We start from the raw sequence: 58,584 nt of genomic DNA, 5'->3' as shown, positions 1-58,584 counted from the left end.
AGACTCTAGCACATCTGAGCCGGTTTGCAAATGAACCTCCAGACTGGGTCTATAAACCATCTGCTTGTCCCCTCTTTCATACCAGGAGGTTATTTCCTTTTCTAAAGAAGCCAGGAGCAGAGCTTTCACTCGCAGTGTTTTGAAACCCCCCCACCTGCTTCCCCTGTGCAGCAACTCACGATCCTCCATCCCTTCCCCCGAAGCTCTGCCCTATATCTCTGCCTGTCTGTGCCACACGGTGTCCCCAAAGCCCTGAGGAGCCTGGGCTCAGCACCCTGCAGCCCCGGGCTGGGAGCACAGAGCAGGGGCCCAGTTTAACACCCTCCCCAGGGTGGTTTTGCTGCTGGTTGCAGGGTGGGCTCCGTTCAGGGGTACGCCCTTCACACCTTAGATGCGGTGACAGGAACAGAGCTGAGTGCGGGCAGGGGAACAAAGCACAAGAACCTCAGCATTGCAATGAATTTCATTGAAATTGCAATGAATTTCATTGAAATGAAAACACTGCCACGAATTGCTCACAGCAACTGCCCGAAAGGAGGGCGTGGGGGCTGGGGTCAGCCTCATCTCGCAGGTAACCAGTGATGGGACCAGAGGGAATGGCCTCAAGTTGCACCAGGGGAGGTTCAGGTTGGCAATGAGGAGCCATTTCTGCTCAGAAGGAGCAGTCAGGCGTTGGGACGGGTTGCCCAGGGCGGTGGTGGCGTCGCCATCCCTGGGGCGGGTGGGACCTGGTGCTTGGGGACGGGGTCAGCGGGTGGTGGAGGAAAGGGGACGGCTGGAGGGGGCAACCGAGGGGGTGACCCCGAGCAGGAGCTGCGGGCACAGCCCCCAGGGTCCCCCCAGAACCCCTCCAGGCCCCCCCAGGCTCCAGGAACAGCCGCAGCGCCCCATACCCCACCCCCCACATCCCCTATATCTCCCCCATACCCCCCCCAGCCCAGGCGCGCTCCCGCCCGCCCCGCGCACGCGCACTGCCCCTTCCCCCCCCATCCCCGGGGCCGCGCATGCGCGCTCCCCTCCCCTCCCCTTCCCCTCCGTCCGTGCCCGCGCAGGCGCAGTGCGCGCCCCGGCGGACGGAGCGGCCCCGCTGCCGGGGGCAGGGCCGGGCAGGGCGGGGGGCGGCGGGGCCCGGGGGGGGGGCTCTGAGGCGGCTCCGGGCGCTCCTCGGGGCCTCCGCGGCGGGAGGGAGGCCCCGGATGGCGGCCTGAGGGGCAGCAGGACGAGGAGGAGGAGGAAGGAGGAGGGAGGAGGCGCCGCGCCGTGAGTACGGGGCTGGGGGGGGCCGTGTGGGGCAGGGGGGCGCTGGGGGAGGCTGAGGCGGGCCGGGGGGGGGGGGGCGCTGAAACCCGGCCCGGAGCCACCAGCGGGGTTGGGGCAGAGGGGCCGGGGCCCGGCCTGCTGGTCGCGATCCCTGCCCGACACGGGAAGGGCAGGGGTGGAGAAGCAGGGCCGCTGAGAGGTGAGAAACGAGCACAAAGGGGAACGGCACCACGCGGGGCTGACAGCGGGCTGCAGGGCACGGCGGGCCCTGCTCCTGTCAGCTGCTGCTGGGAAACAGCCACGGGGCTGCTGCCTGCTGCTGCCCGACTGCTCACGGCCACAGGTTTGTCGCCTCTGGTGCCCACTGTGCAGTAACCCCGACGGGGCAGGGCGCTGTGCTGGCTGCAGACCAGCTGAGCGCTTCCCCAGAGGGACAGGGCCCAGGGAGCGGCTGTGGAAATGGTAAAGAGGGGTCCCACCGAGCGCCTCCGCTCCTAACGAAAGGCACGCTGCTCCGGATTGTCCCCAGCTTGAGAAACCAGAGCGCTTTGTAACCCCCGAGGTTTGATTCGTCAAGGAGTTGCTGCCCTTTCGGGAAGTGTTCGCAACCATCTTGCACCATTGCGGAGTCTCCCTCGGGTGTTCCAAGGCATGAACTTATCAAAGAGTGGCACAAAGCCTTGGCCAAAAGTTGAAGACTCACTTTTTCCAGCTGAGTCACCCTGGCAGAATAAGCCTTTAAAAGAAAAAAAAAAAAACCATAGAAAAATAGTGGCAATGACTAAAATAAAGGCTGAAGTTAAAACCCTGTTACTACAAATAAGTCTTAACAGTTTGAACAGTTATGGCCCTGACTTGTTTCATTTGTAGGTTTGTATTTTTTTGGGAGGGCTGACATCTAGAAAGCTGGTGCACCGATATTTTTTGTAGATAAAAAGGCAAAAACCAAACAAACACCCTTGTCACTTGATAGCTCTTTCACCTATTTTTTCCCCCAGCGCTTTGGATGTTGTGTGCTTAGCAGCTGTTTTGGACACCAGGCAGTATTTGAGAGCTGGCTTCAAACACGCGCAGGCAGCAGGAAGCTCTGCCCACACAGCAAGCTGAGTGGCTCTGACAAGGTCCTTGATTTAAACTCTTTTAAGCAAACTATGGTACAGGCAAGCCTTATACATAAGAAACTCAGGTGCGAGGCCCCGAGGCATGCTGTAAGTACACCACGCTATTTAACTGGAGAGATTTTTATCTAGATGTGTGGCTTTTAACTCCCAAGCAGGAACTTGGGCTCCTGGGAGAGGGGGAGATTGGCATCACCACACACAAAAAGGAGTTGTTCAGCCTTTTGTTGCGACTCTGGGTGACTGGTTTGTGTAGCATGGGCAAGTTTTGCCTTCCTTGTGGACACCACTGGCTTAGCAGCTGCCTCAGTGAGGTCTGAACAAGCTTACCTTTTAAGTACCTCGAGTGATTAGCGAAAGCCAGCTGATTATTCTGTCCTGTAAATGGCTTGTTAAGGACTCAAGGCATTCTTGACAAACACGTAAACTTGGTATTGGCACCCTGATGCGGCACGTCTGTGGTGTGTGAGCACTTCTCATCCTTCTAAGTGCTGAATTAGCTCGGAGAATACCAAGGAGCAGCTTGCGAGCTCCTCGGATGGATTTACTGTAAAGGTGAATGATCCATTGCAAAACACGAGGCTTGTGCTGGGCTACTCGCTTTGGACTTGTCCTAATTAAAGTTTTGTTTCTGGGTGGGAAAGGTGTGCCGGGCTTGCCTGGGAATTTGCAAACCCTCCCCACGATCACATGCCAGTCCCACCTGCTGGTTTTGAATGGTCTCGGGAGGGAGGAGGAAGGACCGTGAGCACGGTGGAGACTGATTAATAGGCGTGTGGACAGGTATTGGTGTGCGCCTGCTGCCGAGGCGTGCAGGGAACTCCCCACGCTGCTCCTCTGCCTGCGGGAGCTGGCAGGGAGGCTCCGGCAGCATGGGGAGATCAGAGGGGAACCGCAGAGCGCTGGCTGCGGGCAGGACAGCAGCAGCAGCACGTGCTGTGCTGCCGAGGGGCTCCGAGCAAGTCTGAGTGGCTGAGGAGCTGCGGAGGAGCGAGAGGAGGCAGTGGCGGTGCGACGGAGAGGAACTGGCTGGTAAACACGAGTGGCTGCCAAGTCAGATGACTCGAGCCCTCCTGAGGGGAGCAGGACACCAGGCCGGCTGAGGAACCAGATGAGTCAGGCAGGCAGGGGAGAACAGGAGCAACTGGTTGAGGAAAAGCAGGATGCGGTTGTGAAATGGAGCTCGCAGAGGTGCTGCTGGGTGACAGGTAATTATTGGCTTGGGGACACGCGGTAATCTTTTGCTTGGATCATGAGGAGGGGACAAAGAAAACAAGGCAGGAATGTCTCATTTGCAAGTTTCACCTGCAGATCTAGGTGAGCATCTAGGCAAAACTGCTTTGGAAGCTTCAGGATGGGACTTCCTACCCTGGGCACTAAGGAGAGTGCCATTTCTCTAATGAGCTGGCAGTGGGAGACGTGGCTTCTCCCTAGGAAGGCCTCTGCAGCGTGAGGAGCGAGAGCTTGGGAAGGGAACACTCACTGCCAGCTGCGTACAGGAACCTCCAGCAAAGAACGAGGAAGAGTGCACGTCTTGAGGAATACAGAGCTGCAGGATTCTCAAGCAAAGGTTACCTTATCTAAGATCTGCCAGATCACGCAGACTGCAGGTTTTCAGCCTTTAACTGGTGGCTAGTTAAGGGGCAGAGGCAAATAAAGCTTACTGCAGATACAAGGCTCAGCTGCTGAAACACCTGCATTTGTTAGAAGTCTGAGAGCTTTGCAGATTGAAGGGCACTGCCATAGAAACTTCACAGTAAAAATAACCACCATTAAATGCTTCTTTATTCTGCAGAGTGGTGTTATTGATTGCTACGAGCAACTGGCTCCTCCAGAAAATATCAATATTTAAAAACGGGTAACCTGTTCCGAGAGTGGCGTGTGTAGGAAGGAGCCTGCCACGATGAGAAGGCCAGACCCTGGAGTTCAGTGCAGCTGTCACGAGTTTTAATTATACTCATGAAATGTAATCAAGTGCAGTTTGAGAGCCAAAGGCTTGGTGGTTGTAGCATGGCTACATCTGAGGTATTTATGACAACGGGCCTAGAAGATTCTGGAGTTTGTACTATGATAGACACGTTGTCCTAGGCTGATTTTCTTATCCATCCTTTGCTGCAGAGACAGCCCGGAGCAGTTATCTGTAGGCACAACGCTGAGGCTTTAAGGAGGGGTGACCTGAAGACTGCAGCACAAATCCAGCAAGAGAAGTGGAGCTGACATGATTTCAGGGCTGGATTTGGCTGCGGTGTTGCATGGTGTTTATGCAGTGCTTTGCCCTGCACAGTGTTTAGGGCACTTGGGAGGGAGGCTACGGGAAACGTCAAGTGGAGAGCACTCAGGGGGATTAAGCTGGCCACATCACAGATTTAGCACAACTTGGTTGTATTCAGCGCAGTGTCATCCTCGCAGGACAGGAACTGAGAGATTGGGCAGTGTGGTTCAATTACATATCTGTTAAATCTGCTCTCTGAACACTTCCCCTTGGAGAAGTTACCCAATGCTCCAGCAGCACTCGTACTCCAGAAACAGCTCGGTGATGTACAGAGGCTCGCAGAGAGCAAGTTTGGCTGTGGAATAAGCGATCATCATTCCCAGATCATCTGCTCACAGATGAGGGAAACTCAAGACTTGCCCTTAAAGATGTGAGCCGCATGAGATGGGATTAACACTGGGATTTTATCCCTTTAACTCCAGCCATATTGCCGTGTAAAATAACTTCCTTATTCCTCTGGCTGCCTAACGGAACCCCAGCTGGCCTCTGCTGGAGAACACTCTCTTGCAGGACAGCCAACACAACGTGCTCTTCCCAAATACTCTTAATCTGTTTGCCCTGGTGGGGCCTTTGGCCTGCATTCTCTTTCACTGCCATTAGCATCGATCCTGCCGCTAGGAACAGGGCGATGGCAGCGTGCGTCCTGCTCCCCACACCAGAGCTGGTCGGTACCAGGGAGCTTCCCGAGCTGCGAGGCACGGGCCTGACCTCAGTGGTTTTTTTGGAAGAGACCCATTTGTGGTTTTCTCTTGGCTTTTCTGTTCAGTCCCTCATTCTCTCTCCCTTCGCCAGGAAATCCCTTTTCCTGCCAGCAGGAGCCAGAGCACTGTGCTGTTTGTTTACTTTCTCACTCCTTCATCCTACTAACCTTCCCGCCCCCCAGCCCTAATCCGAACAGGCTCAGCTCAGCCCTTCATCCTTCTGACAGCATACCTTGCAGATGAGTATGTTCAGATAAAAGCATCGCTGCCAAAAAAGCTGTTCTGGCCAGGCTCTGGTTACTTGGGGTGAATTCGGGGCTGTCCTGCCCATCTTCCTGCGTCTTGCCTAGCAGCTGCGTGTCCCCATGTGCTGCAGGGAAGAGCAGTAGGCTTCCCAAGCTGGGCCCTCTTGCAGCATTCCCCTGTGTGCTTTTGCCTTTTAGGGGCAGTGAGCTAGGAGTTGTTCCACAAACTGAGGGAAATCTTATCAGTTACTCTCCCCAGCGATACTGACATCTGCTAACCCGGCCGGCTGTTGCTATCCCACACTGCTCAACTCCATTCTTCCGCCCTCCTTCGACAGCTCTGGCTCTGTAAGAACACCTGTAAGGCATTTATTATTTTTAAAACCCACTAAAATACTTGAAGATGTTTGGCTTAGAAAGAAAAAAAAAACAGTGTAGTTGATCCAGTTGCTAAAGATAGAAGTGCATTTTCTGGACCGCTAGTGTGCTGCCATCCCTGCTCAGAGGAGCCCTTGAAGCTCGCTGCTTCCACAGGGTTTTGTAATAATCCAAGAAAGGAAATCCTGTGTTTACAGCACTTATGAAAATTGCCATTTTGAGACTGCCCCCTCCCCTTTGATCCATTCGCATGCTTTGTCTTATCTGCCTTTAGCTGATTGGCAAGGGTTGTAAATCCCTTAAGCAGGGACTGTCCTCTCCTTTGTTTAGCAGCAGGGACGCTGTCGGGGCTCCCCCGGGCAGCTACGTGCAGAGTTCAAATTTTCTGCTGTCCCCCTGGCCGGCTGCAGTGGAGCTGTGCCTGAGGATGAAGCAGTTTGTGTGCTTAACACTCCCCAGAAGCGTGGCTGAACACCAAACCAGCCCTTTTTGCTTTTTCCTTTGCGCCACCCGTGAGTTTACCTCCCGGTTGCACATTTGTACCATCACTAAAGGCTTTGGACAGCCTTGTAGAAATACAGGTGTAGGGAGGCAGCTTGTTTCCTCTTCTCTTGCTCCCCCCTCCACCTTTCTTCCCCTGCGCTATAAAGAAAAGGGTCTCGGGACTGTTCGCCAGGGTAAGAGCCCCAGAAACAAAGCACACAGGGGATACGCTGCTGTGTCAGCAGGAGGTAATCGTGTCCCCAGCTCCTCCCTCAGGAAGCAGGGAGGGTGACACCAGAATTTCACATTAGGGGTTTGAGCATCAGCGTGTGATGCTTGGGAACGCGTGAACTGTGCAAGAACTGCTGTTGGTCTGTTTGCTGAGTGTCTCTGACAGTCTGACATTTCACATCCCTACAGGCCAGCCCACCGGAGGAGCTGCTGAAGACTTGCTGGGAGCACACCTGCCTGCTGCTGCCGCAGGGCCCCCGCCAGCCGGCCACCATGTACTGCCTGCAGTGGTTGCTGCCTGTCCTGCTCATACCCAAGCCCCTCAACCCAGCGCTGTGGTTCAGTCACTCAATGTTCATGGGCTTCTACCTGCTCAGTTTCCTCCTGGAACGGAAACCTTGCACGATTTGTGCCTTGGTCTTCCTGGCAGCTCTGTTCCTCATCTGCTACAGCTGCTGGGGGAACTGCTTCTTGTATCACTGCACAGGATCCCAGTTGCCGGAATCAGCTCACGATCCCAGCATCGTGGGCACCTAGAGAACGATAATCTTCCAGTCTGCTGACAGCTCTGGTTTTGCTTTTTTAAAAAAAAGGGGGGGCTAGGGAGGAGGGGAGGGGGTGCTAGGCATGTGACTGGAGTAAAACCAGCCTGTTTCCTGTAATGTGTGTGTGGACCTGAGTGGTAAATTCCTGACCAGCCCTCCCACTCTGCCTGTGAAATTTGACTTGTTTACTGTGTGAACTCTGGCAGCACCACCTGCTTTTTTAGAAGCAGAAGTCTTTTTTTTTTTTTTTTTCTCCTTCCCTTCCCATATCACTGGGAACGGACACCAGCCCTCCTAACTGAGAACTGGTGGAGGAAAGAGCTGCTGGCCTCTGCCCAGCTGCCGCGTGGTGGTGGAGCTGCGTGGCTCTTGTCTGCATTAGGCCACGGTGGTCTAACTCGGGGCTCCCGGCCCTCTGATTCTGCCCAGGTAGCTACAGGAGCCTCTCCATCTTTCTGTTTGCGGGGAGCCAGCCTTCCCGCCTTGCTGATCAAGGGAAAGCTCGGCAGCTCAGCTCGCAGATGCACTTGGCCAAAAGCTGCTGGAGCCAGAGGCAGTTGAGTCATCTCCTCCCGCTCTGCCTGCCAAAGAGATGCGCGCACTGCCCAAGTGCTTTCTGAACTACTTACGCTCCGAGGTCATAGCCTGAAAGCCTCAGTTGTGCTGCTGCTTTTATAAAGCCTCACAGGCAGCCGAGACTGCCGCTTCCCCTGCTAGATTTCCAGGGTTTACTGAGGTATTGACTGTTGGGATAAAAAAAAAAAAAAAACTGCTATGCTGCAAGACGTGGGGTTTTCACAGCTGCCACGAGCCTCACCCCACAACGCTCGCCGCTAGCCCGGCAGGCTGCGTGTGAGCAGGGCAGGAGAGGGTCCCGAGGAGGAGGCTCAGCTTGGAGCAGCGGCTGCTTCAGCTGCTTTTGGTGACAGTGTTCTCAGGCCAGGGGTGACAGAGGGTGCTGGTGCTGTGCGCTGGGGAAGGAGAGGCCAGAGGGGCGCCCGCTGCCTCCACCTCCCCTGGCAGGAGGATGTCAGGGCTGGGTGGTTGCAGGATGCTCTTACACTGCTGAGAGCTCTGCACTCACTGCTGCCTGCAGCAGCGGCTCTCGGGGCAGCCTTCCCTGGGGCAAGGGGGTTTGCTGATGAGCAACCTCGGGGGTTAACTCAAAGCACTGTCTCTGCACTGGCCAAGGGTTCCCTCTCGTTTGCCATCTGTTCATCTTCACTTCAGTCTACGAGTCCCGGAGGGGAGAGCAGCACAAGTGGCTGCTGCTGTCCCGAGGAAGTTCGAGCTATGAGGTTGTGAAACTTCCCGAGTATTGTTTGTTCATTGCACAGCTGTTCGAAATGTTTAATAAAGCTTTATAAACTTTGGTCTATGGACTCCTGCCCAGCGTGATGCGTTCGCTGCTCACTGCAGATGCCTCAGCCCAGCAATCACGCGTCTCTGTATTGTTTTGTTCCCGGCGCTGTAATCCCAGCCCCTAGCAGGAGGCAGAGCCTGTCAGCCCTGCAGCTCCCAGCACTAACAGGGTAACCTAACCCAGGCTGAGAAACCTACAGGCAATCCCAAAAACAAGCCCGTTTTGCACACAATGCAGGCGGCAGCTTCTGGCTGTGTCCCTATTCGTGTGACAGATCCTCACCGTTCCCTTACTCGCTAAGGAACCCAACCCCAGAGCTGTGTCCTGCAGTCCTGCTGATCCCAACTCCCGCTAATCCCAGCGCCAGACACGTGCACCCGAGGCTGCCCCACAGGGTCCCCCCAGTGCTGTCCCCTCGCTGTGGGCAGAGACAGGGCTGGGACCCAGCTGCTGCACACCCAGCCTCGCTCCTGAGGACACCAAGCCCGAATTGGAAGGCGTTCAAGGCATATCAGTGTTAGCACGTCCAAAAAAACAAGTGTGACACATCCTCGGGAATAGAGGTGGCAGCCCCGTCACCTGTGGGGCTGAGGGGAATCCCAGGAGCTGCCGTGCTAGCTACAGTGTGAATAAAAATAGAAGGGAAAAAGGAAGTCCTCTCATTGGCAAGCTGTGACAACACAGTTGTCTGCACTCTGAGCAACTTTTAAGTTTTATTTATTTAAGCTAAAAGGATTTTTTTTTTTTAATTTAAGCTAATGCAGTCAGTTTAAAGCTATATTTTAGTTGCTAATGAGCCAAGATGCGCTCTACTGCAATTTAAATAAGTCCTAGCCACAAAGCCAGACAGCCCTGGGTGAGAGCGAGCCCTGGCTTCCTACACCCAGCCCAGCCCAGGACAGGGCTTTGGGCTTCCCCTTCTGCCAGACCTGACCTGGGGAGAGAAGCACTTCAAAAGGGGGAAGGAAATCTGCTTTTTACAGCACTCCCACCCCAAACGCAGTTAAGGGCGCTCTTTGATGTGCACATCGCCCTCACCGGGGCACTACCTGCCAACTTCTCAGCGCGCCGAGGTGCAATCTTCATCTCCAAGATACGAAATTAAAGTCACTTCATCACGGTCAGACAGAAAGCCTCGGGCAGGGCGAGGAAGCCAACCGGGTCTCACATCCCATGCTAATGCCCTGATCCCCAGCTCATCGAGGCCGTGAAAAACCAGCCTGCAACTGCAGAACAGGTCAAACCCGACAGCTTTTGGAGAGCAGCACCACGGCTTCCCTGCCTGCGCACCACGGGCCGGGCTGAGCCCACACGAGCGCGGTTGCGGCTCCTCCGCAGTGGCTTTTGTCCCCCAGCGGGGTGTCCCTGTCACCCGGGGGGTCCCTGCTGCGCTGTGGGCAGTGGAAGCGCTGCGTGGCTCCACGTCCTGCCGAGCCCAGGCAGTGGCCAGGAGGGATCTGGCTCAGAGCACACCTCGGCACCTGGCTTTGCAAATTGCCCATCTGCCTCGTGCTCCCCGGCTACGGGGGAGCAGGAGCCTTAAGCTACTCCTCTGCCTTTCCATCGCAAGGAGATGGTTTTGTTTTCTAGGTCACGGAACAGATCGGTGGCACTGCAGGGTCAGGGGAAGGAGAAAAGAAAAAAAAAAACACCAAGCCAAGCTCAGAGCCCAGCGATCAGAGCCACAGTGGGGCCGGCCACACCTCGGGCTCCCCACTGCAGCTTCGGGACCGGGGGCTCCTCTCCCTGCGCCCCCTTCCCACCTCTCGCCTGCTCCCACCAGCCCGGGGCTGGCCCAAGCCCTGTTGGACCCAGGGAGCCACCAGCACTGCTCCAGGCCAGCCCTTCCCCTGCCTGCACCCTTTGCTCCTGCTCCTTGCACGAAAGTGGCATTTTCCTCACCCTCGGCAGCTGGCAGGAGCTGAGTGCAGCGGGTGAGGACTTTAGCCCGTCTCAGGAGCCCAGAGATTAACCCTCAGCAAGAGGGCTGCGCTGTGCCTCCCAGCAGACAGGCAGCGGGATGAGGGAGGACCCCAGCGCCGGGACAAACCCACAGCATTTTCCACCTTCACACTCCGGCAGCCTGGATCAAGAGCTGGGACTCGATACGCTTTGGAGAAGATTAAGGGGGTGCTCAGGCCAAGCAGAGCGCATCCTCTCCAGCAGCCCCCCCAGCAGGAGCAGCCCCCTACCAGCGCCCGAACCCTCTCCCCAGTTCACGAGGCAAGGCGAGAGCACAAACAGGGAGATTAAGCCTGTTAGAGGAGGTGAGCGGTGTAATCCCCAGGCACCTTTGCCTGGCTGAGGACGGGGACACGTGGTGGGGGCTCCTCCTCACCCCCCAGCCCAGCAAACCTCAGCTTCAGCCCCCCCAGCATGCAGGGGGCTCACCAACAGCAGATTCTCCCTCAACTGCTTAAGTGCTTTAAGGAGAAGTCAAACACGAAGCGTTAGGCACCAAGGAGGACACATGGCTCACTCACCAGCCCCAGGAGAGCACCGCAGCAGCCAAGCAGAAGCACAGCACGTGGATTGCAGGGCACCAAAACCACCCCGCACCGCTGAGGCTCAGCCACAGCCCTGCTTTCCAAGAGCCTATTCCCACCGCACCGCTGGTACAAATCAATTACTTAATCACCAGCTGAGGGATCCCAATCAGCACCCACTAATTACCCTAATGAAGTGAGCCTGCTCCTTGCCAGCCCGCTGATCCAGCAGGCTGCAGAGAGGAGCCTTCCCTCCCTAGCCTGGGCTTTGCCACCCGCACAGCCCCATGCAGAAAAGGATTTGGGATGGATGGATGCGGGACAGGAGCCGGCTGCCATCCCATTATAGCCCCTGCCTCCCCTGGGAGCTCACCCAGCACCACCAGCCAGGCTTGCTGTGCGCAGTTCTATGTAGCTTATATAAATCAGGGGTCTGTAAGTGAATATAAAGTTATATTTCGTGCTGGCCATTACCCAGGGGTGGATTTGGAGCTCCGGCAGAGCAGGAGGGATGTGATGGAAAAGGTTCCCCTTGCTGGAGGCGGCTCCGGTCCCCCCGAGCCCAACCCCAACCCCAAGAGGCGCACAGCATCCTGCAGGGCTGCGCACCGAATCTGGGGCACATCACATGGAAAAGGCCCCCCCAAAACCCCAGGAGCCACACAGAGAAGCTGCGTTCACTCCGGTAACCACCGACCCCCTACCAGGGATGCCAAGAAGCCCTCTCATACATGAGCTACACTTTTTTTTTTTTTCGTTTGTTTTTGTGAGGTCTGTTTGTATTTAATTATCAAATTGCAAAGTATTTACAACAACATTAGAGTTCCAAAGCATCTCCAACCCCCACCACCCACAAAGCTGGACGTTTTCAGGTTTTTCCAAAGTTTTATTATTATCCAAAAAAAAAAAAAAAAAAAAAAAAAAAGCTAAATATTTTACTTTGACACTGAAAAAGGCAGGTGGGGAGGAGGGGGAGCTGGGGAGAGAGAACCAGAGCCACACGTTCTCTGCATAGTCGTCTGGAGATCTTACAAAAATGCTGTTTAAAAAAAAAAATAAAAATTACACCAGCAGAAAATCTCTCGTACGGGGTTATCGGCCCATCGCGTCCGTGCCGAGGAGCATCGTGGGGTAGGGGGGGCTCCCCTCTAAATGACTGGCTTTGAAAACAAATTGGCAGACCAGGAGGGTGACGGCGGGGAGGCTCTGAGCCCGCGTGGCCTCTGTTGGGGCCACCTGCAGCAGGGACCCCAGGTGCCACCTAACGCCCCGCACACACGGTCAGATGGACGGACACGCAGACGGACACACAGACACACATCCCCTGCCCTGCGCCGTGCTCCTCCTGGGTTGTTTCCCTGCCTCCTGCCACCAACAGTCCCCAGCCTCTCCCTGTCCTCAAACCCCCGGGGCAGGGAAGAGAGCCCAGGGTGGTGCTGACGCTGCTGGGACGTTCTTGCTCCTGTGCCAGGGAATGAAACACCTGGGTTGGGAGCACCCCGGCCCGGCTGTTCTCTCATGAGAACCTGTCCGTGCTAAAGAAAACAAAAGGTCACACGCTAACACGTGCATTCGCCTTCTCTCTCCCCAGCTCGGGGGTCCGATCCGTCTTCTGCACATGGATTTAGAGCTTTAGGAGCCTTCTCCTGGGGACGGGGATTCTGTGTCCCACCCGTGGTTTCGGCACAGGCTGCCCCTCATGGCACTGAGGGGCTTCTCTGTGACCCATCAGCCAAACGGCCATGAGACCAGAACTAAAGGACCTCAGGGCGTGACGGTCCCTGCACGAATGCAAAGGTGCTGGGGGAAGGAGAGGCTCTGAGTCCCAAGGTGGTTTAAAAAAAAAAAATCCATTAAAACAGCTGCTGTTCTCCAAGCCAAAGGCAGGATCTCTCCATTTGTGCCACGTTTGAAGGCTTTACTGTTAAAAAGGAGCCACCAAGCCAGAACTCGTTCAATAAATAAGACGCTGGGGAGCTGCGGGAGCGAGCGGGGGGCTCTGCCCTGCTGCTGCTGGGTGAGGGGCAGGAGCAGCTCCCCCCAGGGCGGCCCCAGCACCTTCCTCGCCTGGTTTTCCACGGGTGCTGGGCCAGCACAGTGAGGGGTTCTGCTCAGGGACAAACGCAGACAGAGACGGCGGCGTGACGGCAGGAGGAAAACAAAACCACATGCAACCTGGCCGGCTGGTGGGGGGCGCGCGGGGGCTATGTACAAGGGGGGCGCCGGGGCTGTGCGCGGCCCCTGGGGTTCAGCCTGGGGGGAACAATGGGGGGGACGAAGCTGGGCACGGGGACGCAGAGACCTCCGAAACACAGCCAAGGGCGCGGGGAGCCTACAGACACCCGCCTGGCACAACGCTCCCCAGCAGCCCAGCCCCGGGGGGGTGGCAGCAGGAGTGGGGAAGGCAGCTGGAAACGTACCAGTGGACAACCACATTGCAAAAAAACAAGTATTTCCCCCAAAATGCTCCTTTGTCACGTGCCCCAGCCCCGTGGTCTCGATTTGGGGTTGGCGGCCGGCAGAGGCGTAGCGTTGGGTGGAGAAGCCCCGGGTGGGCTGCATGGGGCAGGCGAGGGCTCCGTGGGGTTCCCCCCCTCGATGCCGATCCCAGAAGCGACGAGGCACGGCCCTGGGGACAGGCACGGCTGGAAGACTCGACTGTGTGCCCAGGAGGTCCCACGGGACGGGGCGGGCAGCGGGGCCCCGAGCAAGGCCGGGTCCCACTCCCAGCACGAGGACGGGCAGGCACTGGAGGAAGGAGCCTCGAGGCCAGTGTCCTGTTGGCACCACGGGCCCGCGGGATCCTGAGGCCTGGTGCCTCGCAACGTCTGCTCCCCAGCTGCATCCCAGTCCAAACCAGTGCTGGCGCACGCCTTCCCCACAGCAAAATGTCTCTGTGAACACCTTTGGGCAAACGAGAGCAAAAAGGGTGGGCGGAGGGGCAGGGAAAGTCGTGGTGATTTTAAACCAGGGAGGGTGCAAGAAGCCGTGGCCACGTGTCCGAGGCAGGAGGTGCTGTCCCCCGATTTCTCCGGGGAAAAAGCCTCCCGAAAGCCAAGCCTCTTGGGGTGTGTGTGTGTGTGGGGGGTGATGCCCCGCCAGCCCGCTGCCCCGCTCTCCCTCCTGAGCCGGTGCCAGCACCCTTGGGCTCCTCTTGCCCCGTCGTTAATCAGGGGCCAGCAGTCTTAACGAGCGATGGGGCTCCCCAAAATCAGCCCCCTCGGCGGGGAGGCCGGCCCTCCGCGCCCCGCGGCGAGGTCTCCAGTGCCAGGAGGAGCTCCAGGTCTATAGGTTCTCGCCGGGCTGGTACTGGGGCTCTGTCGAGGTGAAGTAGTCCTCCAGGAAGGCCTGCAAGTACTCGAAGGTGGGCCGCTCCTCGGGGTCCTTCCTCCAGCACTGGCACATGAGGTCGTGCAGCGATTCGGGGCACTCGGGCGGGCAGGGCATGCGGTAGCCCCGCTCCACCTGGTCCAGCACCTCCCTGTTCACCATTCCTGAGGAGAAAGGGTCGTGGTGCTGAGCAGGGGGGCCGGGCAGGACCCCGCATCGTGCCCGCCACCACGGGGGGGCTCGGGGCTCCGTACCCCTGGTGCCAGCTCTCACCTGGGTAGGGCACTCTGCCCTTGGTGGTCAGCTCGGTCAGCAGGATGCCGAAGGACCAGACGTCCGACTTGATGGTGAACCTGCCGTACAGCGCCGCCTCGGGGGCCGTCCACTTGATGGGGAACTTGGCACCTGGGCGAGGAGGGAGAGTCAGGGGGTGCTCCCCCACCCCAGTGCAGCCCCCCAGCCCTCCCCAAGGGACGCCAGGCACCAAGGGACCACCCCAGGGGACAGCACAGCACGCCCTGTGGGGACTGGGGGCCGCACCTTGCCGGGCCGTGTACTCGTTGTCCTCGATGAGGCGCGCCAGCCCGAAGTCGGCCACCTTGCACACCAGGTTCTCCCCCACCAGGATGTTGGCCGCCCGGAGGTCTCGGTGCACGTAGTTCATCCTCTCCACGTAGGCCATGCCGGACGCGATCTGCGGGGCAGGGCACGGGGCCTGAGGCTCGCGGGGGGACACGAGGAGCCCCCCGAGGGGGGACGGCTCCGCAGCCAGGCCTGACCCAGCTGGAGGGAACTGGGACGCGGGACTGGGGGGGACACCACAAACCCACCTGAGCTGCCATATCCACGAGCTGCGGCAGCCGCAGGTACTTGCCCATCTCGCCCTTGAGGAAGTCCAGGAGGCTCCCTGCGAGGAAGACAGTGCTCAGCATCCTTCAGCAGAGCAGAGCCACCCGGCCGGGCCAGCCGGCATCTCTCATGCACTCACCTTTGCTCATGTACTCGGTGACGATGTAAATGGGCTCCTCCGAAACCACGGCGTAGAGCTGGACCAGCTTCTCGTGCCGGAGCTTCTTCATCACCTGGGCTTCCTGCAGGAAGGCCTCCGGGGACATGGTGCCGGGTTTCAGCGTCTTTATTGCCACTCTGGTGGTGCCGTTCCAGGTCCCTGGAGCACGGGACACATTAATGGGGCCGTGTCCCCTGCCTGCTCCCCCCAGCTGGGAGATGTGGCGAGGACGCTGCGCTGGGGACACGGGGCCGACGCGGTCCTTACCCATCCAGACCTCTCCGAAGCAGCCCTGCCCCAGCTTCACCTCGAGCCGCAGCGATTCCCGGGGGATTTCCCAGGCATCCTTGGCGAGCCCCTGGGTCTGGGGCTTGGACGTGGGGCAGACGGTGGTCAGACGGTGGCACAGGCCGTCGGCGTGTTCTAGCAGGGCACAACGTGGGGGTGATGCTCTGGCATTCAGGCACGCAATGGCTTCCTTGCAAAACACCTCGGGGACCCACACCCAGATCCCTTCCCCTTTCTGAAACCCAAGCTGTGTTTTCACCAGGTGCCCCCAGCCTGGTTTGGGGACCCCCAGGCCAGTGCTGGCTTCCAGCAGCCCCTCCCTGCAGCAGGGGCACATCCATCTTGGAAAAGACGCCCAGGGCCACCAAGTCCGACTGTCCCATCGCTAAACCACATCCCTCAGAGCCACATCCACGCATCCCTTAAACACCTCCGGGGATGGGGATGCCACCACCTCCCTGGGCAGCCCGTTCCAGAGCCTGACCACCCCCTACACAAAGAGATTCCTCCCGACACCCAACCTAAACCTCCCCTGGCGCAGGCACAGCGCCCTGGGCATCACCCAGACCCCTGGGACGTGGGGCAGGGGGGTCTGGCCATGGCCCCGGGTACGCACTGGAGTAGTAGGCCACCAGCTGCTGCAGGCTGCCGAACTGCGTGCGAGAGGTGATGTAGAAGCCGCCGCTGTCCAGCTTGCGGATCTTGTAGTGCTTCACGTTGAGCCCCTTGGCGTTGTCGAAGTCGGAGACCGAGAGGCAGTAGGCGCCTGTGGGCAAAACCCAGCGGCTCAGGGGCTGCGTGGGCACCGGACCCCCGCGGGGGGAGCAGGACGGTGCATGCAGGCTGCTGGTTTTACCCCAAAAAGCCCCTCTTATCTGTCATTCACAACTGGTGCAACAGCCGAGAGGCACCACGAGGTGCAGGGATGAATGCAGCAATAAAGGGGCAGGGGCATGGGGGAAGGATGGGGCTGCAAGGAGCAAAAGGGAAGGTTCACGCTGCTGCCTGCATGAGCTGTTTCCACTGGAATAAAGCAAATGGCACCATGTTCAAAGCACCAAAGCAGAAAAACAAAACATCAAGGAGCTTCTCCCAACGGTGCATTTGGAGCCAGACTAAAGCACGTTTCCAGGTAAGAAACGGCATCCTCGGCCAGCCAAACCCCGGAGATCAAACTCGCACAATCAGGAAGCACAAAACAAGGATCAAGAATCGTTAGACCTGAAAGGAGGGCCTAAAAATTAATCATTGCCTTTGTCTGGTTGCTCACAAGCAAGAATTTGACATTACATGGGTGGTAGGAAAAAAAAGTGTTTGTGGGACAAAAAATAAAAGAACAAAACCAGAAAAAAGCCAGGGAGAGGACATGCTGCTGGTTCCAGTCCAAAGTGTTTTGGAAGCCTGTGGGTACACGGGTGAGCAAACCATTAGGGCTGGGGTGGGTAAAAACAGAACATCTCTGCCTCCAGCTTGGATGCCGGGAGGAGAGTGTGGCAGAAAGGGGACAAAAAAGGAAAAAAGAAAAAAAAAAAAAAAGCAAAGCAAAGGAAAAAAAAAAAGCAAAGCAAAGCAGCAGCTGGGTGCTGCACAGGGAGCAAACCCCAGAGGCACAAATTCTGGCTGCAGACGCTGAGCACAGAGGGGCCAGCACCAGGCTCCTGCTCTGCACTGAATGGAAACACCTCAGGGGAGGGAGGCTGGGGCCGGCACGAAGCGCACCCCGTGTCCCCGCAGCCGGGGCTCACCTTTCGTGGTCTCACTCTCCCGCACCAGGAAGGTCCCCCGGGGGTTTTCGGGGTTGAGCAGCAGCCGCTCGGACTCCCGGCGAGTGATCTTCCCGAAATACCACCTGCGGGAGGGAAGGCACAGGCTCAGCACGGGGCCCCCGTGCACCCCTTGGATTCGCAAGCAGCCATCCTGCGCCGCCAACCGAGGGCACTGCACAGCGCCTGGGCTCCAAAAGCCTCCCCAAAGGAGGGGCAGCCCCTGGGGCACCCCAAGCAAGAGCTGGGGGTGGAATTCCCCCACCGTGGGCTCTGCCACCGGCTGGGGACAGTCTGCGGAGACGCACGTGGATTGGAAACCAAACCAAACCAAACCAAACCAAACCCCAAAAAAAGTCCCAAGAAATACAAGAGAGGCCCCTGCAGGTTTTGCCCAGGAGGAGAGGGACAGGAGAGAGGGAAAAGCGCTCGGTGGGTGGTGGTTTTTCTTTTTCTTATTGCTTTTTTTTTTTTTTTTTATAAAAAAAAAAACTGTCTAAAAGATGGCAATTACTCTTCAGCCTGGATGGAGTCTGAGGGCGCGACATAGTTACTGGGGATGTAGCCCGTCTGTCCTGTAGTGAGGGAATGAGCCAGCCACCAGTCACCTTCCCTGCAAGAGAACCAAAACACACTCAGTGTGAAGCCAAAAAGCCCCCAAGCCCCCTCGGGCCGTGCCCTCTCCTACCTCCGGGCAGCGTCCCCATGTCCCTAGAGGCACGGGACGAGCAAGCAGAGCCCAGCCCGGGGGGGGACAGCAGCGAGCAGCACCCGCACCCAGCCCCGCAGCAGGACCCTGGCACGCAGAAAGACCCCACGGAGACCCCAGGGCATGGGGCAGGAGGGTGGCAGCAGAGCCCAACCTGCCCCAAATCAGCCCTGGGAGCCTGCTGGCACGGGGGGGGGCCCCGCTGCCACCCCCAGGACAAACAGCATCGCCACGGTGCCAGGGTCACCCATGTTCCCAGCATGTGGGATGCTGTGAAATGAGGGGGTCTCCTGCCTGGAGAAAAGGCCGGAGAGCCAAAAAATACCTTTGGAGCCCTCTGAATTTGAGCTGGGCCTGGCTGGAGATAAGGCGCGACGGAAACCCCAGCGAGCAGGTAAGCGGGGAGCAACAGGCAAAGGGGGAGGGAGGGGAAATGGGGGAAAAAAAGCGACAGAATGGCAGCGATTAAATAAAGCACCAGAAAAAAAAAAAAAAAAGAAAAAGAAAAAGAAGAAAAAAAAATAACAACAACAAAAGAAGGCAGAATTTGTTAAACACAGGCTACTCAAAGCAACAAAATGGATCAAATAAATAAGGACTGGAGCAGGCTGGAACAGCGTGAGGTGCTCTTTAGGCTGCTGCGGTGCCCTCGGGCCGGATCCAGCAGGCACGGGGCAGACGGGCACAGGGGTCCCCCTGCAGCCTCTGCCGAGGGCTGGTGGTGCTGGGGCTCAGCCATGGTCCACAGCTCGCCGAGCATCTCCAAATCGGGCACCCCAGGCTGGGATGTGGCTGGAATTTGGGCGATGGGGGGGAAACCTGCCTGCAGGCAAAGCCCAGCCCTGGTGCTGCGGGGTGCGCTCTGCCCGGCTCGTCCCTGTGTGTCCCAGTGCTGGCCCCAAGCAGCCAGGGCTGAGAGGAGGTGGCCCCAGGAAGGTCTCGAGGTGCTGGCCCTCAACTGCTGCAGGCACGGACCCCGTGAGCCTGACCTTGAGGAGTTCAGCCCCCCTGTGCCCCGATCCCTGCACACCTCCACCTCGCCCCAGCCCCGCGTGCCCACGGCACGGGGCGTGCTGTCCCCTCGGGGCTGTCCCCTCGCTCCTCGTGGCAGGGGGCACGGAGCTGCTGCCCCCACCTTCCCCGGGACGGGGCCAGGGGCTGCTTCAGCTCCTTTCCCATGGGGCCGGAGCAAACATCTGCCTGAGAAGTGCCCAGATTTTGGCTCGGGGCTTTATTCCAGCTCGGGCTGGAAGGCTGCAATCTGGGAATTCGGCAAAAGCAAACTATTCCAAAAATGTCTCAGCGGAAGGGGAAAAAAAAATAATAATCACCATCATCAAAACAAAGCATTTCAACAATTCCCTGCTCGGTTTTACCCAAAATGCCCCGTTACACCCCCGTTGTCTGCCAGCGGGCTGGGAGGGGGCCTTCTTTCGGTGATGGGGTGAGCGGATTTGGCCCTCGGGGAGGCCGAGGGTCACTGCTGGGGCTCTGCAGGATGCAGGAGCAGGGAGGGGGGCGATGGGCTGCAAACCCAGCCCCGGTACAGCAGCCACCAGGCAGCAAAACCACGGTCTCACAGCCATGCCGAGCAGCGTGGTACTGCCCGGGGCCTGGCTCCTTTTGGAGGTCTCGGCCACAGCAGCACCACGAAGCGGAGCAGGAGCCCGGGGTAGCTCCCTGCTGGGGCTGGGGAGCGGAGGAGCACCAAACACCCCAAACTGGGGCTTTTTGTGCACCACTGAAGCCCTTCACGCAGCACATCCCAGGCTTCACAGACTGAGCGAATCCCCATTAATAAACGATGAGCGTTGGAAGGAGACCAAGGACCGAACTGAAAACCCAGCTGTGTGGATCCCCGCGGGGCAGGAGCGCTGCCTGCAGGGCAGCCCCTCGTCCTTCTGCCTTTGTGGGGCTGGTTTTGGTGCCCAGGTTTCAAGGTGGCAGCAGCGGGGACAGCGAGCTGAGCGCGCTGCGCAACGGGACCGAGCACGCAGCAACTTGAGGACTGTGCCAGCCCCCGGAGCGACTCACAAAAAATAAAGAAATGAATTAAAAAATGCAAAAATAAAGGCAAAGAAAAAAAAAAAAAAAAAAAAAAGACCAGGAAGGAGCAGAAACCCAAACGAAACAGGACTGATGAGGGGTGCCAGACACAGATAAGGGGTTCGGGGCCAGCTCAGACCTCCCCGGTGCAGAGCTGCCGGCACGGGGGGGCTCCGCGTGCTGCCCCGCTTGCCCAGGGAGGTCAAACGTGGCCGGGCACAGCCCCCCCAGGCAGCCCCTGCTCCCTCCTGCTCCCACCCGCGGGCAGCCCTTCACCAGGCAGCTCGGCAGCAGCAGCACCAACCCGCGGTACACACCTGACGTCCACTTTCCTCCTAACGAAAGCGTGGCGGGCAGGAGAGAAGAAAAACAGTCAAGAGGGAAGCTGAGGTCACAGGCACCGCGGAAGGACGAGAAAAGCATCTGGGGAGTGGAGGGGGTGAGTCCAGGCAGACGAGAGGCAGCCGAGCACTGACGGGGACGGGGGGCAGGCGGGGACGTGGCCCCGAGCTGGGAACCGGCTCTGGGACGCGGAGGTGGCTTGGTGGCAGGGCTGCGAGGCAGCGGTGCCCAGCAGCGGGGGCAGGAGGATGGGGGAGCATCGAGCATCCCCCAAGCCATGGCCTCTGATGCCAGTGGCCTCAGACATGTCACTGCTTCCACACACGGCTCTAAAATGCCCCTTGGAGTGTCCCCGGGGACAGCTGGCCTGCCCGAGGCTGGGCTCGGTGACCCCTCTGGAGCCCTCTCGAGGGGGTGAAGCTTGGCCACAGGGGCACAGGGACACTCACGTGTTGTTGACAATTTGGAGGCGTTCTCCTTTCTTGAAGGACAGGTCCGTTTCGGTCCGGGACTCGTAGTCATAGAGGGCCACGAAGGTGGTGACTCCGCCTGCGACAGGAACCGCTCAGGGTGAGCGCCGCCGCCCCGCAGCACGGCACCGGGGCACCCTCCCGTCCCACCACCCTCCCACCACCAGACAAAACACCTCTGCCAACCTAGCCCAAAACAAAAAAAGCCTCCTTCCAGAGGAGGGGACCCCGCCACCACCAGGAGGAGCTGGAACCAAACCCAGCCAGACCCAACCGCCAGCACCCGAGGGTGCCGGGGCCGCACTGACCGGCCAGCGCCCCGGAGCGCTGCGGCGACGTGACGGTGTCGGAGGTGTTGAAGCCTCCAAAGAGCTTGGACTCGGCGGCCATGGTCCCAAAGGAGCGGCTGGGGGTGCGATGGGCATCGGGGGCAGCCGCTTTGCTGGGTGTCTGCGAGGCCGGGTACCCCCCGTGGTGGGTGCTGTCGGCCGGCTCCAGGCTGCGCCGGCGCTGGCTGGGGTCTTTGGGCTTGCTCTTGCTGCTCCCCATGGTCCCGGGCTGGAGGAGGCAAAACAGGCAGAGGGCTTTTATTTATCATCATCATCATCATTAAGCTGCTTCCCAGGGGTTTTGCAAGCTGCCTGCCCTCTAGGAAAAGAAACAAAACCCCCAGAGGGTTTCCAAGCACCAGCTGCCGTGAAGCCCGGCCCTCCTGCCCCTGCCCCGGGGCGGCATCGCTGCCCCCCACACCCCCGCTGTCCCCAGACGAGGCGGGTGGGGAGAAGTCACAGAGCATGAGCTGGGGAGATGGGATAACAGCACAGCCACCGACCCCACCAAGGAACGCCAGGGCCAGCCCTGCTCGAAGAAAAAGGCTCCTGGGCACCGGGGCGAGCAGCAGCGGGAGCCCCAGGGCCACCCGCACGGGGAGGCTGCGGGGCCACGGCTCTGCTCGGTGCCTGTGGGTGCAGCCCCCGAAGGGGGTTTGGGTGCTGGGTACGGTCCTGTGCAGCCCAAAGCCTGCAGCAAACCTCAGAAACAAGGAGCAGAAGTTGGGGTCGGGAGCAGTGTCAGGCAGTCAGCGGCTAAGGACCAAGGGATCTCTGCTTTATATATAGCCCTGCCTTCCCTGCCACTTCGGATCCGGCTCTATAAATACCTCCAAGGTAATGATATAAATGAAGGAAGGGAATTATTCGCAGCCTCCCAAGATGGCAGGATACACAGCAGTGTCCTGCAGCTATGGAAGGCAATATTTAGGCTAGAGCACGCAGGCAGGATGGAAAAGGGAGGCGGAGAAACCTCTCGACAAGGAAAAACTGAGCAGGTGAGGAGCAGAGGAGGCAGCCGGCGCCCGCGGGGCACGGAGCAGAGGGCGAGCGGGCTGCAGCTGCCTGCCAGGCTTTGCCCCACGGAGGACTTTCCAAGCCAGAGCTGGGGCTGCTCCCTCCTCCAGCTCCCTCCCCGTGCTCAGGGCTTGGTTTGACCGTCAGGGCTCGTTTTCCAAGAGACCTGGCTTCTAGCAGGGCCTCAGCCCACGCTTTGGGGAGTTTGGAGCTGAGCGGGACGGGAAGGTCAGACACAAACCCCGCACAGGCAAATCGTCACCGCTGGCAGACTGGCGGTGGAGAAGAGGGGAGAGGCTGCCCCATAAATAAATGTGCTGCTAAAATCAGAAATGCTTGAGCAGAGGTGCAGGGGAAAGCGGGTCTTTAGAAAAAAAGCAGCAAAGCCCCCTCCCATACCAAGAGCCACCCCTCCATGCTCTCCTCCCTCCGCTCACCTCCGTGCGGGGCTCGGGCACCCGCTGGCACTCCCGGGACCCCGTGGGCTGCCCGGGGCCGGCAGGGCTGTGACCACGGGGCTCGTGACAGGCCACGCGCCTCTGAGCAAGGCGTGCTCACAGCTTCCCCTGGCCGCGGCACTTCCCCCAGCAGGGACACGGCGGGGACACAACTGGGACATGGCCGGGATGGGCAGCGGATGGAGCGCGGCCCCCGAGCACACCCATGAGGGTGGCTGTGGGGACAAAGGGGGGACTCCTGTCCCCAAGCAGCACTGCCGGGCAGCGGGGTTAAGCAATCGGGTTGCAAGAAGCTGCCCACCACCCGCAGCAATTCCCCTGAAGCTCAGCACCGCTCCTGTCCTCAGCCGGGCAGGATTTGGGGCAGGGCTTCCCCCCGAGGTGCAGGCGGTGGGCTGGAGCGCTGCCAGCATTCCTCGCGCTCGCCTCCGACGGATCAGAGGCGGCAGCTCTCCTGCGGGCAGGATTAGCACCCCAGGCACGTCGCAGCCTGCAGGGACTCCTCTCCTTTCCTCTCCGGGGGCTCGGCGCCGCTGACAAATTGCGAACCACCGCGGTGCTGAGCTGCGAGGTTTCAGCTCCGGTCCCCGCGGGACCGGCTCCTGGGGGCACCCAGAGATGGGGAGACCCCCCCAGGGCGATTCCTTACCTGTGTTTTCCAGCTACAGCCTGGCCGTGGGGTTGTGGGGGGCTGCCAGCGGCCTCAGCTCAGCTCCTGCTGCAGACAGAGGGACGTTAGTGGCCCTGTCCCCGCCGCGTGGGCTGCTGCGCCCACCCTCCTCCTCCTCCTCCTCCTCCTCACCACCCGCCCACCTCGGTGGGTGCCCCCAGCGCGGGGCAGACAGCTCGCCCCCGCCCGCTCTGCTCTCTCATGTGTGAAGAGGGGACGATTCTCTGCTCCACTTCATCGCACCCACCCAGAGAAGGGCGAGGAGGCGGCGGGGGCAGCCCCGGGCGATGCAGGGCGGCGAGAGAGCAGCAGGGCCGCGCGGCTCCCAGGGCGCCCCAACCCGCTGGGGGGTTTTTTTGGTCGTTCCCCCAAAGGAGGAGAAGCAAAGTCAGCACCACGGGGCGCTTCCAGACCCATTGCTTTGTCTCGGATGGCTGGGTCTGGCCACAGGGGCGCTGGGCCACCAAACAGGGACCTTGTCCCCGGGGACATGGGTGGCCCTCCTCGCCCCCAGCAGCACAGACAAACCGCGGCGTGGAGCGCGCACAGTCCTGGAGCACCTCACGCTGCTCAAGCCCTGACTCAGCAAGAAAAGCATGTTTTCACCAAAATTCTCAAAAGGCACAGATTCTTATTGCAAGTGTGGGCGCTGTGGGGACGTGCAAAACACGCTGTTGTCTGGCCGCAGCAGCCCAGGGCAGAGCTTCGGGTCAGAGCAAGGAAGGGCTCCCCGCAGCCGGGGGCTCCCCACACGCCAAACACACAGGGGTCAGCCACAAGGCAGCCCCTGCGGCACCCCCAGATGGGCCACGGCCCCCAGCAGAGGGATGCTGCCGTGCCAAAAAGCCAGACCCCAAGCTTCCCTTCGCCTCCAGGGACACCGCGCACCGCAGACGGGTGCAGACGGAGCAGGCACCGAGCTTTTGCCCACGCCACCAGCTAACCACGCTCACCACCCAGCCACGGCCTCCTGCCTTCATTCAGGAGCCCCGGGTGTTAGCAGCATCACACCACGCAGCTCCATGGCAGCTGCTCCGGGCTCCTCATGCTCCAAATTTGCAGCACGAGGCACAAACCCGCACAGGAGCCGCAGCCCGCCGTGTCCCCCCCACCGGCCGGGCGCCGTGCCGAGGATGTGCCACGCTGCGGGTTTATTTTGCGCCCCTTCCCCCCACCCCGTGGCAGTAAGTTTTGTGGCTATTTTTAGTGCATTTGATGAGGGTAACGAGCAGCGGCTGATTGACAGCCCTTTTATGACTTGAATGGTTTGTAATTTGTGCCTGACTAATATTCGCCGCCAATAATTGCACAGCGGGATGGGAGGTGGGGGAAGCTGCAGTCTCAACTCCAGGCTGCAGCACATACAAATAAGGCTGCGACGCGCACGCACGTGGCGTCCCCACCGCCCCGCACCGTGACCCCACCGCCCCGCGCCGTGTCCCCAGGCACTGCCACGTTCCCACGGTGGCCCCACAGGAGCATCCCTCGGGTGGCGAGGCGCTCTGCCCCGCAGCAGGCACGGCAGCCCTCCCGGACCCCCAAAGGGATGCTCAGCACCGAGTTCCACACACGGGGTCTTCCTGGCTCCCCGTTTCCCCCCCCTGCAAGCAGCAGCAGGGCCTGGCCGAGCCGTGCATCCCCGCCCAGGAGAGCCCCAGCAGGAGGGCAGCGCCGCGCTCCCGTCTCCAGAAGCAGTTGAAGGAAGCGCCCTGAGCTGCCCCGCTCAGCTTGGGCCCCATTGCGGCAGCGACTTCCCCATCCCCTCGTGCCGGGGGCAGCAGAGCCCCCACGCAGCACAGCCGGGGCTGGGAACACCGCCTGACCTGCCCGACACCCCCAGCCCCCCGATACCCGCATCCCCAGGGTTTTGCTCCCCCCCAAAAATATTAAACGGCGCGGTGGGACGCGAGAAAAGGCTGGCTCCTCCGCCCTACCTCGCAGGGATGCTCTCGGAGAAGCAGCACAGGGGGAAGCTCGGGGGCCAAGGCGTCTCCTCCAGCCAGGCTGCTGCACCCGGATGGCTCAAGGATACAGCGCAAGTTGTAAAAGCCACGCCGATAGCAGGCTTGGCGACGCAGGGCGAAGCAATCTTTTTCTTTTTTTTTTTTCTTTTTCCCAAAGACACTAACAAAAGGCACTGATTGGGAGCAGACAAAACACAGAAATACCACGTTTGCCGGCTTCTGTGTAGCAGGAGCTGAAACCTTGGGAAATTCTGCGACACGCTGGGGCCCGGGGCCAGACGGGGAGCCTTGGGGAGGGAGAAATCTCCGGCAAAACAGGCTCTGGCCTTGGGGCTGCTGAAGGGCCGGGTGGGTGCCCAGCAGGACACGGTGCTCCAGGCATGGGGACACCACGCCGGGCAGGGACATCTGCGCAGTGACCCCCCCCCAGGCTTTAACGCCCCCCCTAAAGAGGTGATGCTTCCCTTCCCTGCAGCATGGTTGCAGGGAGGCCTCTGCCAGCCCTGCCTGGGAGAGCTTTGCATGAAGCACGGCCTGATCCCCGCCTCGCACACACCGAAATCGGAGCAATCACCGCAGGTACAGCCGGGGGGCGGCGGGCAGGGGGCCACCAGCAGCCCCAGGCAGGTTCCCCCCTCACACCCGCCTGCTTCAGCGCCTCGCAGAGCCCCCACGGGATGAGTAACGGCACCTGTCTGCTGCCAGACTGAAAAATGAAGCGTGCAGGGCGGTGGGGACGCCGCGCGAGACAAAGCCACCTCGTGGTGCAGCGCCGAGCCCACCGGGGGTGAGCAGAACCTGAGGGAAGGAGCGAAAAGCCTGGGGCACGGCCCCCAGCCCACCCCACGCCCCTTGCCCACGCCGGGAGCAGGGACGGGCTCACGCACGGCACAGAAAAATCGCCTGCGGGGTGTGCCACCAGGCAGGGAGAGCCACGGCTGGAGGCGGCCGATGAGTTGCTGTGAGCCCCCGTGCCCGTCCTCCAGCAGCCCCCTCCCCGATTTTGGCAGGAGACGCAACCCCAGACACGCACATGCAGCTCCTGCCCCCAAATGGGGGGCTCGGTGCCAGGGATGCCCCCGAAATTTTGCTTCCTCCCACTGCAGAGGCGGCACCAGAGCCTCGCCAGCCCAGCCGTGAGTGGTGGCACCGGGACGGAGGGGCTGGGGGCAAATCCCAGGACACGGACACCTTGTAGGGCATCCCAGTGCTGGGGACGAATCCCGGGACACGGACACCTTGCAGGGCACCAGGACGGCAGCAAGGCACGCGGCTGGGGGCCAGCAAACGGCAGCGCAGCCCCTGGTGCACTCGGGAGCACCTCGCTGCCCTGCCCGGAGCTCGAGGCCCCGGCACAGCAGCACATCTCCGAGTCCCACGCGCTGGTGAAAAAAGGGGGGCTGCTCCCCCAGCTCATCCCAGCTCATCCCTCCCCACCACAGCACCCCGGCCACCCTTCCCTGCCTCCCCCAGAAGAAATCCTCCAGGACAGAGCAGGTTTGGGGCCGTGGCGGAGCAGGGAGGGATGCACGCGGTGGGGTCACAGCGCCCGGCCACGCGCTGCCGCCCGATGCGAGGAGCGGCCCCTCCCTTAGCACCCTGTCAGCTCCCGTTAAATTTAGAGCCATCTTAATTAAAGCTGCACAGCCCAACCTAGCAGGGGCCAGCGGGTCGTGACAGGGCGAAGGATAATTAAATCAGCCATACAAATTCACCCCCCCACCACCCCCTCCACGCACGGGGGAGAGTCACGTTCGGGAGCAATTTGGGAACGTGTCAAAACACGAGTTAGAGACCAGACCAAAGCCCTGAGAGGCACAAAGCAGGTGCTGGATGTTTATCTGGCCAAGAAACTCAGAAACATTAAAAAAAAAAAAACACAACACAGAGAGGTGTGCAGGGAGGCAGGGACACACCACGCCACCCCCACCACTGCGGGGCCGCACGCTGCCCGGCGCAGCAGGGCCAGCCCTCGACAGTCAGATTTGGGTTTTGTTTCTTTGAGGCGATGGGAAGCAAGCTGCCCAGGCAGGCAGGGTTTCAGGGGATGGCTCCGCACACAGCCCGCTGCCCCCCGGTGTCCCCCAGAGCACCCCAAAGCCAGGCGAGGGCAGGGAAACCTTGACGGCAGGCGCCCTGCAAGCTCCATCTTGCTTAAGGCTGGCAAGAAAAAACTCACAAGGCTGACCTCCCAAACTCACTGCCAGCTCCCCGGGGCGAGCAGGGTGCCAGCACCTCGTGTTTTCTGGTGTTTTAAGCCTCTTGCTGCCCCAAGGGCTCCTCCCCAGCAAGGGCAGAGCAGCGGCTTTCCTTAAAGAACAGCGGGATCTGGGCGTAATCCCAGCACCTCGGGCGCGGTTACGAGGCATGCAGGGGATTTCTGTGCTGGGAGAGGGACGGACACCACCTGCAGCAGACCCGGGCACGACAGAGCCACGTCTCCAAAGCTTCAAACCGGGCAACAAGTCCAGCCCCGGGGCTAAGAGCTGAGGCCACCACTCACCTGGAGCCAGGAAGGTGCCAGCCCAGGTTCCAGGGCTCCACCAGCCCCGTGCCCGTGTCCCAGAGGAGGTCCCAGGGTTCAGGGCACTGTTAGGAAGTGTTTGGGGTCAGGGAAGAAGCAAAAGTGGGCCGGAGGCTCCTGGAGCCCCCCCATGAGTGCTTCTGGAGAGCATTTGGACACCTGGACAGGAGCACCTCGCCCCCAGCCAACAGAGGTGTCCTCCACCCGCTCTGCTGTGCAAGGGCACCCCAGTAATCAAAGAGAAGAAATTTTTCACCCCAAGGCCAGACCGGCACAGGGACGGGTCCCGGTGAGGCATTGGGATGTCCCCGGGGAGATGCCCCAGGCTGGGCATGGCCCCGCATCGCCTCCCGGTGCCTCCCAGCCCAGCTCACCCCGCGCTTCCAGGATCCCCGTCAGGGCACGAGCCAGAAGCAGCGATTGCCAAACCAGCTCCAAGAAATGCTTTCCAAAGCCCTTGGCGTGTGTTCACCTGAAGTGTGCTTCTCCCAGACAGGTGCTGAGGGCACCCTTCTCCTCCTGCCAAGGCCGGGAGAAGCGGAGGGAATGCTCCCAAGTGCACCAAACGCCTGCGGGGCCGGGCAGCACTGACGGGGAGCTGGGACCAGCACCAGGATTGACGGAGCCATGGGGCAAATCTTCCCAAAAACGCCCTCCAAAGAGACCCCCAGAACGCTCCTTGTCAGTACCAGCCCCAGGACATGCCCCCAGCCCGGGGCTCCCCCCCAGCTCCTGTTTCCCGCAGCCCCCCCAAATGCACGGCGTTCCCATCCTCCCCCTGAGCCTTCCAGGGGAAAAGAGGCCGGGCGGCAGCGGGGTGACCCGGGCTGGCCTCTGGAGGAGGAGCACGGGGCCGGGGAGCTCAGTTCCCCATTCCTGCCTCCCTGCTGCCGGCTCCAGGACGGCTGCAGAGAACGGAGCTCGCTTCTGCTTTCTGCGAGGAGAGAGCCCGGGGCTCCCCGTGGGACACCCAGCGCCCAGCCCGGCTCCTGGGGAAGGGAAGGGGCAGGCAGGCAGCAAACGGCACGGATCGGCCCCAAACGGCGCTGCCTGCGGGTGCCGTGGCTCAGGGGGTGCCGCACCGGCGTCCCCATTGCGTGGCCGGCGCCCCAGGCTGAGGACGCTTTTTCAGGCTGAAAAGCTCCAGATCCGAGCAAGCTGCAACCACCCCGGCCACGCTGGCGTCACCGCCGAAACATTTCCCCGCTGAGCAGAACCAGCCTGGCCAGTCCGGCTGGCAGCCGAGCTCCCGGGGCCCCCCCAAACCCCTGGGGGCCGCAGCTCGGGGCGCACGGCCCCCGCCCCGCGCAGCCCCCGCGGGACCCCGACGGCACAAAAGGCTCCAAGGTGGAACAAGAAGCGAAACGGTGGCTGCCAGCACAGGAGAAGGGCTGGGAGGTGTCCGCAGGGTCCCCAGCGGTCCCGTGGAGCGTGCTCCAGGGAACCTCAGGGCCACCAGGCAGGCGGAGGGGGCTGTGGGGGGCTGAGGGTTAGGGCTGGGCGATGCAGCCGCCAAGGCAGGGTCCCCAGGGATGCTCACGTTACCCCTGCCTTCGCCTCAGCGTGTGTGGATGGGGCTGGGAGCAGCTGCCAGGGCGGCAGGCACAGCCTGGGAGCACAGCGCTGCTCTCAGCACCACCACGCTCTGCCCCGAGACGTGCCCGGGGAGCCTGGACCTCTCCGGTGGGGACAGCAGCCCCCACGGCCACTCCGATCTCCAGCACCATTTGTCACCAAGACGAGGTCACCAGTTTTGGGGGCACCAGAGGAAGCCCGGCACAGCTACTGGAAGGGTTTCGGGGTGAGCTGAGATCAGCCGGACCCACACGGTGTTTCTGTGCCTAAAAAAACCCCGTGCTGGGCTCCCCAGGTGTGCCCCCGCTGCTCCTGGGGTGAGCGGGATGCTCGGAGCCAGCCGCGAGGTGCAGCCCAGCCGGTGCTCGCCGCAAACAGCCCCAGCAGATGCAAAACAAAGGAAAACGCTGAGCTGGTGTCTTTCATCCTGCCGCTCCGGGAGGGGAGAGCCAGGCCCCGTGCACGTCCCGGCCCCGCACCGCTCGCTTGGGTGCCCAGAGCCCGGCTGGGTGCTGGGTGAGTGGCAGGGACCAGCCCGGGGCTGCTGGCACGGGACGAGCTGCGGGCACACGGGCACCTTGAGCCCTCCCTGGGCACCTCTCCCACCCGTGCTCTTGTCTCTCGTCCCACCCAGGGCTGCCGAGCGCCCTTCTCCTCCCGGGGGCAGCACCCGCGGGGCAGGGCCGAGCGGCACCTCCTGCTTTCCATCGCCTCCCATCCCCGGCAGCTTGGACACAGCGCGGACACAGCACAGCACCAGAACCCCCTGAGCCCTGCGGCCGTCAGCACCCCCGGCAGGGCGAGAAGGGCTCCCAGGAGCTGCAGCACGCACGGACGTGTGCGCACACGCTCCCGGCACCCTGAGCCCGTCCTCCCCGCGGGCTTTCAGACCCAGCAGTGAGCTGGGAGCACCACACCGATCCTCACCGCAGGGTCTTTGGGGTCACACGTGTCCTCCCCACCTGATCTGGTGAGATCTGGGTTTTCCCATCCGATCTGCCCCCCCCCTTGGCACCGCAGGCACTCACCCCAGGCAGCAGCCCGGCCACCACTCAGTGTCCCCAACTCATGAGACGTGGCCTCTCGTCCCCTGGCCTCTCACCCTCTTGTCCCGCCGTGGTGGCAGGGCCCAGCCCCACGCAGAGCTTCCCGAGCCCCCCCGGGCCGCTGGGGCTCCCCTTATCTCACGCTGGAGGCAGCCAGGGAAAGGAAAGGGCACGGCAGAGCAGGGAGTGACTCCGAAAGCTGTTACGTTTGCTTTTTTTTTTTTCCCCTGTTTTGTTTCATTTTGGGGAAGTTCCCCACCACACGGCTCCACCCCAGGAGCATCCAGACCCCAGAAGGCGCAGCCCGAGCCTGCGGCCACGGGGACAGAGCTGGGGAGGGGGAAGCCGAGCACAAAACCAGCTGAGCTGGGGAGGGAAACCCTTAAAAGTCCCACCCGGGGGGCTGCTGGCGGGGAAGCAGCGGCACGCCACGTGCGTAAGGTCGCATTTGCCCAGCTGCAGTGGGTCTGGATGGGGAAACTGAGGCAGGCGGCTGGGGAAGCGAGGCAGAGCAGCGAAGCTCAGGCAGCCCTGCAGCCCCCAGCTTCTGCTGAGCAGGCTGCGAGGGGGAAACTTTTAGGATGTGGCTGCTCAGACACACGGCAGCCCGCAGGCACGGGGAGCTGCTGGGGCCGGGCAGCGTCGCTGTGCCCGGGGCTACGCGGCACCAACCCCGCTGCCATCCCCCCCGCACGGCTTAGCCCCGGCCGAGCGGACACCACTCAGCTCAGCCCACCCCACCTGAGGCTGCCCCGAGCCGTCCTCTCCCACCTCAGCACCCCAAACCCTGCCCTTCCCAACAGCTCCCTGCCCCCGAGCCGGGGCACCCATGGGGACCCCGTTGGGGAGGAGGGCGCGAGGCTGAGCTGAGCCCGGCTGCCCCGTGGCGGCTTCACAGGGGCGTTTCGGTGCCTTGTGGCAGCACCGGGGTGGAAGTGACACAAGTGTCCCTGAGTCACGCAGGGCAGCCCTGCTGTGCCCCAGCCCGGGGACAGGCACGGCAGGACGGCTGTCACCGAGCCGGAGATGGCACCAGGGTGACAGCAGGGGTTTGGTGACGGGGAGAGGCCGGGGATGGGCGCAGAGCACAGGCTCACGAGACCGCCCTGCTGCTGAGAGCTGCGCTTCCTCATTTCCCTCCCCGAAGCCCTCTCCCACGCAGCCAGGCACCGAGACGAGCCCTGCTGACCCTCGGGTTACGCCACAGATATTTCGGCTACTCCACAACATCTCCACGCAACACCAAGGCAGCCTGGAGCTGTGGGGCTGGGGCAGGCTTCTGTAGGGTCTGAGGCAAAACCTCCACCCGGATCCCCCTTCCCCAGGGTTTCTCCTCCTCGCTCCGCGCACCGCTCTCATCCTCCCTGTGACCCAAGGGTCCCTTTGCTGGTTTTCGGGCGCTGCCTCCACAGGTGCCCCCCGTGCCCTGCAGCAGCCCCAGCAGCCCCCAGCGCGTCCCAAGCGCTCCCCAGCTCGGCTCCCGGGGAGGCAGAGGGCAGCGAGGAGATCCGTAGCCTCGAGGGAAGTCAGCGCGAGACGCAGATTTACAGGTCCTGGTTCCTGGCCCAGGTTCAAACCACATTCGTTCCCGAAATCTGTTTCGGCGCTTTCTTTTCCGAGCCGTGCACGGCAGAGGCATGTGCAAAGCGCCGCCGAGGGCCTCGCAGCGAGGCCGTCCGTGCCACAACAGGACCCGGGCGCACCTGAGCTGCGACGCAGCCCACGCGGGTCCAGCTGTGCTCAGCCAAACAAAAAAACATCCCCCCCCTTTTTCCAGCCCTCCTGACTGGACCTCAGGGTGGACTATCTCATGGCTCACTGCCAGTTTAAAACATCAAGGACCAGAATCATCACTTTTTCCTCCCCCTCTCTGAGGCACGCACGTTTCTGCTCCCGGACGGAGGCTCCGGCACAACGCGATCCCCGGGGGAACAACTCCGAGTGCCCCCAAGTCAGAGGAGGCGGAAAACAGAAGGATGGCAGAATGGAAAGGGTGACAACCCCGCGCTGCAGTCACACGGACGGCACGGCCAGGGGGGCAATTTCCACGCCAAGAGGTTGGAGCTGGCTGGCGAGCACCGCGCCGCGGGGAGCCTGCCCGTGCCGGGCGCACACGCGCTGCTCCGGCGGGGCTTCAAGGGCTCGGGGCTGAGAGGCAAAGTGCTGAGGAAGCGAGGTCAGACGGGAAATTGTTCCAGGAGATAAAGGAACGAGTCAGAAGCCGAGCAGCAGAATAGGCAGCGCAGGAAACAATAGTGCCTCAGATAGCCCCGCGCGCTTCCCCCCGCGAGGCCGAGCGGGCAGCGCTTTGTGGAAGCGATGCTCTCGTGCTCTTCCCCCCTGAACACGCCGGGAGGAAGCGGGGGCTGTTGCTTCAGCTGGGCTCGCTCCAGCTGTTCCCCTGTCGAGGCGTTACACGCACTCGCTGGTCGCTATAAGGAGTGGCCAAATCCTCCCTGCCCCTACCAAATACCAATTTCATGTGTGAGCGGCTTCACGAGCCAGGCACAGCCCCGGCTTGGGGCGTGCAGGAGGGGCAGGGGTCTCAGGGGGGCACAGGAGCCCCCAGCTCCATCCCCTCTGCTCCCTCCTCGCCTCCATGAGCCCGGTGAAATGCTGCTGCTTGCCCCGGGCCAGCCTGCCCTTGGGAGCGCCGATGTCCCCTCTGTGTCACCACGGAGTTTCCTGTCCCCGCAGTGGAGCCTCTGCAGCTCTTGGCCACCGTGAGCCACACACAGCTCCTTCCCCTTAACCAGCCCTCGCTGCCTCCCCACAGCACCGAGGTGATCTGCCTTCACGTGGGACAAAGTCATTAAAGGGCAGAGATATCGTTAGGGCATCTCCAGCGCTCTGTGAGGCCGCTGAAGACCCAGACAGGGAACAGCGGACTTCCCTTCACCGCCATGTCAGCCCAAGGACAACCCTGTCCCCATAAATAACCCCGTCCCCAAAATCCTTGGGCTGGGGCTTGGTGAAGCTCCCTGGACAAGCCCCTGCCCCACTGCTTGGGGGTCAAAGCCTGGCCCTGGGAGCCAGCCCATGAGCTGGAACAGAGGTGCCCTCCTGTGAGAAGCCAGCACCGACTGGCTAATGATTAGAGACGGCTCCCCGCGGAGCAGCCTCATCTCGGAGGCACCAAATAGCCGAGGTCTGTCCAGGGGCCAGATCCTGAGCTGGCACAGGGAGGCACAGAACAACTGCTGGCAGCACGGGGAGCAGCGCAGGATCGGTCTCCCCATCAGCAGAAGCGCTGGGAGCTGCCCTGCAACGTTGGCGACGTCCTCCCCGTGCGTCCCCATCGCACCTCCCCGGGGACTGGCGGTGACATTTTGGTGCCGCACGGGAGCCCAGGCACACATTGAGGTGCTGATGGGGTTCCCGGGGACAAACAGCCCCCAGCCCCAAAGGCCGGACCTCGGGGGAGGTGGCCGTGGCTCAGTCCCACGCCCGTGTGCTAGTCACCGCTGGCGGTGGGCGCCTCAGCAGGTCGGAGAGGAGGGACAAAACCCTCCAGCTTCCTGCCTGCCGCACACCTCCTCCTGCGGGGAGCACCAGCCTGGGAGGACGGAAAAAAAATAAATAAACCGAGCCTTTTGTTGCCACCCTCGTGCGGCTCGGCTGGCGGACGGCACTGCTGGCGGCGCGCTGTCCCGTCCCCGCGATGCCAGCACCGCACCCCGGCCCCAAATGCCACCGGGTGGTGGGACCTGTCCTGGGGACCCCCCTGCACTGAGCGGCCCCACCACGTCCCCTTCCCTCGCGTCGTGTTCGGAACAAGCCGCGACAGCCCCGTGGCCCTATAAGCTCTGGGGTGACCACAGCAACGTACCAACACCCCATGGGAACACCCCGAGCCCCTAGGGCAGCGCGGGGAGGGGACCGAGGTCACCGCCCGGCTCCAGACGGGGACCGAGCACGTTGGATGCTGCGGACCCCCTGGTGGGTTTCGCAGCTCTTTGGGGTGACATGGCACACCACACCAGGTCAGCACCCCGATACAGCCAGAGGAGCCCAGCCCGGCCCCGCTTTGGCTCTGCTGAACCCCGTGCTGCTGCGACGGGGACGGTGGGGACAGTGGGGACGCGCCAGCGCGATGGCTCCCAGCCACGCGTGGCGACCGTGTCGCCTGGGTGGCCATGGGGGGAACTCGGCGGGTGGATAAAGCCCTCGGTGGGGCCACCCTGGGCACCGCAGCCTCCCGCCGGGCTGCTCCCCGCAGCATCGCCCCGGCCCCACGCGGCCCCCCCCCCGGCACTGGACGCGAGCCCCCCGAAAATCAGCGGCGAGCGAAGCCTAGGAGGGAAAGGGATCGGGAGACATCAAAGCGAGGAGCGGGGGGGCGATGAATATTTCATGTCCTGGCCTACATTCGGCCCCGCTCTCCCCGCCCTGCGCTCCCGGGGGTCCCCCCGCAGCCCCTGAGCACAACAAAGGGGAGCGCAGGCAGGCGGTGCCGCCCCGCCGGACCCCGCTGCACCCTCGGCACCCCCAGCCGGGCTCAGAACCGCCCCAAACCCCGACCCTCGGCATCCCCCGGCAGACCCCGACCCCCAAAACCCCGCGCATCCTCCGCTGGACGCCCCCCGACCCCACAAACCCCACAGACCCCACAACCCGCCCGCGGGCACCGCCGCCCGGACCGACCCCACCGCACGGCGGGGACACCCCCAGCCGCTCGGGGGGGCTCCTCCCCAACCCCCCCCGTACCCCACGAGGACCCCCCCATACCCCATGGGGACCCCCCCCCCTCTCCAAAACCGTGCGCCCCCCGCTCACCTCCCCCGTGCGCGCCCTCCGGGGCTCGATCGCGGCTTTGTCTCCGTGCCGGGGGCGCGGCCGCCGCCCCCCCCCCGAGCCGTGGCAGCCCCGGTGCCCCCCCCGCAGCCCCGAGCCGAGCCGAGCCGAGCCGGGCCGGGCCGGGCGCTCAGGGCTGCGCCGCCGGCAGCATCGCGCAGCGCCGCCGCTTCGCTCCCGCCCCCGCTTCGCTTTCCAACCTCCGTCCCCCCCCCCCCCGCCACCTTCTCCGGGGTGTGTTTGGGGGGGGGCAACCCACAGGGAGGAAAAAAAAAATAAAAAATAAAATAGGAATATGGCAGCAAACCGGAAACGGCTATAGGGAAAAAAATAAAAATGCAGCCCCTCCCCTGTATTTTTTTTTTTTTTTTTTTTTTTTTTTTTTTTTAAAGGGAGAAGGCTCCGGGCAGCCGGGCTCCGAGGGGTGCGGAGCGGGGTGCGGAGCCTCCCCCGCCTGCGGCTTTAGGGGCGCGCCCCGGCCGTGGGAGCCGCGAGCCTGGAGCTGGGGGGCTCGGGGCCGAGGGGGGTTCAGGGTCAGGGGGTCCTGGGGCCCGGGGAGCTCGAGGCCGAGGGGTCTCGGGCTGGGCGCAGCACGGAGCTGGTGTTGGTGCTGACCTGGCAGCCGAAGGTGGCACCAGATGAGAGCGGTGATGTTTTGGGGAGGTTAGAGCCAGGCCGTTGTGCGTTTTGGTGTACGGCCCCAGAGCAAACGGCTGTTTGGTCGCAGATTTTGTGCTTGGAACCGAGACCGGGCACCTCCAGCCCCGGGCTGTCCCGGGGGGCTGCGATCCACCAGCCCCCGATCTACAGGAGGAGGCAAAACCTCAGTGGGGAGGCCCTGTGGGCGCAGCGCTGGCCGTGCTGTGTCCCATGCCATAACAAACACGAGTGGGGTCTGGCCGTGTCACCCCCATGGCTGCCCCCATGCTGCCCGACCCTCGGGGCAGCTGGCAGCCCCCCCACGGCCCCCATCAGCCACCCACGGTGTCGCCTGGTGCTCCGCGAACCAGCGGGGCGAAGCAGCCCGCTCCGTAAGCCCTGCGTACCCGTTGCCCTGTTTTATGAGGCCGTGGCAATCCGTGGGCCGTATTTCCACATCCACACCTCGCCCGCCACCCCTGCCCACCCCAGGGACCCTCGCAGCCACCGGAGCGGGGATTTTGGAAAGCCCCCCCCAGGCTGAGCGAGCCCTGGCACTTCAGAAGCAATTTGGGAAGTTAAGGAGGTTCAGGGAACCATGCGGCGGAGCTTTCCTTTCTGTTTCCAATCCTCCCCCCTCGTTCGTTTGAGTTATTAAAAAAATATTTCCTATGACACAGCCGAAGGCCAGCGAGTCCATGAGTCACCAGGAGTGAGGAGTCACGCACGCACTGATCCATCTCCGCCGGCCAGCGCAGCGCCGAGGGGCCCTACCTGGGAGGAGCCGCCGCTGATAAAGCTGGCGAGGGCCAGCACACCCCATGCCAGCTGGTTTTGGGGCAGCAGCCTTTGAGACCATCCCGAAATGTGGCCTGGGTTTCCCCCGAGGCTTTTTGGGGTGCCACTGTGCAGCCTGGCAGGCACAGGGAGGTGTTAGGGAGGGATTCCTCCACCTGATGTGGGCACTGCGTGTGCCGCATGTCAGGACATAAATCATACCACGGGCCCCCCCATGCTGTCTCCCAGTGGGACGTATCCTGGCCGTGTCCCCGCTGCCCCTACCCCAAGGGGACAGGGCTGTGCGCCCCCCGCCAGCCGCCCAGCGCCGCCTCCCCTGGGGGAGCCCAGGAGCAGCCCCGCGGGCGGCTCAGCCCCAGCCCCGGGGAGCTGCTGGGGGTGACTCAGCCTCTGCCGGATCCAGACCCGAGCCCAAGATGCAATTATGACTTATAAATATTTGAATTTTGTTTTCCTCTTTTGCAATCGGCCCCTTTTCCACCCGCGGCCCTGCAATCGCGTTTCCATCTCTGGCAGCGCCGGGCTGTGGCTCGGAGGCAGCGCGAGGCAGCGGCGCCTTCAACGCTGCACCGGGCCCGCGACGCAGCCTCCCGGAGGAAGATGCCAACGTGCAAATTTCACGTGGCAAACAGACACACTTTAAAACCAGCCTCTTATCTTCTGGGCTCCCGTTCAGGAATGTGCCCTCGCAGGACTCTGACATTAAGCATGCAGCGCTGGCGATAACGCGATTTAAAACATTTGGGTTTAAGCAACTCAGCACGCCCCGCTGCCTGCCTGGCTCCCAGCTGAAGTCCTGAGCCTGACGGTGCTCACCTGCAGCCCTGCTGCTCTCCTGCTCCTTCTGCCGCACTCCAAATATTTGTCTTCAAGCAGCCCGAGCCACGACTGGTGTTTCACCCAGCTAGGGACTCCAGTCTCTTTCCTGAAACTATTCTCTTCCTTCTCACCTTTAAACACCACCAGAAAATAACACATGGGAGAGGGGAGGAAGGTTGTAGGGACCGAAACTAGGAGGAAAGCAGGTTCTTTCAAATCAAAGCAATCCGTGTATCTATCACCGAGTATTTCTGGTGGCTCACTTCGCTGCACATCTTGGTTTCCTGTTAGAATTCCACCTTGAGACAAGCACAGGTATGCTTGCGCTTTTTTTTTTTTTTTTCCCTGACCTTTAAGCAAGTTTCAGCAGGAGGAATAACTGCACGTGGTTTTTCCCCCTTTAGGCGTGCTGTGCACGGAGGGCGCGTTGCAGCACCCGGTGCTGCAGTGTTCCTCCCCAGCGAGCTCCGAGGCTCGGCCCCGCTGCTGGGGACACGGACGCTGCCCGGGGCTGCAGAAGCCGCCGAGCTCCCAGAACGACCTGAGCCCCGTCCAAACCTTCCACAGGGCTCCTAAAATCTTCCTGCAAGGCAAAAGGGTGCCGCTGGGGTCCCATCACTGATCCGAGTCCTGCCCTCCCCAGCGTAGCCGGGGATTTACAACAAAACAGCCATTCATCTCCAGCCAGGTTTATTTTTAAGCATCCCTTTGGCAGGCACGAATAAGTTTTGTTTCATGGATTCCGTTCCTGAGGCTAGCTGCATTTTGCGCGCTGCAAATCCCTAATATATTTGCATGAATTATTACTATTAATGATACAATGGCTGTGTTCGAGATGCTGGACAGGCGCAGGAGCAGCCACGGCTGCGTCCCCGAGCTTTACGGTCTTGCACAGAGTGAGTGTGCGTGGCAGCAGCCGGCCAGCAGCAGGAGAGCTGCAGTGACGAGCTCAGGGGCTGACTTAGGCGTACCAAGGGGGATTGACCAGAAGGACAGTCAAGGCACGAGCTATTTGGCAATATTTCATGGCAGAAATACTAATTCTGGCCATTCTGCCCTGCACTGAGCACTGGGGCAGCAAGAGCCGGTGTCTGGCAGGCTGCGTGATGAAGGGGGCAGTGGAGGAGAAGTCACCAGGAGGGCTGAGGACCCATCCTGTCCCTTGGCACGGTGACAATCTGCTGTGCTGGGGACCCTCAACCCTGGCACCGAACTGCACGAGCCAGGAAACCTCACTGCAGAGTGCCCCGGGGACCAGGACCGCTGGAAGCCACTGGCTTGTTGCCGTCTGATAAGAAGGCACCAAGTTCAGCAGCTCCGCGTGCTCAGGGCAGCCACAACATTCCCTGTCGGGCTTCGGACTGATAACGCACAACATTTCACCAAGATCTGAACTAAGCATCTTGGAACAGCTCGCTCATGCTGAACTCTGGCACTTTCCACTTCCCGCCTCAGTCCAGGAGAAAAGCCGCCCACGAAACGTTAGCATTTCCCAGCGGTGGAAATTCTGCTTTTTGGCCAGCCTCGGCATCAACAGCAGAGAGCGGCTCAGAGGAGCCCGGGGAGGAGCGTCCGGATGAGATTTACGGCCCTCTTTCCAGCCACCTTGCGAGCGCAGCAGCTGGGGAACGCTCCCAGCCGCCGGGCGGTTCAAAGCTCTTGCAGCCACCCTGGCACAACAATCCCCGGAGCCGAGGGCGTGCGTGGGGATGTGGTTCTGGGACACCCCCAGGGGGCAGAGGAGCCCCCGGGGCACCCGTCTGGGCTGCTCGAGGTCCGGCAAGCGGCTGCGAGCTGCATGGAGCGGAGCCGGCGCCGACACGAGGGTGTTTCCCCCGAATCGCCCAGCGCCGGTCCTTTGAGCGAGGGACGGGCCGAGGAGGCCAAAGTCTGAGTCTGACAAATTTAAACCACATGACGTTCGGATCCGCGCTCGGTTTATGGTGAACTAAGCAAGGAGGGAGGCAGGGGAGCAGTTGGCAGCTCCCCCGCGTCTCTCAAAACCTGTTCCCCTGCAGTTCTCATCACCTCGGAGCCCAGCCCCCCGGGGATGCTCGGACGTCTCCTCCAGCCACCCAAGGGAGCAGCTGCAGTGCCAGGAGCACCCACCCGTGGAGCCCACAGCCCCGGGCACCCAGGGACAAAGCCGAGGGGACGCAACCAGGCCAGCTCCTGGCCCCAGCAGGGCACAGCCACCTCTGGGAAGCGGCCGGAGCCTGGCACTGACACAGCCACCAGGTCCCCGAGCGAGGGGAGCGCCTGCGCCCTGCAGCAGCTCGCCCGGCCCGCGCTGCCTGCTGCACTCTGGACTTTGGCTTTGTGTGAGAGGCATTTACGGGCTTGGGGTGGCTTTTGCAGAAGCAGCGGCCAGAGGGAAGGTGGTGGGAACTGGCTTTGGAGCCAAGGGCACCTGGGCTGTAGCCTCAGCTCGGACAAGATGCGCGACGCCAGGCCAGTGCTGGTGCAGAGCTGGCACAGAGACCCCTGGGACCTTTTGGTTAGGAAGGAGGGGCCGGTCCAGGGTCAGGTCCCACAAATAAGGAATGCTGCATTTAGCACGGAAATAGGGCATCAGTAAAGCCTAGCACTGGGGATGACGGCCCCTCGACTTGAAGAGGCGTGAGGAACTGAGAGACCCTCAGCCCCTCCGCCCACACCTGGGAGCTGAGCTCTTCAGGTGCTGCAGAGCGGTCAGCCAGGCAGGAGAGGTCTTTACAAAGGAAGCAAAACAGACGTGGTCCAAAGCGGGCTTGCCTCGTACCTACCTGCCAAAAAGGACGCCAGAGCGCACGGGGCACAAGCTACCACGGGCTGTGAAGCAGAGAAACCAGAATTAAAAACAGGCTCCTTCTCTCCGGGCTGGCTGATCGCACCTCAGACAGCAGCGTGGGGACGTGGGTGGGAGGCAGGCTGGCCCCGAGCCACGGGGGAACCTGCCAGCCTCCGCTCCAACCACCCGCTGCGCCGTGCCGAGGGGCTGCGGGCGTCTGCTGCGTGGCTGCTCACGCCTCCGGCGTGCAGGGTGCAAAGAGCATCAAAGCCACACAGAGGCCTTCGGGCGCCAAATGGAACTGGGCAAGCTCAGAGGAAGGAAGCAAACAGGGCGAGAGGTTTGGGGTTGCACAACGCCGATGTGTGCGTGCTGGCGAGGAACGGATGTGAGCGGCGCAGCAGCATCGCGCTGGTGTAGTGCAAGAGCTCGGGAGCGTAATATTTAATTGCTGTAACTCCTCGTAGCTCAAGGGTAGGCTGAGGTGCGTGGCACGGCTCCCTGGGTGCACCTGGGGTTCCCAGGGCCGAGAGCTGCCTTTGCCCCTGTTATGCTGAAAAAATATTCAGGGAAAGGGGAACAAGCTCAAGGGGCTGATCACAGGTGACAGCCTTCTTCCTCCTGGGCTGCTTTCTCTCCACGTTCTTTGTATCAGTCCTTGCAAAGCAAGGCGATTCTCACAGTCTGTCACTGGCAGTTCAAATTGGGCTGCAAGGACTGAAGAACTGCAATGGACATCAGCCTACAGGGTGGAAACACCAAGGGGGTGCTTGGGGGTGAAATGAAGTGACAGAAAGGCCACAGACTGGGGAGAACAACTTGAAAGATGGGAGCGTGAGCTGAATTTCAAGGGAGAGACGAGAAGCCCAGCTCATCACCCTGCACTTGCCAGCCCAAGCAAGAGCCATTTTAGACAGACCGGCTACCGCACTAGTCCATACAGCAAACACCACAAAACAGCGCCAACAACAGTCACAAACTACCAGGTAGCAGAGAAGAGCAGGAGCTTTCACCTGCAGTAACTGGCAATTTCAGAAGCAATGCCCAAGCAAACACTGGCTAGCACCGGTGTCTCTTGCAAGACAACCCCAGCCGAATAATCCCTCCTGGTCTGGGGAGGATGAGGAGGGTCAGATGCCTCCGAACTGCCAAATCTGGCAGTCAACCTAATCATCAAACAAGCACGCGTGCTCCCTACGCCATCACTCGCCATTCATCATCCCATTTTCTCACTGTAGTCAGTCCCTGATGCCTCATGAGTTTCATGAGCAAACTAACTAAATCAATACGCTCATCCTGATCCCCACAGGCCGCGGGCTGTGAACAACAGAATGTCTGCCTGGAAAAACTGTGCCTGGTAGGGGGGCTCCCGAGAGGGAAGGCCAGCACCCCAGCTCTTCGGACATCTCCACCTAGGCTGGCCAAAAATTCACATGTGCATGTTCAGCACTGCCCTGAGAAACAGAGGTACCGAGCAGCTCCTCCCCTCCTACAGCCTCGTTTTCTCCTCAAGTATCACATACAGCCTCGCTGCCCCCTGAAATCCAGGCACCGAAGGGATGTTTTCGCATTCTTGATGACAGGGAAATCATCTTAGCTGATAGCCTCTTCATGGGGCCGACTGGCAAACATCAGTCCTCTTCAAAGACGGCCTCGGGCTCTTCAGCTCCTGTCAGCAGGGAACCTCACCGGAGTACCTCTGAAGCAGAGAGAAACGTGTGTATGAGAAGGAAAGTAAATTAGGTCTGAACAAGATTAACAGGGATTTAATTGAACTATGTGAACTGGAACTCCAGTCACGAGCTACTTATTAGGCTGTCTCGGGGGATCGTGCTGCTTGCACCGGAGGAGCACAAGGATGCTTTGTGAATGAGACAGCTCACGGGGACAGCGATGGCCACAGCTCTCGAGATGGGTGGCCAGAAAAGGAAAGCTGCCTGAACACAACCAGAAACGAAGCAAAAAGATGTCTCAAATCCCAGCCATGCTTCTTCTTGGCCTGTTGAGGGAAAGGAACGTGGTACTGCCCATCAGCAGAGGAAGCCCAGCTCCCAGCCCAGCTCTGGCCAGGAGCACAAGGCGCAGCTCACAGAGGCGCTGCCGGCTGCCTGGTATCTGGAGGCAGACATCTGAAAGCCTCCCCTTCAATAAAAGGGACTTAATGAAGTCTTCAGCTCCCTTTGGGATGTTAATTACAAAACAGCCTGGAGAAAAGTGCTTGGGAATTAAAGGACTTACCACACTAGTCCTTTCCTTTCCTGGTGAGGGAACCAACTGTGGCACTTGCCAGAGCTCGCCTGCTCTTCCCACAGCCCAAGAGCGGCCACCGGGCAGCTCCTTGCTCCAGCCACGGAAACCTGAGCTACACTCACACACCATGGAGCTTGTGAAAATCCCCATTATCAATCTCCTGAATCCCCACCTAATCCCCTGCTCATATTACTAACAAATGCTGCCTTTATTTTGGAACCTTCAGGTGGGCTCTTGGAGCCAAACTCTCTCATGAGAGGCAAATTAATTTAGCCATTGCACCATTTCCTCCTGCCAGGAAGGTGAAGGTGTTCTGGGAGATAGCTCGCTACCTCCAAGTCAAACACAAATAGACGCATGCCTGAAAGTATTAACTAACCAATTTCTCGCAGATTAAAGGATCTCAAAGGCTTTCCCTTAATGGATCGCTTTTTATGAATAGGTTATTTATGTCTCTGTGTTCCTACATTCTGAGAGCTCTGGCAGCTTTCACAGAAAACGCACAGAAAGAGGCAGCAAAATTTGAAAGAGTTTTTTTGTAAAGAAAGATATTCAGGTTGTATTTATTACACATTTCAACAAAAACTAAAATACACAGGACACTGGTAATTTCTAAAGACAGTGTAAATTCAGTTAACAAATACATTGAAATAGGTATCAAGCTGTTAGAAACAGAGGGAAAATACAACACAATCCCACTTCCCCTTGACAAAATGAACCCCCAATGTCCATGATTTCCACTTAGCAATGAGCAGTTAAAGCCTCTAGACAGCTAGACAAAGATGTTGATGTAGTAGCCTGCCATTCCAGGGTAACCACACAGGGCTCATCCCTAACTGGTTCTCGGCTGTGGAAGCACTTCTGTATTTTGGGTAATGTGTGCACTACTCTTTCAATATTTACAGTTCTGTGAGAACAAAGCAATAGAACCCACCTTTAGGTAACCTGCAGAAAGACCGAGTTGTTAGATAAAACAACCACCATCCTCATTTACTAAAAAGGAAGTGATTTACAGTACCTATCCAGGGAAGGGCAACGCTTTTCTTTCCCCTGCAGATCACAGACAGGAGCACAAGCCCGTAATGGAAACTCATAGCACAATATTGTTCTTTGTTATTTGCGTGGGAAATTTTTGTAATGTTTCTTTGTACTGAGAACTCAAAGCATCTTTAGAGTGCTTGTGTCTCACATGCTTAGTTCTGTTCTCCTAGTATTGCCTTTAAGTAGTTCAAAAAAAAAAAAAAAAAAGGGCTGAATTTCAAGCAGCACTCTAAGCTGGATTTCAAGGAGCGCAATGGCATCAGCATTCCGGTTCAGAGAAGCAGAGAACGTGGAGCAGGGAAGCAGGATGGGGCTGGAATCAAACTGGCACTGGGATCCACCTGGCTCACCCACCAAAAGCAGGAAGGAGCAGAAAATGCGGCCTTTTGCAAACCGACGGCTTCTGCAGACGTGCTGCTAGGCTTCTGTTAGAGCCCACACACAGCACAGCGCTGCTGCCGTACCCAGGCTCACAAGGCATTTGTGAATCGAGGACGGGAGTCTACGTATGCAAAAAGGATCGCAGACTTGCAGCCCCGCCAGAGAACCCTTTCCTTCAAAGCCGCTCTGAACCCTGGGTGCGCCTAAAACAGCAGGTTCTCCTCCCATTGACTCATTCGTGATCAAACAAACCAAGATGTGAGCTGGCATCAGGAAGCTTGAGCTGCCCTACAGAGACTCCGTGGCTACGTCACCACCTATCTCTTTCCAGTCCTGTCTAGCCATATTTAAATCTAATACTAGATTGTCCCTGGCCCTGGAGAGCCAGAGCCTGAAGGAACATAGCGTACATGTCTCTTGCCATAGAGTCATGCTACACAGTCAGCTTGCCGCATCTCCTCAGGCTGAGATCCTATTTAACTTCAGGAAAAAAATCAACAGGAGGAGACGCAGCGCACCGTGTAGCAGGTATGGCTGGGAGGGTGTTTGCAAATTCAACAAACCCCAGCTGTGTTGAAATGGAGCACACGGTTAAGGCTCAGCTAGCTCACAGGAAGGTTTATACACAGCACGGCGAGGCAGTGCTGGCTGATGCATGACAAATGCAGCACTTCAATTCCCCCACCTCAGAGCAGCTTTTCTCCACCAGGCAGTATCTGGTCCTTCCAAGTTCCCAAGCACATCCCATTACTCTAGGCGTTAAGCACCTTCCCGAACGGTGATTCCTGCAGTCACTGCAGTCTCCACCACAATCTCAATTCCCTGAAAGACTCCTGCTTTCAAGAAAGGGAATAGAAAGGAAGAGTACATGGGTGGGGAATAAGAAAGAGGTAGCGACGCTGAGGAAATGAAAGCTTTCATCTACAGCAGTCTGGCATCTGATGAGTTATTACCTAAAGAATTAAAGAATATGACAAAGCCATTATTATTGAGCCATAAAACGCAGCTATGTATTTCAGACTAGATGACAACAGAGATGAATGCAAAGCTATGTAGTGTGGTATCCTTGATCCATTTGATCCTTCTGCCTTCAAAAAACACAACACAAACCGGTATCCAAAGTAGCAAACTCATGCTCCACCTTCCACGGGGACTGTTCTACAAATCCTGGCCAGCATTGAGTAGATAGGACAAGCCTCTCCACCCATCAAAAATGACAGAAGTCACTTTGATGGTGACTGATAAATTAATCATGTCAAATGAAGTCCTGGATATGTGAAGTCCTCTTTGCTTTTAAAAAAAAAAAATAAATCTAAGGCAGAAGCCCTTCCCTTCCACTTTTATAAGTTCCTCTCCCTTGTCCCTGAAAGCTAAAGCATGGCAATGCCAGAAAACCATTTAATATAGTTAGTTGCCTTTGATGTCATCTCTGAGGAAGCATGATTACAGGTGATTGTTTTGTCTTTTGAGGTTCGTTGGTCAAGCCTTTATCGTTTCTTCTTTGTTTCTTTCTTGGGTTTCTTGCTTATCTGCGGAGCAGTTGCCTTTGGCTTCTTCACTGTCTCTGACGTCTTCGGCTCAAAACTGTCCGAGTCCTACAGGAATCAATCAAGAAACAGTAACTTTTTAACAGTTTGCTGACAGCTCACTTTGGGAATTTGTGTGCAAGCCAAAGGAACAAGTGCTGGGTATCTTTGTTGGAACACGTCTCTATCAAACCGAGCCGGCATTTAATGAGACTTGAGCAGCACCATGTCTGCTTCTTCTGCGTGTGCTTTTTGAGGAGTGCAAGTTCATGCCCAGAAACAGCTTGTTACCAGAGAGGCTGTTGTAAGTGTAAGTGTCTAAATCAGGCTTTGGAGAAACACAGTACCCCAATTTTAACGGCAGAAAGAAAATCAACACTAAATGCAAACTATTCAAACTGGGAAAATGAAAAGACACCATAAAAATCACCAGTAAGCGTGGTTAACATGCCATAGGTATTTCTGCAAAATGTTAAGCCTCATCCTGTGCAAGACAAAAGGTAATCCTCAAAACAGCAGTACGAATGTCAAGTTCAGAGCCACTAAGCCAAGCCTGAAATTCAGGGAGGGAACCAAAGGCAAAGCTTTCTTCACCTGGCCTAACAAGGAGTCCTTAGGTATCCAGCTTGTTTCCTTCAGGGGAGATGACAGATAATACTTCAGCCATGGGAAATAAAGTCTACTTATCTTGTGAAAACATAAGGGAGCAGCGCCAGTCTCATCTGAGAAAGCACACACACGCAGATTGCCTGCTTCCATTAAATGCATTTGAGTACAAATATTGCTTTAGCATCTTGGTTTCTATCAGTCAGAGCTTGCCAACTGGAAAAGGACACACAAAAAATGGCAGAGCAAGACGTGCTAGCTTAAAGCTTCCAAGACAGAGCTCCAGATAACAGAGGGGAAGGCAAGTATCTGACAGGATCCTTTTAATCAAGGAGCTCTGTTCAAACACCTCTCAAGTCACTGGGCTATTACAGTTCACATCTGCGTGGCTTTCCAAGGAAGGAGATTTGGCTGGCTTTCCAAAGGCTGTAATCAGCGCACAGGGAGCTGGCAGGCTCCGGAGAAATGGAGCAACAGGCAGATATTACTCAAGGATGCAGCGTGGTGCTGCCATAAAGCGAACACTGCTGCCTTCTAATGTTCAAACCAAGGTAGTCTCCAAAACCTGAAGCCTCCAAAACAGAGAAGCCAATCTGTACCCTACCTGGACTCGAGCACCATTCCCAAGGCTTGGAGGGATGGTCTTTCTTGTTTATTGTCTCGGAAATTAATCACAAGGGCAGAACATCAATAGCACAGCATGGAGGGGAAAAAAAAAAAAAAAAAAGGGCATGCAAATAACAAAGGATGACCTTAAACAAGAACAGGTCCTTGAGCTTTATCACTTTAATTGGAGGCTTGGTCTTCAGCTTCCCACTTCAAACTAAAACCGTCACTCTTCCCAGCTTTCAAGAACAGCCATAAATATATAAAGGGAAGCGACAGACGCAGATGGATGGGCTCTGGTGGCTGCAGCAGGACTAGCAAAAGGGAGCGTGCACCCAGGCCAGGGCATCAGGAATCCAGTGCATCAACGCACCTCCACATCCCACTGAGGGTTAAAGGTGGAAGTTGGGCCATGAACTGCCCTACCTGAGCTAGAGAGGAAAATCTCATTCTGCCCTCTCTGGAGGGTTTTAACCCCCCAGATTGCTCTTATCAGAACACATCGGCCAGAGCCTTTTTCCTTTGCACTGTGCCTCGCCCTCAGGTGTTCCCTTCTCCAGCTACCCTAGGCATACTTTGTGTCCTACAAGCTCCTTTACAAGGCAGGTAACATCAATTCCACGTGCTGATGAAAATCTCCATGCTTCCTCTGCACAAGAGGGTGCAAACACAGCAACAGAGCCTGAAATCAAAGCTTTCCATTCTGAGTTGTTACTGAAAATAATACCAAATACCATGCATGTTTAGAGAAAACCTACATCAAACCAACAAACTTGCAGCCTGAAATACTGCCAGCTCCACCAACACGAGCGTTACCGAGCACCTGGGGCTCTTTTATGACAACAGCTGGGTGGATGCAGGTCACCCCACTGTGGCCCAATTTAAACTAAACAGAAGATGGAATCAGAGCCCTGTAGCTCACCTCAACCTTTGACTTCAACATTCTCTTCTACGAACAGCAAAGGGCTCTCTACATCCTGGCACAGGATTGAGTGCCAGGACTGAAAACTGCCTTCTTGGCATTCAAATACACTCGACATTTCACCTGTACCTTGTTTCCAAAAATCATACGCAAACAAGAGCCCTATGCCAATGACAGGCAGTCCCTGCAAAGGGGGTGCCCTGCCTGGCAATTAATAGAGCAAATCAGCAGTAGGATGATAATGTGGGCTTGGGACTAAAGTATTCTTGTGTGCGATCAGGAACAGCACGCACACCCAGCGGGAGGTGGGAAAGCTAGAAGGAAGGAAAGAGAATGAGCTATGGATCATCAGTTCTGGGGCAGACTACTGTGTCTCCACCAGCTCTGAAATGATTTTCTGTGATTCTGTGCATCTACAACAACATTAAAGAACACCGCTTACTGTCTTATGGGACTTTGAAACTGGCAGGATTATGGCTAACACGCAGATAAGCTGGAAAATAGCTCCGAAGAAGAGTCCATAGCGTAGCACGTTCTCCATGAATGTGGGCTCGGGGATCTCGGGTGGGGAGAAATCCAATTCAGCAGCCATAGTGGAAACACCTTTCTCCTCTAGTGCTCTCAGGAAGACTGGTTTCTACAGGGAAGAAAAAAAGAGTAATTATTTACATCGTGTGCTCTGGCGTTACTTTCCAGCAGCAGAAAATTACAGGCTACTTTATGGGGTTTTCTGAAGATAACCTTTGGATATCTTCACAATACACTGGTACAGATACAGACCCAAACACAAAGAGGGAAATGAAACTCGCATTCTTTTGGATGCTTGTCTTTTTCTTTACTTGCCTAAGAAAGCAGCCCTCAAATATGAGTTTTAGTACGTTTGCAGGTGAGGGGAAAACAAGCAAAATATGACAGATGGCCGTAACACAATAAAGGAAAGCTAAAAAAGCAAGAAGATACCTCTCCCTGAGGCTGATCGTGCATGCAGGATGAATGCCAATTATTCATTTTCACTTACACTGTACATGTAATCACAGCCTTGTTGTTTTAGATGTACAAAACCCAACGTTTTAAATAAAGCACACAGAGAGTAGATTTGCTGAAGACAGTGGGATGAGTTCAATGTTTAACTACAAACCGTGTGTCAGTGGATGGCTACAGGAAGCCCCACATACCTCGCAGTGCTCACACAGGAAGTTTGTGTCAGAGTTAAATATTGATCTCCTGGGTCCCCAGCTAGATTTTCAGCCACTCCCTCCCTTCCTTTTCCTAATGGAGTTATCGCTTCATTCTACAAGTGACTAATGGCTCACTACAATGACTGAGAACTCTCCCTCCAGAATTGCTCAAGTACGCCACAGCAAGTCACAAAAGGGAAATTCAATTCTTCTGAGATGCCACCAGAACTCAGCTGTGATTATTGTCTTACTCGGTTTTCCTGAGCTGCATGATTCAGTTGTGTGCTTATTGAATCAGCACTCCTTGTTTATACACAGTTCTCTCTTGGCTTTCGTTTGCCTTTTGTATGACTAGGCTGGGTGCACAATGGTGCTGCAGGCACGTTTCACTTGGAGGGCAGTAACCTGTCTCCTGGAATTCCTCTATCTCCCAAGCAGGCTTTGCATTTCTTACGCTAGAAGATTTCTACAGTCTGCAGATGTGACCACATCCAGAAAGACGGTAAACATAGAGGCTTACTTGAATAAAGTTATAATTGACACATTGAAGAAAAAACCTCAACAACTCTGTGCTGTCACAGACAGAGGCAAATCTGGGTACAAACTAAAAGGCATGGTAAATAAATCACAAGCAATAATAATTCTTTTAATTCAGCTGAAGTACGGGATCTAATTTTGGATTGAAGAAGACAGCAAAAGTATTCCCAACTGCGTTTAGTATCTCCTTTGAATCAGGATACAATTTAATATCTCCTTTGAATCAGGAGATAGGAACAGGTGACCTCCTTCAGTCTATACTTCAGTGAAGAGAAAAAAAAAAAACACTTCAAATTCTGACTGATTTCGTGATCTGTGCATGAAGCTGGACTGGGCCATGCAGGCTCACAGAGTCCCAGTGCAGACCCAAGGCTGGGACTGGGTTTAGGACAGCACCAGCAAAGCACGCATAAATGTAATGCACTCCTAACTACCCTCAGCTTTGAAAATTCCCCTTCCTCTAATCTACCAAGGCAGCAGTTCCTAAGCAAGAATCACAGAAAACTTCAACCTTGAGTTGTATTTTGTCTGGATTTTACTTATTGGGACACTTTTAGAGAACTTCATTCTTGCTCCCAGTCTTTGTAAACAGAGCAGGAAGGCACGTTGCTTCTCTCCTCACCTGGGGTTTTCTTGGCACAAGCTGCTACCGACAGTCCTGATTCACACACCTGAAACACCAACACAAATCAGAAAAGGGAACTGACACAGAGACAACAACACCAAAAATCCCCGTCCTCGTATTCCGCCAGTCACCCTTCCCTTTCCTACTTCACCTCTCGTTAGGGCGTTATTAATTGTGTAAATATCCCCAGTGACGTGAGCAGCACCGAGCGCCCAGGTGGCGAACACAGCCCACGCAGCACGCCCCGCGCTGACACCACGCTCCAGCTCTCGCAGCAGTCACAGCCGGCACCCCACGGGAGCGCCTCTCATTTTGCTGCTATCAGCGGAGCTGAACTAATACAAGGGGAAAAAAAAATTCCCTGGTTTGAAAAGACTCCCAGACCTGCATGCTGAAGGAGGCTAAACCTCTGAGGTAGATGTGTCAGGAGGCCCAACGAGCAGCAGGGAGCCGGGCTCGGTACCAGGCATGCTGTCTCCTGCAGCACACACCAAATGAGAAGTGAGTTTTTCCACCCAGGGAGCTACCTCGTCACACTCTGCCTGGCGGCCAATGCAACAGGGCCCTGAGTGACAGTTGGGTCTTCCTCCCTCTTCCAGAGAAGCTACAGTTTCACCATCTCTTCTTCTCCACAGGCTCAGCCACCTTTTTCCCCAGACAGCCTAGCCTGTTACCTACACCTAAAGTAAATGTTCTTAGGCTGTATTTAAAGGTTTATACTCTGGCAGAAGACCTAAGTGTATGACACAGCACGGCCCTCCCCAGCTCTCCCACTTGGTTTACCAGCAGGTATTGTCTCTCCCCCCAGGCCTTGCTGGCTCACTGGAACACTCTGGTGGAAGCAGGTAAAAACACAGCTGAACCACACTAAAAGAACTGACCTGATTATTGGTTTAAAACTACTCTTGGGGTTTTACAGCAAGCTAGCTGCTGCCACCCAGCAGTACCACAGAGCCACACCACGGAGTCAACGCGGGGCTGCAGGGCTCTGGCTCGAGGCTTTGCTCAGTGCCACCAGGGGAAGCCGATGCAGCTGTCCTCCTGGGGGCAGAAACAGGCCCCCCGATAAAGAACCTCGTGCTTTCAGGCTCAGGGCCATACACGAGCCACCCCAACAGGGGCAGATAAAACCTCTCCTTCTGCTGCCCCATGCTTCCCAGCTGGCACCCCCAAGCCCCATCTCCACGTACAATAACTAACACAGATGGGGCTGCAGGAGCACTTCAGGTGGCACACACTGGGCTCCTCTTGAGGCGCCAAGGCCGCTCAGCACAGAGCACGGGAGGCTGAGGGCCTGCAGAAGGCTCTGGGGGGACCCCACCGCAGCCCTCCAGTTCTTGCAGGGGGCTGATAAAAAAAGGAGAGCAGCTCCTTCCTCAACCAGATATCGACAGGACGAGGGGGAGCGGTTCCGAACCGGAGGAGGGGAGGTCCAGGTTAGCGGTTAGCAGGAAGCTCTCCCCTCAGGGCCCTGCCACAGCCTGCCCGGGGAGGCTGCGGGCGCCTCAGCCCTGGGGGCGTTGCAGGCCAGGCTGGACGAGACCCGGGCCCACCCGCTCTGCCCGGATCCCCCGGATCCTCAGGGTCTCCCCGGGTCTCCTCAGGGTCCCCTCAGACCCCCTCGGGTCCCCCAAAACCCCCCGAGCCCCCCCGGTCCCCGCCGCCCCTCACCGGCCGCTCTCCGCCAGGCCGCGCCGCCCCGGAAGCGCTTCCCGCCTCGGCCCGCCCCTAGCAACCGCCCGCGGCCGCCCGGTTGCTAAGGGCGGCCTACCCCGAACCGCCCCCCCCCGGCCGCCCCTCACCCGTGGCCGGCTCTGCTTCCCCGAAGCGCCCGAGCGGCCCTAATTAAAGCCTCCTGCTGCTGCCCGGCTTTATTTGTTTGATTCTTTGGTTATTTGGTTGTTTATTTCCCCCTGCCCAGCTCCCAAATGGAGACGCCTCGGTGTGATATGTAAAGGGGGAAGCAGCGCGTGCTGCGCTTTGTTTCTCCGTGGTATTAAAAGACTCAGATTTTCTTGGCCCTTTTCCTAGCCCGAATGTGTCCATAGCACCAGCTTGGTTTTGCTGCAGGTCCAGGAGTCTAAATGCTTTGAGGAACCCTTATCGGTTTGCTGATAAAGAATTGGTTCTGCACAGAGGGCGTAAGGTGCGGCATTTGTAATAAAAGGATTTCCTAGGCTGCTACCAAGCATTTTGGTTACATAGGTATTAACAACAACAATTTCAAAGGTTTTGAACAGTTGGATTTAAAACCTTTTATCTTTTTATTTTAGTGCGTAAGACTTTACAGACAACTAGGGAATGTGCACAGCTGTGAGTTGCAGAGGACAAAGACACTTTACAAAGCATTTTTTCTAGCTTAAAAAATTAAGAAAAATTACTCTTAAATAACGATCAGAGCTTTCACTACCTGTGACGGCCAAGGGATAAACCCAGAGCTCAGGAACAGCAATAAACCCTGGCCTTTTAGGTCTGAACACAGAATCAAGGATACAAAACCCCTGAGGATGGAGAAATAACTCCTGTGAATGTCAGGAGAGCCCCTGTCAGTGCAGCTTAAACGACCAGGTTAAATTATTTCCATGCTACCAGCACGCTGAGCTGGGGGTGCTGCCATTCACATACACCCTCACAGCACCGATCCTCAGGGTCTGAGGGTTGCGGGCAGAGGGCAGAGCACACACAGTGCTCACATCAGTACCGTCCACCTTCCAGGTTAAAGCCCCTCCGTTCCCTCTGCCAACAAAACTGGCACTAGCTATGGACAGGACAAATAGGCAGACCAAAATTGCAGCTTTTATACAGCTCCCACCCATCCCCTCTACCACCAGCCCCCTGGCAGACCATCAAACGCCTTGGCGGCAGTGCCAGGCTCTGCGCAAGGGCAGTGGCCTTTGAGCTGCAAGCAGGTGGTGCCATCAGCCTGCCCTGGCTGCGTGCCTTCCACCTGCACCGCTCTGACCCATTCATTTCCCTGATTTTGAAACGATGAAAAAGGAAGCTGTTTGTAGGTGTATGCTGGGTGGATGACTTTCCAAAGCCTGTGAGATTTGTGTGGGTTTCAAAGCTAGCATTGATTCAACAGGCAGAAATGGCAATTTTGTCAGCGCCCAATTCTGAACAGAGACAGAGCTCAGATGTGAAGTCTTTTTCCAAATCCAACTCATCCTTAGCTTTTTTATTTCTTTCTAAATTTCTTGTTTGGTTTGCGCTGCAGTATTCCCTGCAAGTCTTTGCCATGAGACCTGTTTATTACCATACACTACACATACGTCCTTGCCCACCATAATCTTTTCATCCTCAGGTTATCATTATCGAGCCAGGAGAAAATAAGTATAACTGCTTTGTTTTTAGGTCCTTACTGGAAACACGGATTTCCTCACACCCTCTCCATAAACTAACACATCTTACTTAAACTCTGATTTTTTATCAGAAGCTTTCAAAGCAGGGTTTCTTCAGGAGGGGTACCGGCAGATGAAGGACTTCTGTGAGCCAGTGACAGGGTTAGGATTTTAACGCCAGCTCTCCTTGTTCCTGGAGCGTGGCTGTATTGTGCTGTGTAACTTTCTAGCCAAAGCTCCTTTCCAAACTGAAATGAGAGTGGAAGACCAAAGATCAATTCACTGCTGGCATCTGAGCTCTGCCTGGGTAAGAAGAGGAAGGAGCTGGTATTTAGCTCGAAATTCAGGAACCAGTGACTCTCAGGTGACTGTAGGATGCTGACATCTGGCTGAAACTCCTGGTGGTTCACTTGGGTGATGCTGAAATGCTGCTGTCACTCCACCAGGAGATAAACAGAGCCAGACAGGTAGCAGCTCTATAAATGGCTCTCACCCGCAGAGCACATCAGGCCTCCTGACACATACGTATCTTGCTGGCTGGTGCCATTTGTTCTATTGTAGTGTCAGTGATACGGTAATGTTTGAAGATTAAGTAGGCTTTTCAAGCAAGCTTTTAACTCTCTGAGACAGCCTTTTCTAATGGCACTTCCTTGTACGTTTTGAATTACCGATTTATTTTGGCTATTTTTAATCGGATCCCTTGCTTCAGACTCATTCTCACGGAGCAAACTGTGCTCCCATCCAGAGGGACCTTTTGCGAGAGATTATTTTGATAATTGTTTGTATTCAGGTTCCTACCAATCTGAATTCTTCAAGGGAAATTTCTCCCCAGGATACCTATTGTTGTTCAAAGGATCGACTCGGGAGGCTCTGAAGATCCACATCCCAGCACTTTATCTTTCCAAGGTGGAACAACCCAGTCTCGTATAATTTTCTAAAGGAAAGTCTTACCACACCTGCTGTGTTTGAGATTTGGCTTCTCCATTTCTTCCTTAGAAGTAACTGATAGCACAGGTCAAGCCTTGTCTTTCTCGTCTCATTTTGTTTGCTTTCCACAGAAATTATTGCATCTTTGCAAAAAACCTTTGGAATTAAAAATACTGGGTATGTACCGGCAACAGACAATGTAGTAACGGTCAATTTATTTATAATATGTCATCAGTCTGCTATGCGGGATAAGAAATTTGAACTCAGATATGCCCCAGCCTGTCTCTAAGGTGGCAAACTTAGGCAGAAAATAAAGCTCCTAATCTTCTTAGTCAGTTCTGTTTAATGTACCATTAGGACACTTGTGATAAGTGGGCCACCACCACATCTCTCAAGTAAAAGAACCCACAGGAAACAGTTGTGTGTGGCTCCATCAGGAGTTCTGGGGCGTAGAGAAACTGGAGGCCAACAGTCCCCGTCTGTGACATTCTGGAGGAGCGCAGAAAAGCTCTTGACAGCTGAGAATAGGAAGCGATGTTTTTGTCATTTGATGGGTTACTTCTTCCTGTCATTAGTTTCAGCCTCCCAGGATGAGCAGGCCCATTTCACACGCTGCTCAGCTTATCTGGAGCTACCCGTTCTGCACTGGAATAGACAGGGGCGATTTTTTAAAGCATGGCACAGGGACTGGAGGAGGTAAAGCTAAGAGGAAATCAATACCTGGGAAATTGCTGCAGGATCCTAACACCATGTCCTTCATCAGCGAAGGACCAGCAGTGAAATATAACCCTACCTGGTGTGTGCTTCACCCAGGGAGGTTTGGTCTACGCACACGTGACTCCAAAATGCAGCAGCTCCAGCTGGAGAAGGTACCTGTGGTGGCCTGTATATGGCCACAGACAGCAATGATGTAGGCTTAGGCAAATAGAGAGCTATCCAGTGGGCATTGCTGACCCCAAGTGATGACCTGTGGGGGCAATCCCAAAGTCACGTACCCTGTGTTCTGGGGGCCAGCAGAATGCCCACAGAACCAGCCGCAGGAGGAAGGAGAGGTACGGAAGAGCTGGAAGGTTCTAGGAACAAATCAAGAGATGCCCTAAAGGGAAAAAGCCGTTTGCTCCCTTTACAAGGCAGATTTGTCGTTTGTTGTGCCAAATTATAATTGCTGCTACTTCTAAAGCGAAACTCCCATGAAGAAAGCTTTCACGCTGCTTGCACGTGTACCTGCACGGGGCACGGATCCACCTGGGTGACCACCCTATTAGGAAACAGATGGGTGCAGAACTGGCCCCAAACAGCACTGGATCCTATCGCAGCCTGTAGCAGCTTCGTCCTGAGCCGTCAGCAGCTGGAGCCCCCGTGGCAGGACTCAAGCTGCCGGCAGCAGGGATCACAGCCACTGCTGCTGCCCCAGGAGCGGCCTCGCTAGCCAAGGGAGAGCTGAAGGAGCCTGGTGGAGGAGCTCCAGAACTGACCCTTATCGGCCCTGGGAAGACACCAAGGCTACGACTAAAGCTAGAACAGCAAAATTCTGTGGAAAGAAAAGCTGCTCTTTTTATGCTATTTAAGAACTCCTAAGCAGTATCCACCCGATGGAGCCTGAAGGGGTTTCAGAAAGTTCTGCTGCCTCCCACAATTAATCTGGTCACAAAGAGAGCTTTTTGTCGTGTAGGTCTCCTTGGTCCAGCTGTGCATGACAGGAACCCAGCCTGGGCAGAACAAGGAAACCCCTAGGACCATGGGGTTTTACATAGCCTTCTTTGACAGCAGCTCACTTGAGATACAAACGCAGAGCACAGCCCTCATAATCCAAGCTGGGCAGCAGGCAGCTATAAACAAATCAATTATAGACCGATTCCTCTTGACCTGAGAGAGATTGCCCCGGGTCTTAGAGCAGCTCTGTGTAAGGCAACGGGCCAGGCAGATAGAGAATTAGCTCAAAAACAAGCTATAGGATAATATCTTGGAATAGCATTGGCTCTCAACTGGTTTAACAACGTGGTCTGATTCATCTGTTCAGCCAGTGTAGCACCAAGACTGGCAGAAAAATAAGTCATGCTGAAAAATTGATGCAGCCAGCCTCACACATGAGAGAACATGAACAGATTGTTTCAAAAATACAGACAAAAATCCCTTTCCAGTTGCAGAGAGCGCACAGCCGTGTGCACCAGTGGTTTTGGAAAGCCTGCTCTGTACTGCCTAGAAATAGTCTTCTCTGGGGTTTGTGAGTAAGGATGAGCCACATCTATCACCTGGCTTGTACAGCAGCTCCTCTCCCCGTTGACTGGCTGGTGTCACTTCTTACGGCTGGGAAGCAGGCAGCAGCTCTTGCTCTCTCTTCACGTGGCTGTTTCGGGATCATATCAGAAGTCCCCTGGTCAGCTGCTCACTTCAGGGCCAGCTCCAGCTCCAGCTCCGGGCCATGCACTCCTTTTTCTTGATTTCCCTGTGAAGTGGCCTGGCACTGACGTGATACCAAAGGGAAGGTGAGCCCCTGGAGCATTCAAAGCAGGCAGAGCCAGAGGTGATGGTGCACATCTGCCTAGGCATGGAGCGGCTGCTCTTTAATCCCACGGCGTTATTTGGCGTACTGAGCTCCTTCGAGGCTTTCTGACCGTTGGCTTGCTGCTTGCCAAGGCCACATGGTTTGGAAGGACACTGCTCTGCTAAGAAGCGAGCCCTAATCCCAGTGCTGATCCCTCACCTCAGCAATGGCAGAGAGACCCGTGCTGAACGCTCTGGCCCCCTGCACACACCAGATGCAGCGTCCTGCCCCGCATCCCACCTCTGCCAGCTGGAGCTGTGACGAGCTCCCTGGTGCAAGGTGAAGGCATTCTGCAGCAGGCGGCTCTGAGTCACCTCACCTGCTGAAACTTCCCTCCAGCACCAAGTCATGCAAGCCCCGAGCTGGGAAGCTCTGGGTCCCCATCAGTTCTGGGCATTATAAAACCAATGCGAACAATCTGGCAGGTGGAACTCGTGCTGGCATCTCATTTTTTATTTTTTATTAACTCCTCTGAACTGTCCCGGTCTTCCTGGCATCACAGCGGTGTGTTCTTTTTAAAGGGGGGTTTCATTCCTTGTTCCAAGAATGAAAACAGCTGCTGGTGCACGGAGCACCCCAGGGGAGACCCTTCCTTGCCTTTTTCCAGAGCAGACGAGCAGAGCAGGGCTCCCCAGCTGCTCTGTGAGCTCGATGTGAAGCTGTGATGTTTGTGAGGGACTGAAGCATGAAGTGCCCCGCTAACGCTAGCAGGTGTGTGCAACAAAGGGGAAGGAGGAAAACGCTGATAATCAAAGAAAAAGAAAATAGCAAAGAGATAAACCCTCCTGAGCAGGCAGCGTGAAAAAGTATTAATGGTTAACTTCCTTATTGTGGGGTAGGAGGAAGAAATGCAACCGCAAAGGGAAAGAAGTTTACCCTGCAAAGCAAATTTGTCATTCACCCCGGCGGATTATTGTTGTTGTTATTTGCTCTTCACTCTGTGAACAATGCAGAGAAAACACGCAAACACCCCTCAACTACAGCCACAGCCCCCTCCCCACAGCCTCCTGCCTGCGTCCTTGCTCACAGAAAAAAGGGGCTGCTCAGCGCAGCCTTTGAAATCCAGGAGGATAATTGCCTCTCTGACGCGTAGGAGACCACAGGGCTCCCGAGGGAGCACAGGTATAAAAGGAGGAGCTGCACCTCTCCCTGGCAGCTAGAGGACAGCTGGGGGCACAGCTGCCTGTCCCTGCTCAGCAGCTTCGTGGGGTCCTGCCTGGGCACCGGTGGAGGGGACGCAGCCAGCGGGGCTCTCAGAAGCAGCACCAGAGAAGTTGTATCCGCAAGAGGGGCAGGGGACACCTCGGCAGGAGCCGATCCAGGACGAGCTGTGGTCTGAGGGAACGGTAAGAGCGGGTCTCTGTGCGTGGGTTTAACAAGATGATGTCTGTTTGGAAACTGGAGGCAATTAAACTACAGCGAGATGCAATCAAAGCTGGCATCAGTAATTAGCTTTGCCAGATACAGTGCCCTTTGTAGCAAATGGGATTTTTTTTTTTGTACCAAGTTAGAGAATGAAACAGGAGCTGGGCTGTGGCTAAGTGCAGATCAATGGAGCTGTGCCGTAGGTGAGCCTTGTAAAACTCTGAGGCATTTACTAGAGGAAGCAGAGACTTCCTCACTTGCTGTACCCATGCAAATTCCTTTAACCCTGGAA

At 57.7% G+C, this 58,584-nt stretch overlaps 3 protein-coding genes across 3 annotated transcripts; 1 reads left to right on the top strand and 2 right to left on the bottom strand.

Annotated features, from left to right (window-relative positions):
- The first annotated feature begins 1,102 nt into the window (after positions 1–1,102).
- BLCAP (BLCAP apoptosis inducing factor) lies at positions 1,103–8,615 on the top strand. The gene is made up of 2 exons (XM_084296657.1): positions 1,103–1,260; positions 6,878–8,615. Exon 2 carries the CDS (start codon positions 6,962–6,964, stop codon positions 7,223–7,225), a length of 264 nt encoding a protein of 87 aa, XP_084152783.1. The 5' UTR covers positions 1,103–1,260; positions 6,878–6,961; the 3' UTR covers positions 7,226–8,615.
- A 3,429-nt stretch (positions 8,616–12,044) lies between these two features.
- Positions 12,045–35,465, bottom strand: SRC (SRC proto-oncogene, non-receptor tyrosine kinase). Its single transcript, XM_084296905.1, has 13 exons — positions 35,399–35,465; positions 23,493–23,561; positions 21,348–21,597; positions 21,019–21,118; positions 17,987–18,085; positions 17,455–17,558; positions 16,326–16,475; positions 15,689–15,844; positions 15,401–15,580; positions 15,243–15,319; positions 14,953–15,106; positions 14,686–14,817; positions 12,045–14,576 (listed from the first exon to the last, which is right to left on the bottom strand). The coding sequence occupies exons 3-13, from the start codon at positions 21,586–21,588 to the stop codon at positions 14,368–14,370; spliced, it is 1,602 nt and encodes a 533-aa protein (XP_084153031.1). The 5' UTR covers positions 21,589–21,597; positions 23,493–23,561; positions 35,399–35,465; the 3' UTR covers positions 12,045–14,367.
- A 7,781-nt stretch (positions 35,466–43,246) lies between these two features.
- Positions 43,247–51,808, bottom strand: MANBAL (mannosidase beta like). The gene is made up of 4 exons (XM_084296497.1): positions 51,786–51,808; positions 50,112–50,160; positions 48,217–48,411; positions 43,247–45,709 (listed from the first exon to the last, which is right to left on the bottom strand). Exons 3-4 carry the CDS (start codon positions 48,364–48,366, stop codon positions 45,602–45,604), a joined length of 258 nt encoding a protein of 85 aa, XP_084152623.1. The 5' UTR covers positions 48,367–48,411; positions 50,112–50,160; positions 51,786–51,808; the 3' UTR covers positions 43,247–45,601.
- Between the last annotated feature and the right edge of the window lie 6,776 nt (positions 51,809–58,584).

The sequence above is a fragment of the Netta rufina genome, assembly GCF_964035555.1.
Source record: "Netta rufina genome assembly, chromosome: 16".
Taxonomy (NCBI): domain Eukaryota; kingdom Metazoa; phylum Chordata; class Aves; order Anseriformes; family Anatidae; genus Netta; species Netta rufina.
The sequence above is the reverse complement of the archived record's forward strand: the minus strand, read 5'-3'. Positions and strand labels throughout refer to the sequence as shown.

What these genes read in the sequence shown, in the direction of transcription:
- BLCAP (XM_084296657.1), top strand. Translation starts at nt 6,962, where the DNA reads ATGTACTGCCTGCAGTGGTTGCTGCCTGTCCTGCTCATACCCAAGCCC.
- SRC (XM_084296905.1), bottom strand. Translation starts at nt 21,588, where the DNA reads ATGGGGAGCAGCAAGAGCAAGCCCAAAGACCCCAGCCAGCGCCGGCGC. An exon ending in GCGCTCCGGGGCGCTGGCCG is followed by an intron (nt 21,119 to 21,347) that starts GTCAGTGCGGCC and finishes TTCCTGTCGCAG; the next exon opens with GCGGAGTCACCACCTTCGTG. An exon ending in GGAGAGTGAGACCACGAAAG is followed by an intron (nt 16,476 to 17,454) that starts GTGAGCCCCGGC and finishes TTTTGCCCACAG; the next exon opens with GCGCCTACTGCCTCTCGGTC.
- MANBAL (XM_084296497.1), bottom strand. Translation starts at nt 48,366, where the DNA reads ATGGCTGCTGAATTGGATTTCTCCCCACCCGAGATCCCCGAGCCCACA. An exon ending in TTTCAAAGTCCCATAAGACA is followed by an intron (nt 45,710 to 48,216) that starts GTAAGCGGTGTT and finishes TGATTCCTGTAG; the next exon opens with GACTCGGACAGTTTTGAGCC.